The sequence below is a fragment of the Carex rostrata genome, chromosome 7, assembly GCF_964058835.1.
Source record: "Carex rostrata chromosome 7, lpCarRost1.2, whole genome shotgun sequence".
NCBI lineage: Eukaryota > Viridiplantae > Streptophyta > Magnoliopsida > Poales > Cyperaceae > Carex > Carex rostrata.
In genome coordinates, this window is record NC_135924.1 from 11,219,794 (window position 1) to 11,291,882 (window position 72,089).

At 34.4% G+C, this 72,089-nt stretch overlaps 10 protein-coding genes and 1 pseudogene across 11 annotated transcripts; 7 read left to right on the forward strand and 4 right to left on the reverse strand.

Annotated features, from left to right (window-relative positions):
• The first annotated feature begins 5,879 nt into the window (after positions 1 to 5,879).
• Positions 5,880 to 7,626, forward strand: LOC144557446 (UDP-glycosyltransferase 88F5 pseudogene; annotated as a pseudogene). Its single transcript, XR_013512666.1, has one exon. The product of XR_013512666.1 is annotated as a UDP-glycosyltransferase 88F5 pseudogene (transcript).
• A 16,221-nt stretch (positions 7,627 to 23,847) lies between these two features.
• Positions 23,848 to 24,876, forward strand: LOC144556851 (uncharacterized). Its single transcript, XM_078305327.1, has one exon. It carries the CDS (start codon positions 24,010 to 24,012, stop codon positions 24,805 to 24,807), a length of 798 nt encoding a protein of 265 aa, XP_078161453.1. The 5' UTR covers positions 23,848 to 24,009; the 3' UTR covers positions 24,808 to 24,876.
• A 924-nt stretch (positions 24,877 to 25,800) lies between these two features.
• Positions 25,801 to 29,897, forward strand: LOC144557140 (uncharacterized). Its single transcript, XM_078305667.1, is given in 3 exon segments — positions 25,801 to 26,766; positions 29,009 to 29,701; positions 29,703 to 29,897. Coding segments are annotated over 3 exon segments (1,575 nt in total). The 5' UTR covers positions 25,801 to 25,992; the 3' UTR covers positions 29,811 to 29,897.
• A 3,749-nt stretch (positions 29,898 to 33,646) lies between these two features.
• LOC144556853 (uncharacterized) lies at positions 33,647 to 34,634 on the reverse strand. Its single transcript, XM_078305329.1, has one exon. It carries the CDS (start codon positions 34,530 to 34,532, stop codon positions 33,687 to 33,689), a length of 846 nt encoding a protein of 281 aa, XP_078161455.1. The 5' UTR covers positions 34,533 to 34,634; the 3' UTR covers positions 33,647 to 33,686.
• A 1,669-nt stretch (positions 34,635 to 36,303) lies between these two features.
• Positions 36,304 to 37,635, reverse strand: LOC144557141 (uncharacterized). Its single transcript, XM_078305669.1, has one exon. The coding sequence runs from the start codon at positions 37,069 to 37,071 to the stop codon at positions 36,304 to 36,306; it is 768 nt and encodes a 255-aa protein (XP_078161795.1). The 5' UTR covers positions 37,072 to 37,635.
• Positions 37,636 to 38,521: 886 nt separating this feature from the next.
• LOC144557360 (uncharacterized) lies at positions 38,522 to 39,682 on the reverse strand. Its single transcript, XM_078305925.1, has one exon. The coding sequence runs from the start codon at positions 39,389 to 39,391 to the stop codon at positions 38,567 to 38,569; it is 825 nt and encodes a 274-aa protein (XP_078162051.1). The 5' UTR covers positions 39,392 to 39,682; the 3' UTR covers positions 38,522 to 38,566.
• Positions 39,683 to 55,946: 16,264 nt separating this feature from the next.
• Positions 55,947 to 58,156, reverse strand: LOC144556991 (uncharacterized). The gene has a single exon (XM_078305509.1). The coding sequence runs from the start codon at positions 57,842 to 57,844 to the stop codon at positions 56,864 to 56,866; it is 981 nt and encodes a 326-aa protein (XP_078161635.1). The 5' UTR covers positions 57,845 to 58,156; the 3' UTR covers positions 55,947 to 56,863.
• A 542-nt stretch (positions 58,157 to 58,698) lies between these two features.
• On the forward strand, positions 58,699 to 59,986 carry LOC144557142 (uncharacterized). The gene has a single exon (XM_078305670.1). The coding sequence runs from the start codon at positions 59,162 to 59,164 to the stop codon at positions 59,984 to 59,986; it is 825 nt and encodes a 274-aa protein (XP_078161796.1). The 5' UTR covers positions 58,699 to 59,161.
• Positions 59,987 to 61,123: 1,137 nt separating this feature from the next.
• Positions 61,124 to 62,492, forward strand: LOC144557231 (uncharacterized). The gene has a single exon (XM_078305776.1). It carries the CDS (start codon positions 61,516 to 61,518, stop codon positions 62,359 to 62,361), a length of 846 nt encoding a protein of 281 aa, XP_078161902.1. The 5' UTR covers positions 61,124 to 61,515; the 3' UTR covers positions 62,362 to 62,492.
• Positions 62,493 to 66,385: 3,893 nt separating this feature from the next.
• LOC144556852 (uncharacterized) lies at positions 66,386 to 67,571 on the forward strand. Its single transcript, XM_078305328.1, has one exon. It carries the CDS (start codon positions 66,686 to 66,688, stop codon positions 67,529 to 67,531), a length of 846 nt encoding a protein of 281 aa, XP_078161454.1. The 5' UTR covers positions 66,386 to 66,685; the 3' UTR covers positions 67,532 to 67,571.
• A 2,310-nt stretch (positions 67,572 to 69,881) lies between these two features.
• On the forward strand, positions 69,882 to 70,984 carry LOC144557143 (uncharacterized). Its single transcript, XM_078305671.1, has one exon. The coding sequence runs from the start codon at positions 69,882 to 69,884 to the stop codon at positions 70,719 to 70,721; it is 840 nt and encodes a 279-aa protein (XP_078161797.1). The 3' UTR covers positions 70,722 to 70,984.
• Positions 70,985 to 72,089: the final 1,105 nt, after the last annotated feature.

Consider the following 72,089-nt stretch of genomic DNA (forward strand, 5'->3'; position numbering starts at 1 on the left):
GCAAAGTTGGGCTCATAATGAAATATTCAGCAGTTCGAGCAATATTTGAGAGCCGATATCTCACGATCTGTTTAGAGATTTTGTATGAAACTTCACAGTCCTATTTTATGATGTCAAGACTGCATGTCGGTCAATTTTCACGAATTTTGAAGGTGTTTTGCTATGTTAAACAGATGTGCAAAGTTGGGCTCATAATGAAATATTCAGCAGTTCGGGCAATTTTTGAGAGCTGATATCTCACGACCTGTTCGGAGATTTTCTATGAAACTTCACAGTCCTGTTCTACGATGTCTAGACTGCATGTCGGTCAATTTTCACGATTTTTGAAGATATTTTGCTATGTTAACCAGAGTTGCAAATTTGATTTGCAGAAAAATGAAAAAAAATGTAAAAAAATGCAAAAAAAAAAAAAAAAATTCTCAGACCGCCCATAAATTCGGCGGTTTCGAACAAAAAAAAAAAAATCGGACTGACCGCAGTTCGGAATAAAAGTTCAGGACCGCCGAATTTTGAGGCGGTTTGGGTATTTTTAAATTTTTTTCAAAAAACTGGTTATTATTAATAATTTATTTATTTTTTTGGGTATTTTTAAAAAAATCGGCCTCTTCTTCATCATATCTCATCATACCTTATATTTTATATCTTCATTTTCGAAGTTTAAATTGTTGATCCGAACCGTTCAACATGATATATTTACTAAAATATGGTTAGGGATGAAATTTTATAATTTTTGGAAATTTTTTACTATTTTTTAAGATAGGTAGAAAATCACTGTTTTTTGAACGGTTCAAAAACAATGATTTTCTATCGATCTTAAAAAATAGTAAAAAAATTCCAAAAAATATAAAATTTTATCTCCATGTATATTTAATATAGATACTATATTGAACAGTTCGGATCTTCAATTTGGACTTCGAAAATAAAGATATAAAATATGAGGTATGATGAAGATGAGGGAGTGGAACCCTCCTCATATAAATGCTATAAACTAGTATAAATTTTTGTATTTTTTCATGTATCATATATAATAGATTATATTTCAAATGTAAAACTTAAATTTATAATTTATTTCAACAACTGTTAAACTTCTTAAATTAATTTGTTCTTGGTGAACCTCAATCCTCAACTTATTTGTTCTTAGTTGGCAAATTTTCTAATTTTTTTTTTCTTATTGAGGTTACAACTCTAATCTTTCCCTGATTTAACTATTATTAATTATGTGATGGTTAATTAACCCATCAATAAGGCTGGAAATTGATAAGCATGATGCATCTTACAGTTGGCATCTATGAAGCAAACCTCAAGTCAAGTGGTATAAATTCAGCTTTTGTTCAAGTCAATGATCTCTAACGGTAATTAATGATCATCTCACCAACTAGTGGGTTGTTACCTCCATGCTAAACAATTACAAAATAATTATAGTTAATACAATAAAATCTACGCATTAAATAAGGAAAATCGTCCTGTATATCTTGTGCACCCCAAATTTTATTAATAGCGTAAAGAAAAAAAAATAAACCAAAACACCTCCAAAATTTATTAATAGCGTAAAGAAGCCAATTCGCGGCTCCCCAAAAGCCCAAAAAATATACTGTAATCACTACTATATAAATGATCATTGTACACTGCACATTGTACACGGATTTGACAATTTTATATAAAAACCGTGTAGAAATTATAATTTTTTGGAAGCCCGAAATATATGTGGGATCTCTACACGGATTTTTATTAAAGAATCAGTGTATAAAACCTTGAGAGAGCTACACGGACGTTTATTAGGAATTGTACACGGATTATTGTTTAAATAATAGTGTAGAAAGCCTTGAGAGAGTTACACAGATATTTATTAAAGAACTGTGTAGAAAGGTAAGAATTGTACACGGATGTTTGTTTAAATAATAGTGTAGAAAGCTTAAGAGAGCTACACGGACGTTTAATAAAGAGCTGTGTAGAAAGATAGAAATTTTTCACGGTTTTTTTTAAAATAACAGTGTAGAAAGCATTGAGAGAGCTACACGGACGTTTAATAAAGAGCCGTGTAGAAAGGTAGAAATTATACACAGTTTTTTTGTTTAAATAACAGTGTAGAAAGCCTTGAGAGAGCTACACAGACGTTTAATAAAGAGCCGTGCAGAAATGTTATTTTAGGGTTTTGATTATATAAATTTCGCACCTCCTCTTCGAAAATTTCCAAAATTTTCATAAGTCACGCGCCCCTTTGTCTTTGGTGCTTGGAACCCTAAACCCTCTTGTCTCCTCGGTGTTAATTTCCGGTGTCTCTCGGTGCTTGTGAGTATTTTCGGTGTCTCTTGGTGCTAATTTGGTGCTTGGAACCGGCCGTTTTTCCTCTCCATCTCTTCCATTTGCCTAATTCGGGTAATTCTTGAAATGCTCGTTTATTCGATTGGATTTTTGCCCTACCGGGTTGCTTTGACTTGTTGAGATTGCTTGCCGGGTTGTTGATTTTCCCGGAAGCAATGATTTGGTGCTGCCTTTTTCTGGTGCATTGTTGAGATGTTGGATGATGTGCTTGCGAGAGGCAGCCATGTGCGGTTTGTTCTGTTGTGGTTGTACGAGACTTTGAACTGGCAGGGACCATATTGCAATTAAATTATTATTAGTTATAAAAATGGACTTCACAATTGTGTAGAGCATTCAAAAACACACAACTTAGACATATATTTCATATTTTTCTGAATTTTATAAATTTAATTATGAATTTTTGAAGTTCAGATTTTAAAAATTCAAAATACAGAAAGAGGAATGCTAAACTTCCATTTTTGCTGGTTTTTTTATATTTCAAAGGCTAAACTTCCAAAATTCATAATAAATTGAAATAAAATTCAAATAATATAAAATTGGTGTCCATTTTGATTGGCTTGGAACTATCTATCCATCTTTGCAATTTATTTTACAGCTTGGTCCCATTAAGAGCTTCAAATTGGCAGTGCGGCCAGAACAGGTCATATGCACATTTTTCAGAACTTTTATATTTAAAAGCTGGACTTCAAAAAAATTATAACTAATTGTAAGAAAATCCAAAAAATATGAAATTTGAGTCCATTTTATGTGTTTTTCAATGCTCTACATAATGGTGTATTCATTTTTACCATTTAGTCCCTGTATCAGTTCATAATTACTGTTTTACCAGCAGGAGTCAAGTTAAGCATTTTCAATGCATTCAAGGGTGCCATTTTCAAATGATAATTGTGCTTGCTATTTTATTTTGGATTTACGGATTCTAGATTTCTTGTGTTTCTTAATTGCAAAACACTTAATGATTTATTAAGTCTATCATTTGGTATCAGAGCATTCGTAAATTCATATAAGATGCAATATATTTATATATTTTTACGAAATTGATTTTCAGTGGTTCGTATAAATATTTTCTTAAAATTTTAGACGAAAATTTTAACTGAGAATTTTTATTCTCTATATTATGTATGTATGTACATATATGTTGATCATTGTATTTTTCATTGGAGATGCAATATTGTTGGAAACCTTTAATCAAGAGGCATCATGTCATGGATGACATACACACTCCTTTTTTTGATATATTAGATCTAATACAACTTAGTATGTATGAAATTTCGGTCCAAACTAGATCATAACCATGAGTTTTGGCAACATGAGCCTAGAGGAGTATATGCTATATGTTGGGCCAAAGCTTGATCACATGACTATTAAGTAGTTAGGACATAACTTCTATACAAACATTGTATTGAATCTTGAGGAGTATATGCTATATGTTGGATCACATGGGATTGCATGTAGAAAATGCTATGTATGTGTTGAACGAATTGTAACATGTTAGTATTTTCTATGATTTTATATGAATTCATATATAATAATCGGCCCAACGAAAGTTTATTGTATATTTTTCATATAAATAATTTAAACCATATGACGTTGGTTTTTTTTAATAATTGGTTGTTATCATTATCAACTTTAAATTGTAACTGCCACTTTATTAAAATGAATTTTGTGATTTAAGTCACAATTATGTTTTCACATTTAATAAATTATGAACGATAATTTTACCAACTTTAATTGTCATTATGATTTATTAAATGAATTTATTTGTTTTAATTTGTTTCTGCCCAACAGTGAACCAAAAGCGCCGGTATGTAATTCATATTAATTGTTCCTATATTAATAGCAATTGATATTTACAATTGATACTTGCTTGTATGTGTGCCTTTACTTACCTTTTCTTGTTACTAACTAATACCAAATTATAATTGTAGTATGGACCAAAGCAAAAATGTTACTCCAACGAGTAGATCGACAATGTTAGATGTATGTGGGCAAGGTGGCTTCAATTTGAATTTTGTAATGCTAAATATGGATTTGTATAAATTTGTATAATTTAGTTTACATGAATTTTGTATAGTTTTGAAATTCTGATTTTAAATGTATGCCTCTATTTTGAAAATTCTGTTTTGGTTAATTCTGATTTTAAATGGCTAGCAAAACTGAAGGCTAGCCAAAAAAAAAATGGAAAAAAAAACAATTCTACACAGATATTTAACTAAAGTTCGTGTAGAAATGTATTTAAACATAAAATAATAATATAACAGAGCTACACGGCTGTTTATGTAATAAACCGTGTAGAAATAGTAATTGTACAAGGATATTTAGCTAAACGTCCGTGTAGAAATAGTAATCGTACACGGCTGTTTATGTAATAATTCGTGTAGTTCTCCAAGGAATTGTACGCGGCTGTTTATGTAATAATCTGTGTAGAAATAGTAATTGTACACGGATATTTAGCTAAACGTTCGTGTAGAAAGAGTAATCGTACACGGCTGTTTATGTAATAATCCGTGTAGCTCGGTAATGGAGAGCGCCACTGGCAAGGAATCGTACACGGCTGTTTATCTAAATATTCGTGTAGCTCAGTAAGGAATTGTACACAGCTATTTACAAGGATTTCTACACCCTCACAGCTTACATGGCAGGAAATCCGTGTATAAATTTCATTTATGTCCGTGTGCAATCTCCTTTTCTGTAGTAGTGAATATTGAATATATTACAATTTTGAGAAACCTCTAAGTCAATCTGCGACCTCCCCCTAATAAATGGGCCGCAGATTGGCTTAGCGGCCCGGATAAATGGGGAATTCTTCTATTTTGAAGGTGTTTTGGTTTATTTTTATTTTTTTGAAAGAGTATAAATAAAAATTTCGGCTTGTGCACATCTAATTATTAATACATGTCTATCTATCCACAAGTATTAATTTTACTCGTTATATGATAATTTAGGAGGGTTCAAATATCTTTATTTTTGTGTCTCTATTATGTCTTTAATTTTTAATTTTCTAATAACAAAAAAAAAATTAAACTTACATATCAAAATAAAATCGTTAGATGTGATCTATATTATTTTCTCTACATGTGCATAATTTTTTTTTATTTTTTATCACTTTTTGGTTTTGTTTTAATATGAATCAATAAGTTGCAAAATAAACATTCAAATTTATCCATATCAAATGTATTTTTGTAAGCTCTTGATACCGATCAAAATAAATTCCAAATATCGTAATATTTTATATGTGCATAAATAAAATGATATAGATCAAATATAATAGTTTTATTTTAATACTTGATTTTTAAATTTTAAGTTATTAACTTTTAAAAAATAAAAATATGATGGAGACACAAGAAATTAAAGCATTTGAACCCTCCTCGTTATAATTTTATTTAAATATTTTGATTATAAAAGACTAAATATTCTCTTGTGTTTACACATTTACACTTAACACGAAAAGATTTGATACTTCTAGGGCAATGTGATAAATAATTAGAATATTGAGCGATAATGTTGAATAACATAATTACAATATTTTCAGTCGTGGGGTCTTTCTCACAGTAACTTGAGTCCAAGAAATCTCCATCATGAATTGCAATTTTGTGCTTAAAACAGCCAAAACCACCTATTTAGCTGAGCCTACCAGAAATCACAATCCCAAAACAATATACTTATCCACATACAATACAAAAATCTTGAGACAAGATAAAAGGAAGCAATATGAAGGAGGCAGTAGTGCTTTACAGCGCCCCTGGCCTCGGCCATCTGACACCGATGGCTGCTCTGGCAAAACGCTTTCTAAATCATGGTTTATCCGTCACCGTTGTGACCTTAAATCTTCCCAATAATCCTGATAAGGCCAATCAAGACGTTTCACGCCTATCCTCGGCTAACTCCACGATCTCTTTCCATGTCCTCCCTCCTGTCTCCTTAGACGACGGTTATGTAAATCTCGAGCCGCTCATGTTGATGCGTGCCACTGTCGCTGCGCAAAACGTAAATCTTCACAAGTTCTTAATGGACTTGTCCAAAACCAGCTTTATCCGGGCAATCGTGCTTGATTTATTTTGCCCACTTGCACTTGATGTAGCGAGTCAATTGAGTATCCCGGCTTATTTTTTCACGGCATTCGGTGCCTCTGCCACTGCGTTCTTCCTTCATCTTCTCGAGCTCGACACAAGTAGTAATCTTTCACTAAACGATTTGGGGGAAAATCCAACAAATTTTCCGGGTTTGCTGCCAGTACGGGGTTCTGATTTTCCATCATTCCTTCTCGACTGCACAAGTGATTCATACAAATCTTTTATGAAAAATTTGGCAAGTTTAGTTAAATCAGATGGCATCCTCATGAATACCTTTGCATCACTAGAACCAAAAGCAATCTCTGCACTTAGAGAAGGGCTCTGTGTGCCTAGTTTTAACATGCCACCAGTTTACAGCATAGGCCCGCTGGTCACTGAATCACAAGAAACAGAAATGGAGCGGCATGAATGTCTCAAATGGTTGGATTTACAACCTAAAGGTGCTGTTGTCTTTTTATGTTTCGGCAGCATGAGCGGTTTCCCTCCCGATCAAATTAAGCAAACCGCGACCGGTTTAGAGAACAGCGGTCAGAGGTTTTTATGGGTAGTAAACGTCATTATGGACCCAAAAATGATGTTCTATAAAATGTCTGAATTTGAACTGGATCAAATACTACCAGAAGGGTTTCTCAACAGGACAAAAGACAGGGGGATGGTAGTCATATCATGGGCTCCTCAAATTCAAGTGCTAAATCACGAATCTGTAGGTGGGTTCGTGACGCACTGTGGATGGAACTCTATACTGGAGGCAGTGACAGCTGGCAAGCCGATGCTATGTTGGCCATTGTATGCAGAGCAAAGGTTGAATAAAGAGATCTTAGTAAATCAACTGAGGGTCGGTATGACGATAGAAGGATATGATCGAGACATGGTGGAGGCGGATGAGGTTGAGGCCAAGGTGAGGTGGTTGATGGAGGATGAAGGTGGCAGGTTTCTTAAAGAGCGCTCAAAGGTGATGAAGGATAAGGCGGCAGAGTCGTTGACAGAAGCGGGCCCTTCTTCTCAAGCATTCATGCAGTTTTTGATGGATTTGGAGAGGTAGAAGTTAGCTAAGAGCAAAATATTAATAAAGGTTTTCTTGGAGTTTGTTAAAGGAAATAAATAATAGTAATAATAACTGCAATTAGGTAAGTAATTAGGTAATAGTTGTTATTTCCTATTCTAGATTTTCTTTTGTCTATATATTTGTACATAATGGTTTATTGGAATATACAGAAATTTTCACTTTCAAGATTTCCTATTCTAGATTTCCCTTTGTCTAGAGAGTTGGGAGCAATCGAGCATATAGAATTGCTAGTGGGTACCAAGATCATGGTAAGTGCCTCTTCGGTACCAGAAGTTTGGCAAAAATCACCGCACTCAATAAGAAAAGATGGGATCATAATAACCAAGAATGGAATTCCTTGTTTATGGCAGTACCTGGATGATTTGGAATGAACGAAATGCACAAATATTTAGAGCAAAGAGGGTACCGGTATGGTGTCTGGTACCAAAGATGATACAGATGGGGAGACTTTGGTTTAAATATTGCTCTTAGATGATCTTGTTTTAAGGATACAGCGCTATGCTATACGCTGTAATTGTTAGATATTTTCATTTTAATTTGTACTCTTGATAGCCACTATCAAGCTTCTAAAAATAAAAACATTTTTTTTTGGTCCAGACTGGTTAGACCAGCCCATCTCAGACTGGTCCAAGTCAATACAGCTAATGCATCTCAGAGAGGCTCAGCCCACCTATAACTTAAATGATCAGGCATCAGACTGAATTTGGTCTACTGTTTATCGGACCGTTTCTGATTCCGTGCCGGAGTGGGGGGATAGTATGATGTACGACTGAAGTTGTTTATTTCGCATCAAGATTTGTACACACTTGATTCGTACAAATTTTAAAACTGAATGGCTCAAATTGGATATCATGCCGAATTTGATATAATATTTCTCGAACTTGCACTAATTCCAAGCTTTATAACCCAAATTCTAATTCTAGAACTTGCACTAATTTGATATTATTTTTTTTCTTATAAAAATTGTATATCGGCCGTTCCTGGACCAAATTGAGAACATCTAGGCCTTGCTTATAATTTCTTCAATTGGACTGGGCTTAGAAGTGCATTGAGCGCTTCGTTTGTTATTGCAATTTCTCAAAGTCAAGACCATATTATTCATCACCAGATTTCAATTTCAACTAAATAAACGGGTCTATGAAAGGGATCCGTATCCTCCCAGGTACCTGACTCAACACAATTGAAATGGTCGGTTCAGATTTAATTTCAATCGGTGGGTGCTTGGGATAGCGTTAGGGGGCAATATTATTTATGCTTTAAGACTCGTGCCAAGTTAAAAAAAAAATTTCAATTTCAGGCCATCCGATTCAATTATACTCGGTCAGGTAACCTGAGGGCTGAGGGGATGTGAATTCCTATGAAAGATAGCAGATTGTTTCACCTATTGAATTTCAGCGACTTCAGATTGTTTCAAAGTAAGTTTTAAATAATATTCGAATGAGGAGGGTTCAAATCCCTTCATTTTTTGTGCCTCCATCATGATTCTATTTTTTAAAACTTTAATAATTCAAAATTTAAAACTTAAAAATCAAAATAAAACTGTTGAATATGATCTACATCATTTTATCTATGCACATGTAAAAAATTATAACATTTCAATTTTATTTTGATTGTCATCAAGAGTTTGTAAAAAATGCACTAATTTGGATGATTTCTAGATGTTGATTTTTGAACTTATTGATTCACATAAAAACAAAATTGAAATGTGATAATTTTTATAAGTACATAGAGAAAATAACATAGATCACATCTAACGGTTTTATTTTGACTTTTAAGTTTTAAATCTTGAGTTATTAAAGTTTTAAAAAATGGAGGCACAAAAATGGAGGTATTTGAATCCTCCTCTATTCGAATTATATTTGTTTTATTTTTCAGCACCTTTCTAAATTAGTTTTGAATTTATCAAATTGTATTATTAAATTTACGAACTTATTATTAATTCTACAAAAAAATATTATTTATATTATAAAACAACAAATTATTTTTGAACTATATTCGTATTGAATCACGAACTTAAAACTGAGCACATACATATGCTTCTATCTAACATAAATTGCTGTACGTTCGTTGTTTTACCTTTTTATTTTAGAGAAATTTAGATAATCATAACTTGTTCAATTAGATATTTTCCCATCAAAACTTTAAAATTAGTTATTTCCCCATCTAAACTCCCTTAAATTATTAATATCCTCATTTCTTACTTTAATTTCATAAAAAAATAAAGCTAATATTAATAAACAATTAAAAGGACAAAATTGCCCTCCAAACAATGTACTCTCTCTCTCTCTCTCTCTCTCTCTCTCTCCCTCTCCCTCTCCCTCCCTCGTTTCTTACTGTGAAAAATGATTCTCTTCTCCAAAAAAACAATGAGCCAATGACAAGAAAAATATTATGATTTTAGAAGTTTACTCGATGACTGGAAGAACCGTAAAACATTACCTATCGAGGAGAGAAATAAGGAATTACATAGTTTCCTTGAGACTACCGGGGCAATGCATCTGTTGACCCAAAACACACATGTATGTAGAAAAATGAGGTGTTTGATGGAAGAGGAAGAATAAGCTATTCTCATTTTTAGATAGACTAGAATAATACAACTTTGCAATGTACTGTTTCTAACTGTAACCATGAGTATCGGTGCTAAAATTTCACAAAAATCGCATTGCTATTATATTTCAGATTTTGCTTCCTTTTTTTATACTGCTCTTCTTTAGATTATTGGAATTAAATAATCAGATAGATCCAAAGCCTTACAAATAATTTGCAATTTAAAAGATGCTTTAGTTCAAAATATTCTTCTTATTACAACTTTTCAGAACAGTATCAAATTTCATAACCTTCACAAATGCAAAGCACATGATTTAAGTATAGCATATTTCATATTATAATGAATAAATGGGTTCCAGATATCCTTGGCCGCATGTATTTCTCAAAACAAAAAGCTTATTGTTCAGTAGAAAAAAAAACAACAGTTTTAAAATTGTTTTCGTTCAACTAAAAGATAATTTCCGTTCCTCATACATTCTTTCTAATTCAATTCGAATTATTGATCCCAAGTCAATAGTACATAATCAGCAGGATAGCCTCTTAAAAGTGGCTAATCGTGGGGTTTTGAAAGCCGCTAAAGCTAATACTAGATCTGAAACAGACTAACTGTCGCACAATACTTTGATCGATGTGGCCAATGGCTCAATGTTTCCTTGGAGAAGAAAATCCTTTTTCACAGGAAGAAACGAGGGAGGGAGGAAGAGAGAGGGAGACAGTACATTGTTTGAAGGGCAAACTTGTCATTTTAATTGTTTGTTAATTTCAGTCTTTATTTTTAAGTAATTAATGTAAGAAATGAGGATATTAATAATTTAAGGGAGTTTACACGGGAAAATAACTAATTTTAAAATTTTGATGGAGAAATATCTAATTGAACAAGTTATAATGGGTATATATATCTAAATTTCTCTTATTTTTTATTTTTCTGATTTTGCTTTTGTTTTCTCTCGGCCTATGAATCCACATCCTCTCCATCACCTGATAAGGAAATCTTTTACAATTAATATATCTGTACCGGTCTTTTTAACTTGGCACGAATCTCAAAGCTCAATAATACTGTACCCTATGCTAGCTCGAATTGCAAACCGGCTAAGATTTAATCTCAAACCGTAAAGTGAGGATAATCCTCTACAATATCTATGAGGATACAAATCCCCTAACTAAGATGAATTCACATTCTCTCCAATACCTGATAAGGGAATCTTTTACAATTATTAGATCTTGACCATTTTTTTTAACTTGGCACGAATCTCAACGTCCAATAATACCGTCCCCTATGGTAGTCCGAATTCCAAATCGATTGAGATTTAATCTCAAACCGTAAAGTGAGAGTAATTTTCTGCAATACGCCAATACCTGATAGTATACGAATCCAACTGAATGTCCGGTGCCTATTCAGTGATAGGGCAGGGGACTTATTACTTATGCTTTGAGATTCGCGCAGAACTATTTAAACGGCTGAGATTTTCCATAAAGCCGCGCAAAGTTTGAGATATCTCTGAGGATACGAATTCAATCCAACTAAGATCGCTCAATTTTTTTATTTTTGTGATGTGCAAGTAGAACAAAGGAAGGAGGTCAGGTGATGGCGCACATGCACACTGGCGCCCATGATTGCAGGACAAACCAAGAATCTGTGAAAAAGATAAATAGATGATTGGATCTAAGACACTCTGTGCACGGTTTGAGAAAAATATAATTTTCTTTTGACGGCTTGCTTAAGAACTGTTTGGACAGCTGGCCTTCTGCTGTTATGTCACCCTACAATAATTGTTTTTGTTTAAATGAAGGATTTTAAATTAATTAACAATAAATTACCTTAATAATTTTGATCAACCAAAAAAAGTTACAACTAGAAAAAAAATATTATTAGCATGTTGTTAGATTTATAAACTAGGCATGTATTAAATTTCAAAAAAAAATTCCAATCATTTAATAAGAACGTTTACAAACTTTAAAAAACAGTAGAAGTATCAATGTATCATACACTTTATTATTTATCAAGCGTATAGTATACTTTTTCTATCTATATTTATAGAATAGATAATATTCCAAATATTGATCTTAAATTTAAATGCTATAAACTAATATAAAATTTTGTATTTTTTCATATATAATATAGAATAGATTATATTTGAAATGTAAAACTTGAATTTATAATTTATTTCAACAACCGCTAAACTTTTTAAATTAATTGTTCTTGGTGTTAGATGCATGGATATCTCTCAAAGATAAACTACTAATTGAACTGGTTAGGGCAGCAACAATATGTACTATCTGGTTAATTAGAAATAAACTATACTTTACTGATGCTGTGATACCAATCTTGTCATCTATTGGTACAAGTATTATTTCTTTAGCTTCTTATTGGTGTAAATCCAATTCAGATGAATCTTATTTCAAGTTATCTTTAATATTACCTATGGATGTGTCTCAATTGTCTCAGGCAGACCCTCTTATAATCCTGTCGGAGACCGATACCTCTCAAGGGGAAAACTTCAGCTGGGATTCAGAGGAAGAATCTTTTCTTGGACTAGAGGGATCGGACCTGTCAAATTACCTAAGAGACATACAGAATATGATGCCCTAGATGCAGAATACAGCTCAAGAGAAAACCTGAATGCACCCAGCTCATCCCTTACTACCTCAGACCACTGATACTTTAGTCTTTCTGATTAATTGCTTGTTTTGTTTTGTAATTGCTGGTTATGTACTGCTTTATTTTGTGCTTTTCTGTTATGTAGTATATCCTGCTTTAGCCGCTATATTGAACCTAATTACCTGCTTAGCTATACTCTTGGTATGTAGAAACCAGCGTAGTAGTATTAGTCATTCCTTAGTCTAATCTCAGAGATTATATCTTTGTTTTTGTAATGAACAATATTTATTTCTAATGAAATAGGTGGAAATATCCACTTTTTCAAAAAAAAAAAAAAAAAAAATTGTTCTTGGTGAACCTCTCTCCTCAATTTTATTTGTTCTTAGTTGGCATATTTTCTAATTTTTTTTTTCTTATTGAGGTTACCGTTCTAATCTTGCCCTGATTTAACTATTGTTAATTATGTCACGGTTAATTAATCCATCAATACGGCTGGAAATTGATAAGCATGATGCATGCATCTTACAGTTGGCATCTATGAAGCAAGCCTCAAGTCAAGCGGTCTAAATTCAGCATTTGTTCAAGTCAATGATCTTTAACGGTAATTAATGATCATCTCACCAACTAGTGGGTTGTTACCTCCATGCTAAACATTAATTAAACAATTACAAAATAATGATAGTTAATACAATAAAATCTACACATTAAATTAGGAAAATCATCCTGTATATCTTGTGCACATCCAATTAATACATGTCTATCCATCCACATTTGTTAATTTTGCTCATTATATTATAATTGAGGAGGTTTCAAATGTCTTTATTTTTTTTTTCTATATTATGTCTTTAATTTTCAATTTTCTAATAAAAAAAATTAAACTTACATATTAAAATAAAATCGTTAGATGTGATTTATATTATGTTTTCTACATACATGTGCATATTTTTTTTTCTATCACTTTTTGATTTTTTTTTAATATAAATCAATAAGTTACAAAATAAACATTCAAAATTTATCCATTTCAATGTATATTTGCAAGCTCTTGATACCGATCAAAATAAAGTTCAAATATCGTAATATTTTATATGTGCATAGATAAAATGATATAGATAAAGTATAACGGTTTTATTTTAATATTTAAATTTTAAATTTTAAGTATTAACTTAAAAAAATAAAAAACATGATAGAGACTCAAAATATTAAAGCATTTGAACCCTCCTTGTTATAATTTTATTTAAATATTTTGATTATAAAAGACTAAATATTCTCTTATGTTTACAAATTTACACTTAACACAAAAAGATTTGATACTTCTAGGGCAATGTGATAAATAATTAGAATATTGAGGGAGAATGTTGAATAACATAATTACAATATTTTCAGTCGTGGGTCTTCTCACTTGAATAGTAAACCTTTGACAGAAAAAAAAAATACAAAATATATAACTGATTAAGAAAAAAAAAGACAGAATTCACACAGATATTAAATAACTAGATATTTCACTGATTTCCAAAAAGATATACTAATTAATTTGCTATTGAAACTAATTAGGGCTAGCTGGTGGGTTATAAATTCGAAGTCTGTTAGTCATGCAAAGTCACAAGTTTATATATTTGATTTTTGCAACTTGCAATTCTAAATTGATATTGACAGCAATGACATTATCTCAATTAACAGAAAGCACATAGGATGTATCTCTCTTAAATCACACATAAATCCAAAATAAAAGATTGAGGTTGGCGCGCCGATCCTTAATCGCTTTCAATAGTTGGCTTCTCTTATAATTGAAATGACAGAATTTGTTATTTGATTTAGTAGCAAAGGTACGTGACTTTTATGTAAGAGGTCATGGATTCGAAAATTATAAAATAAAGAAATTATCTGTGATATATATAAGGGTTTGAAAGTGTGTTATGTGATTTGATCTCTGATTCATGATTTTAATTTTTTTTTTTGAAATGACAGTTATTAACAAAAAAAAGAAAATAAATAAATAAAAGAAGTTTCAAGTGACAGTGTGACACCTAGACTACATTCCAATCAATCAGTGCACATTAATTTTTTAAAGTTATATTACATAAGAAAAATATGAAAATATTATTGAAAAATGAATGCCCAAAACATTATTTATTATTTAATACCTTGGTTTTATACAATTTGATGCTGATGAGATTTTAGATGATATATAGATGGTTAAATCGTGTAGCAGATTAACAATAATATATAGTTTCAAAACATTATGATTTGCTTGTTAATTATCTGTGTATTTTTTACTTTGTGAAGCGTCATAACACAACTTTTATAAAAGCTCTATTTATATATTATGGATAAATGATTTGCTTCATTTATACAAATTTTGGATTATTTTTTTAAAATAGAATTACATGGAAATAATTTAATAGAACAAGCCCAGACTGTTGAAATTTTCGAAAACACATCCTACACTGATCCCTAGGATCAGTGCAGCCCATTTATCACTCCACCATTCTCTTGCCGCAGAATGTCACAGAAAAATCAGAAAATCAAAACAAAATAGCCCTCCACTGATCCTGTGGATCGGTGTATTTTTTTTTTTTTTAACAGAAATTTCTAATTTTTTTTTTGTATTAAAATATTAGAAATGTTGAATATATTTCTTTGAAAATAGATGGAATACAATATAATTTGATTTATTAGAAAGACTGCAACAAATAACCCGGATCAATATTTTTCAGGCCGGATTTTTCGCGGCTGTAAGAAAAATTAATATATTTCTTTATGTGTTATTGGAAAAAAATAAAAATACTTAGATTCTGAGTTATTGATCCCGGTTCAAAAGTCACTTCTAGGTAATCTAAAAAATATTGTGATCCATCTAGTACATTTAATTAATAAAAAGTTGTATCTATTTTGAGAATTCTTTTTGAAAAACAATCATTAAATAAATTAAAGTTTTTGTTTTTTTTTCAAAAATAGATACAACTTTTTATTAATTAAATGTACTAGATGGATGACAATATTTTATAGATTACCTAGAAGTGACTTTTGAACCGGGATCAATAACTCAGAATCTAAGCATTTTTATTTTTTTTCCAATAACACATAAAGAAATATATTAATTTTTCTTACAACCGCGAAAAATCCGGCCTGAAAAATATTGATCCGGTTTATTTGTTGCAGTCTTTCTAATAAATCAAATTATATTGTATTCCATCTATTTTCAAAGAAATATATTCAACATTTCTAATATTTTAATACAAAAAAAATTAGAAATTTCTGTTAAAAAAAAAAAAAAAACTACACCGATCCACAGGATCGGTGGAGGGCTATTTTGTTTTGATTTTCTGATTTTCTGTGACATTCTGCGGCAAGAGAATGGTGGAGTGATAAATGGGCTGCACTGATCCTAGGGATCGGTGTAGGATGTGTTTTTTTTGCTCCACCGATCCTAGGGATCGGTGGAGGCTAGTTTTCGAAAATTCCAACAGTCTGGGCTTGTTCTATTAAATTATTTCAATGTAATTCTATTTAAAAAAAAATCCAAATTTTGTGTACAGATATATGAGGTTTAAGTCGAAAATAATAGTTATAAGCAGCTTGGTAAGACACTCCACTTCTCCTGTGGGAGAGTGGGTTCGATCCCTGCCAAAGGCGAAAAAAAGAGTCAAAAATAATAAATAAAATCTAATCATTCATAAAATATATCGAATATTATACTTGTTCTGTTCGAACAAAATAAAACGCAATTGTAATTAAAACAAAATGTTTAACAAAACATATAATTATTTCAAGAAGATCGCTTGATAATAATTATTTTGACAATAATGATAATAAACTTTTAAATATAAATATAGAGTGCAAACGATATATGCAGAATATTGATCTGTTCCATTTAACCAAGTTAGTTTGGACTTTGGAGGCCCTTGTTCTCTGTCTTTGAAGATCATACATTATGCTGCGGATAGAGTGGAAAAAACGTGCTGTGTCATGCCGTGTCGTGACTAATATGCCGTGAATTTGATTTCGTGACCAAGATAATTTTTCAGGTGCTGTGATTAAAATATCAAGGAGTGGTCACGGCACGCGAATAGTCACACCGTGCCAAAACATGCCATGACCAAACATGCCGAGCCCAAACGTGCCGTGACCAAACATGTCTCGCATAACCATTTAATCATAATAAGTTAGTTTATGATCAAGATTCACCATTTAATCAATATCTAATAGTTCTAATTACATGTGACTCGTGTCGTATCAAAATTTCAAAAGATGATCACGGCACACGAATGATCACAGACACAACATGAGACACACGAGTCACGACACGTAACTACACACGTGCCGTGCCGTTCTGTGACGGAGCCGGCTCCGCCGTGCTATTTTTCTCACTCTAAACATGTATAATTTGTAGCCTAAACTACTTCCCAGACACAGGTTGCACCAAAAATAGCACAGATCGAAGCTTAACAACGGCTACATTCTTTATTATCACTTTTAAAGGTACAGGTAACTCTCCAGTCTCCAATTAATGGGTGATTAATAAGGACAATGAGCTCTTGACACGTGGAGCCTCTATTAGCTGAGATCCCAGCTCCTGGTCCGAGTCCAGATCCCTGCATTAACGCACCGTTTGAGTTTAGATCCGGACCATCCGATCCACACCTGTAATGCTATTAATATTCATACGGATTTAAACTAGACGGTCCAGATCTAATATAAAAAATCTGAGTTAACTCGGAGAATACAAATTTTCTCTGACCCAACCGACTCCAAATCTTCGAAAAGCTCATATTTTGAATTTAAATTCGGATTGTCCAATCAGAATTTAAATCAATCTTATCGAAATAGAATGCACATGAACTCTTTAATATTTATGGTAAAGCAAATCAGACCGTCAGAATTTAAACTCAAAAATTGAATTAACTCAAGTGATGAAGTAACTCAAATTTTGAGTTTAGATCTGAACCGCGCGTCAAAAATCGGACCAATCAGGTCTAGACTTAGATTGGACGGTTTAGATCTAAACTCAAAATTTGAGTTTTTAGGTGATATTAATTCCCCTCCCTGTTCCATAGAATTCACATCCTCTCATGTTACCGGACTGAGTGCAATTGAATCGGATAGTCCAAAATTTTTTTTTAAACCTGGCACGAATCTCAAAGCACAAATAATACTGTCCCTTCAGTCATCCCAAGCAAAAATCGGATAAAATTAAATCTGAGCTGTCTTTTTCAATTGTGTTGAGTCAGGTACCTGGAAGGATACGGATCCCTGTTCCATAACATTTGACACTTTTTCGCTAACAAATAAATCTTATTGAATTTCCGAAAACCGAAAAAAAAAGGAGTTCAATCGTGTTACGGATATATGTATCTACTAATGGGAATGGAGCGTTACATATAAATGCTAAACAATCGGAAAATAATGATAGTTGATCAATAAAATCCGCGTGCATGTCTTGTGCACGTCAGCACATAATTGCATATCTTATGCAGAATAAAATAAGTGATTTTGCTGATCTGTCAGAGAAAAATATTAATTTGGGGTATCGTCAGATAATCTTTCGAATATCTTTGAAAATCATATCTTTAAATTTATTAACAAGTAATAATGATTCTTTCAATAAAGGTTAATTATCATTAAATGTTATTTCCGTTTTTATCATATTTTTTTTTTAAAAAAAAGATTGTATTTACATTTCTTTTTATAAAGATACGAGATTAATTATTCTTTGAAATGCTCGCATTATATATTCATACTTTTTTTTTTGAGTAATTATATATTCATACTCAATACAAAATCAAGGATTGATTTATGTGGAGCGATACAACAATGCGTTAATTTATGAAAGAGATCTATAAGCGGACACGATGATTATTAGCATTTTTCATTTTATTTACACAAACGTTCCTTCTTTTTTTAATATAAAGCAACAATCGAATAATTGTTTAGATGCTTGCACAATATTATCGTGCAATGTATAATTCATGTACCAAAAAGATATTGTAATGTGTAATTTATGCAATGTGTGATGCTATTAATTCAGGATCTAATCACATATAAATTTTTGCATCCAAAAAGATATTTCCGGCACATCATAATTCATGCGCACATATATTGTATAAGAAGCATCAATATCTGTACCAACATCCGGACGAGTGTTAATTAATTATTATTAAGTGATTGCCATCCTAACAATAATTATTTTTAAGCTAATTACTAGTATTACATCTGATGTAAACCTCATGAGTAATCACACAAAATCGAAAACAATATTATGGTAGAGGCGCGCCGACTCTAGTCGCTTTCAAGAGCTGGCTTCTCTTAATTTCGAAATCGCACCTAGATCTGGATTATGTGATATACACATTATGATAGCCCCATTCTTCAATGATTGGGCTACAATTTTTATTTATATAATTTATTGTATGCGCTTATTTGATTGATCTAAAATAAATTATTTGTTGCTGTAATTTGCAGTTGTTCGGACTAAAATAAATATTTTGGTAAATAATTTGTAGAATTAGAAGGTAAGATTCTTAATTACCAGCATAGTCACTCACAATATTCGAGAATTATATCCGAATAATTTATTTTTTTAGTGATGCCGAACCGAATGTTGAATTATTCGGTTGACCGAACTTTGTCCGAATTAAATCCGAATAATTCGCGTATTTTACAAACTTTTCCCGAATTTTACGAATTATTCGCCAATTTTTCGCAAATTTTTCCCATAACATTTTTTTTTGGTTTTTTTTTTTTTTTTCTTTTTGCTCGTTTGCAGGACTGAGATCTCTGATCCGAATAATTCCAAATTATTTCCAAATTATACTCGAATTATTCCCGAATAACAATTTTTTAACCTCGCTGAACTAAACGTGAATAATTCACTTGTCACTATGCTTACAAGGTCATATAATTGGTTCATACTTATTGGTTTCATTTTCTTTCTCTGTACCGTTAGAGAGGATCTCAATATATACAAAATATATCCTTCTACATGTCTGACATGCCACTTATTATTACATATTTGTTGACACGCGGCCAATAGAAAATAAAATAAATCAAACTGAATCACAAACAAAGCTCAAAATCCATTACTTAAAGACACACATTTTCCTATGATTCCTTTAATTAAAAAAAGTATTACAACTTTACAAACAGAGTGAATTAATTCACATAAATATAAATTACTCGTAGATATATGGATCCGAATCTGCTGCGATCCTTACATGTGAACAGTAGTCTACAATCTCTGCTTTTCTAAATCTAACTGTTAATTTGTTTCGAGATACGTGCAGAGAAAAACCAGTTATTTAGAGATGCTTGCACAGAAAAAATTGAACGGCTGAATTTGAAATAGCAGGAATTTTAGAATAATTGTTCCTGAAATTCGGATCGCAGCATATTTATTTCCTACATATATATTTAATGAGCAATATTAAATGGGTGTAAAGTGTAAACTTTTTGTAAAATTATTTCTCTTTATATAATTAATGCATGATTAATGAGGACAATGAGCTCTTGACACGTGGAACCTCTGTTAACTAAGGTCAGCCCCTGACCCAGTTTACACACTACCCAATACACAGTTCCAGCTCATTTGTCGAAGTGACATGTACACTTGTTGCTAACCAATAATATATCCGGCCCCCCTATACAATAATAGAGTTAGGCTGGGTGCTATGGATAGCATAGTGGCCTCTATGCTACGGCTCAATATTTGAGTTTTCAAAATCCAAACGGTCGATCCGAACCGTTCATCTTATTCTCCATATTAATATCTGCTTAGAGACCAAATTTTATAATTTTCTGAATTTTTTTACTATTTATTAAGCCACTTTGAAAATCGCTAATCCAACGGTTTTACTGTTTTGTGCAGCCACCGTTGGATCAACAATTTTGTAAAATACTTAATAAATAGTAAAAAAATTCAGAAAAATGTAAAATTTGGTCTCCAAGCAGATATTAATATGGAGAATAAGATGAACGGTTCGGATCGACCGTTTGGATTTTGAAAACTCGAATATTGAGCCGTAGCATAGAGGCCACTATGCTATCCATAGCACCCCAGCCTAACTCACAATAATATAATATGAGTGAGTCTATGGTACTATGCATATCACGGGTTGGCACTGTGCTACGGCTCTATATTCGAGTTTTCAAATCCTAACGGTCGATCCGACCTGTTCATCTTGTTCTCCATATTAATATGTGTTTGGAGACCAAATTTTACATTTTTTTGAAATTTTTTTACTATTTTTTTAGATATTTAGAAAATCACTTGATCTGAAAATTCTGAACCATCCAAAAACAGTGATTTTCAATAAATCTAAAAAAATAGTAACAAAATTTCAAAAAATGTAAAATTTGATCTCCAAACACATATTAATATGGAGAACAAGATGAACGGTTCGGATCGACCGTTAGGATTTGAAAACTCGAATATAGAGCCGTAGCACAGTGCCAACCCGTGATATGCATAGTACCATAGACTCACTCATATAATACACTGGAGCAATCTTAACAATTTTATGAGAGCAAAGCTAGGGTGTGGTATGTTCATCAAGAGAGTTTGGTGAACATAATTTTAAAAGTATATCGAATTGGCTTTAAACGACAAATTCAAACCGTTGAAATCCATTTACTTCATAAGTGATGCATTTATATACAAAATTTTGAAAGTTTTGAATTTATTTGCTACAAGGTCAAGCGGTTAAAAAAATAAATATTTTATAAATTATTTTATGTATTCATTTTTCATCATTTCTTTGAAGGCTAATTGATTTTCCTCGTTTCGATAATTCGACATAGTGGTGAAACTTGCACAATTGGATCAAGTAGAATTGTATAATGCATCTACACCGCAGCAACATCTGATCACATCATCTGAACATTTCTAAGGTGCAGATTTCGAGTAATTCCTAGCTCCTTCTAACTTGCTTAATTAATTGTTGATGTATGCTTGTGGGTTTATTTGCTTGCTTTTGGGTTTCATGTTGATTTCTTGATGATTGTGATTTCATTACGGGATTATTTGATTGGCAATGTCGATTTGTTTTGCTTGATTGCCATTGTTTTGATATATAGTTGCCTATTGATTACTAGTTGTTTGTCATACTATAGATATTTGATAGATCTTTGAATTATATAATATGAATGCATGAAATGTCTTAGGTAGCATGATTTCTGAAATTGGTGCATGACTTGATATAAAATAATTTAGTTGAATCATAAGTTTGTTCTAAGTGAACAATGGCATGATATTGATGCATATTATTTCTCGTGAGGCTTAGTATACAGTCATATGTGCACTTGATTGAATATTAAACTTGGAAAAAATTTATCGGTCATGTAGGCGCTGTATTCGTGGTAAGCGCATAATTTATGTTATGTAGGCGCCGTTAATTCGTGGAAGCGCATAACATAAATTGCGTATGTGCTGTATTCGTGGTAGCGCGTGATTCAGTTATGTAGGCGCCGTTAATTCGTGCAAGCGTATAACTGAAGTCATGTAGGTGCATAACTTAGAAAATGTTTATTTCTTTGATCGCTTGACTTTGTAACAAATGAATTGAAAATTTTCAAAATTTTACATGTACATGTATCACTCGTGAAGTACATGAATTTTAACAGTTTAGATTTATTATTTGAATCCGATCCGATATATTTTTGGAACTGTGCTCACCATATCCTCTTGGTGAGCACATCACATCTTAACTTTGCTAAATTATGAAATTGTAAACTTTTTTTGCATTAAGAGTTAAAGACATGGCCGTAAGCTAGCCTTACATTTCTCCAAAATAAAGTTATTGACTGTTCCATCATTTAACAAAAACAGATTCATTAAAACAAAGGGAAAGTAAATTCTTAATTTATAGCTCCACAGAGTACCCCAGCTCCCTTCCCTTCTTTGCCAGTACATCTGCTAAACAAATTTTTCTTTGTGATCCTCCATATCTCATAAATTTTCCTTTGTAAACTGAATTCCATTTTTACTTGATGCTTCCCTTCTTGTTTTAAATGCGGAAGAGAAATAGGAGCGAGACAACTCTACGCCTAGTCAGCCATGGAATTCACATCCTCTCAGGTTACCGGACTGAGTACAAATTGAATTGGACGATCCAAGTTTGTTTTTTTTAACCTGGCAAGAATATCAAAGCACAAATAATACTGTCCCTGCACCATCCCGAGAAAGAACTGGCTGAGAGTAAATCTTGGCCGTTCGTTTCAATTGTGTTGAGTCAGGTACCTGGGAGGATACGGATCCGTCAGCCATGCGCCCATGTCGCGTTCTTCACATATTTCTTTGTAAAGATTCCCAGACATCGTTGTTATCTCAGCCCATTTTTAATTAATATTTTTCTACGGGGCTTAAAAAGTTAATTTATGGACTGATCCATACACGTAATTAATTACAAGCTGGTACAAACAAATTAATAGCAAATAAGAACTCCACAATGTATAACACACTCTGTCCGGCTGTTGGCATTTTTCGCTGGATTACTCGCTAACTAGTTGTCTAATTTCGATAATCCCCCTGAAACATTTCATATTAAATTACTAATTGGTTTATTATGAGACACGTCATGCATTTTGTGAAGACAAACACGTGTATTCACAGCAATGAACTGTAATTTTGTCTCAAGAAATAACGCGCAATTGGACAGCTATGAACTCGACATTTGGAATCTACACATAAATAATTAAATAGAAATACAGTCCGTACTTGTAAAGACTTGGATGTCAAGTCTACGAGAAAATAGGAAACAAATAAACATGGTTACGCTATTTTATTTCGGTATACACTATCTACATGCGCACAGCTCATAACAAACAAAGAGACATTATTTGTTCTATGTTTTGGTAGTATAAAAACTATAATACTGTTTGTTCATGATCAACAGATGGTGAGCATGCATGATATATATGAATTCGTATCCTCTCAGGTTACTTGACTGAGTAGAATTTAATCGGACGGTCCAAAAATGAAAATTTTAACTTGGCACGCATCTCAAAGCAAAAATAATACTGCTCCCTACTGCCATCCCGATCACCGACCGGCTGAAATTAAATCTGGGCCGTCCATTTCAATTGTGTTGAGTCAGGTACCTGGGAGGATATGGATCCTGCATGATATAATAGCTCAAATAAAAGCAAGATTTCAGATCTGGTTCCATGTTGTATTAATTTTTTTGCCAAACTGTGACAGGTTAGCTTGATTCTCGGATCAAGTCTCCTACCCCACTAACCATCCGCTCGTGTACACTTCATTTTTAAATCAATTATTTGAAATGCACTAACTCAGCACGGTTCTCTTTAAATACCTTCCCGGCTTCTTCTCTCCAAGTCAATCTCAGCTCCAACAGCTAGCTCAATAGATTTTTTTATCTACCAAAATAAAACAATTAACAGGAGAGCTCATGGTGCCTGGATTCAGCCGTTCGTTCTCTCTCCCTCTCAGCCCGAGATGTACAGCCAAAAATGCCCGTGCGGCATCATACCACATTCGATCGGTGAGTCTGCCTTGCCGCTCCCACCCACTGATCTCTCAACTTGAAGAACAAATCCGAGCCGTCAGATCCTGGGCTGTCAGTTCAGATGGTTCGTCAGTCTGGGTCGTGACTGGCTTGGCCCAGATCGAAATACTCCAGACAGCCGTCAAAAAATTCCTTCATCTCTCCCAAAAACAGGAGATCTTGTGCCATGCTGCCTCAACCGAAGGTCTTCTAGAAGACTTTCTTCTACTGGCCGACATTTACGGCTCGTTTGTTACTGCCGTTGTAACCCTAAAGCAGCATCAGGCAGAGGTGCAATCTGCAATCAGACGAGCGGATAAAATCTGCCTTGTCTCTGCTCTCAGATCGCAACGGCATGTTGAAAAGGAGATTGCACAGCTAGTGTTGTGCCTAAAGAATGTCTCAAAATGCCGACTTCACTGTCCCGTTTCAGATGCCTCAGAGGCTGAAATTGCAGGGATATTGACAGAAGCAGTGAGCGCCACAGCAGTTGCAACAATGGCAGTGTTTTCAGGATTTGTGGCAATGTCGACCGCCACTTCATCAACAATGCGGTCATTTAAGAAATTAGCTTCCAATGTTGTTGAGAAATTGGAAGAAGTGGACGAGTTCATCAGAAATGTCGAGAGCTGTAGTGAGCGGGTGTTTAGGAGCCTGATAAGCTTGAGGGTTTCACTCCTGAATATTACTACATCTTTGTAAAGAAATTAAGAGAATTTACGAGAACCCAATTTGTATAGATTGTTATATAGAAAATTTTGACCAGTCTAATGTGTGTATATTATTTCTTCTCCAATTCTCGCTAGTTAATTTTTCTTTTTTCTACTGATAGTTACTTCTGCATCATCAGAATTTAAAATAAGAAAACACAGTTTCAGAAATATAATCAGGTGACGATTTAAACTGCTGATTTTGATCGTCAAAATTCACGAAAAACCTATATTTGAAGTTTATAAATTCTTACAAGTTTGTTTTTACATAAGATCACGAGGGAAAACATAATATTGAAGAATAAACTTGTTAAAATAGATGTCTCAATTTTTTGCTTTTCCAGTGCTCCGTATGTAGTCCCAGTTCTCTTAACGACTAAAGAGCAGATCAATCATGCTCCCTTGAGGAACCAACGGCCTGGCCCAAGCCCAAACCAAGCCCGTACCAAGCCCTCTACATGATTTGTAAATGGGCCGAATATTCTTAAGACGGCTCCAAAAAAATGAGAGCCTCTCTCAAACGAGAGGAGAAAAAGGCCGATAAAAGGCTCAGGGACCCAAAATTCGATACACAAAAGTAATAAAATATAAATGTGTCCGTCCTAATCTTACTTAAATCATTAATCATGTGCATTTGCTTAAGGACAAACGCGTGGATTCCCATAAAATATTACAACATTGTCTCAACCAACAAAGCCCAAGTGTATAGCTGTGAACGACATTTGGAATCATCTACACATGAATAGAAAAACAACACATGCACAAGAGCACAAGACTCAGATCTCTATTCCCACCTCATAACAATAGAGACATTATTGTTTCATGATCACAGATGGTGAACATGCAAGATGGACTACGTGGTGGTTCTCTATAGCTTACACTAAATGCAATTATTTAGATTTGATTACACATCATCTTTGCTATACCACAACAGCTAGCTTGATTCTCGGATCAAGTCCCCTACCGCATTAACCACCCCCTCGTGTATAGTGTATGTATAATACTTCATATTCAAACAGGATTAGTTGAAATTCACAACCTAACGGTGTCCTCTTTAAATACCTGCGCGCGCCTCTCTACTCTCCAAGTCATATCAGGTCCAAAAACTCAAAACCACCAAAAGAAAAGCCAAGGCAAATTAAAAGAACACAAATTGACTAAAATACCAGAAAGAAAAATGGTGTCTGGATTCAACCGATCAATCTCTCTAACTCTCAGCCCAAGTCGTAGTGGAAAAAATAACCGTGCGGCTTCATACCACAAAAGATCTGTGAGTCTCCCCTGCCGCTCCCACCCGATTATCTCCCACCTGGAAGAACAAATTCGAGCCATCCGATCAGTGTTCGCCAACCCAGATGCCTCTTCAGTCTGGATCGAGGCTGGTTTAGTCCAGATTGAAACACTCCTAACTTCCCTTGAAGAATTCTTACATCTCAGCCAGACACAAGAGGTCCTGCGATGTGCAACCTCAACTGACAGCCTTCTAGACAATTTCCTTCTCCTAGCTGACATTTACGGCTCTTTTGTATCAAACCTAGTCACCCTAAAGCAGCATCAGTGCGAGGTGCAATCTGCAATCAGGCGAGGAGATAAAATCAGCCTCATCTCAGCACTTAGATCGCAATGTCATTCGGAAAAGGAGATCGCTCAGCTGGCCTCGTGCTTGAAGAATATCTCCAAGTGTCGGCCTCTTGGTCTCACTTCTGATGCCTCAGAAGCAGAAATTACCGGGATATTGGTGGAATCAGTTATTGCCGTTGCAGTTGCTTCTATGGATATAATTTCAGGAGTTGCGGCAATGTCAGCCTCAGCATCAGCAACAAAGACTTCTACAACGATGCGGTTATTTAGAACATTAGCTCTCAACTCCATGTCTAACAGTAGGGTTTCATATGAGAAATTAGAAGAATTGGATGTGTGTATTGGTAATGTTGAGAGCTGTAGTGAACGGGTGTTTAGGAAACTTATTAGCTTAAGAGTTTCACTCCTTAATATCAATACTCCATCTTTGTAAAAGTAAAACAGGGACAAAGAAAAAAAAGAATTGTATAGATGTTGTATAGAAATTTTTGACTAGTTCAATGAGCATAGATTTTCTCCTTTTCCTATATTTCTTACCTGTTTGACTTCTTCTTGCTTAGTACTTTTGCAACATCAAAATTATAACAAAAAAATTCCTAGCTAGTACAATAACAGTATGGTTGCAAAAAAAAAAAAAAAAAAAATACTCGCCAGAGAAATTTATCAATTAATTAATTTTCAATTTCTTTCCAATTTCTAAAGCCAAAGCAAGGAAGAAACTCCCAATTGCCTGATATTTCAAGGCGATCTGGTTAATACGACTGATAAAAATTAGATTCAAATCTCGACTATACAAAGATTTACCAGGAGTTTTAAAAATTCTCCATTTAAATCCAAAAAAGAAGGAAAAAAAAAATTGGAAGGGAAATGAATAAAAAATACAGCACCGACCTTTTGCATTTTTTTTTCCCCCTTATCAATTTCATATTGGCACGAATAATATACTTATGTACAGTTTGATGTGTGACCTGCTTGTGCCTGCATATTCATCTTACAATAACTTTTGAGTGAGTCTATGGTACTATGCATATTACGATTTGGCACCGTGTTACGGCTCTATATTGGAGTTTTCAAATCCTAACAGTCGATCCGAACCGTTCATCTTGTTCTCCATATTAATAAGTGTTTGGAGACCAAATTTTACATTTTTTGAAATTTTTTTACTATTTTTTTAGATTAATTGAAAATCACTGTTTTTGGATGGTCCAGAATTTTCAGATCAAGTGATTTTCTAAATATCTAAAAAAATAGTAAAATTTTTTTCAAAAAATGTAAAATTTGGTCTCCAAACACATATTAATATGGAGAACAAGATGAACGGTTCGGATCGACCGTTAGAATTTGAAAACTCGAATATAGAACCGTAGCACGGTAACAACCCGTGATATGCATAGTACCATAGACTCACTCATAACTTTTTGACTGGAATTTTGATTTTCTACTGTATGGAAATGAACGAGTTGGTGCATTCCTCAGTTTTAACTTTTAACTGGCAACAGGCATCAAATTTGCTGGATGCAGGACAGTAAAGGAAAGTTTTGTACACATTATCTTGATTCTAGGCTTACAATAAATAAGTCTTAATTGACAGAATTGGGCTTAACAACACATATTTTAGGGAATTTTTTTTTATGAAATCAACATGATTACTTTTTTATTTTCCTACAAAAATCATAAGAACTGAAATACTATTTCGGTTTCAAATTTTCTTTTTTTAAGACTGAAATGGCAATTTGGTCCCATGTATTTATAATTTTTCAACGTATTATTTTCTTAAAATATGTGAAAATGACTGAGACCAAAATAACAATTCGATCCAAAAAAAAAAATAATCATGTTGATTTCATAAAAATCTATTTATAAAAAAAATATTTTTTAGACGGTCCACTTGTATGAAATAGCATTTTTTTGTATATAACTATTTAAATAACTAAACATGTGCATATATTTGCGTAAAGACAAACGCGTGGATTCCCAAAAAATATTTACAACTTGGTCTCAACCAACGATGTACAAGTGTATAGCTGTGGACGACATTTCGAATCTTCCAAATGAATAGAAAAACAACACATGCACAAGACTCAGATCTCAAGTATATAAGAATTACAAATAATTGTATACACTATACAAACTATTTTATTTTCTCCAGGGAACTACATGCCCACCTCATAACAAACAGAGACATTATTGTTTTATACTTTTATGATCCACACATATGGTGAACATGCAAGATGAACCTACGTGGTGGTTCTCCATAGCTTACACTAAATGCAATTATTGAGATTTGTTTACACATCATCTTTGCCATACCACAACATCTTGATTCTCAGATCAAGTCCCCTACCGCATTAACCATCCCCTCGTGTACACTTCATATTCAACTCCATTAGACGTTGAAATGCACAGCCTAACGCTGTCCTCTTTATATACCTTTCCCTCTCTATCCTCTACTCCCCAAGTCATATCTGGTCGAAAAACTCAAAATCACCAAAAGAAAAGCCAAGGCAAATTAAAAGGAGAAAAATTCACTAAAATACCAGAAGAAAAATGGTACCTGGATTCAGTTGATCAGTTTCTTTCACTCTCAGCCTGAGTTGTAGTGACCAAAATAGCCGTGCGGTTTCATACAATCATACCACAAAAGATCAGTGAGTCTCCCTTGCTGTTCCCACCCGATCATCTCACACCTCGAAGAACAAATTCGAGCCATCAGATCAGTGTTCGCCAACCCAGATGCCTCTTCACTCTGGATCGCGAATGGTCTAGTCCAGATTGAAACACTCCTAACTGCCCTCGAAGAATTCTTACATCTCAGCCAGACACAAGAGGTCTTGCAATGTGCAGCCTCAACTGACAGCCTTCTAGACAATTTCCTTCTCCTAGCTGACATTTACGGCTCTTTTGTATCAAACCTAGTCACCCTAAAGAAGCATCAGTGCGAGGTGCAATCTGCAATCAGGCGAGCAGATAAAATCAACCTCATCTCAGCACTTAGATCGCAACGGCATTTGGAAAAGGAGATCGCTCAGCTGGCCTCATGCTTGAAGAATGTCTCCAAGTGTCGGCCTCTTGGCCTCACTTCTGATGCCTCAGAAGCAGAAATTACTGGGATATTGGTGGAAGCAGTTGGTGCCACTGCAGTTGCTTCTATGAATGTATTTTCAGGAGTTGCGGCAATGTCAGCCTCAGCTTCATCAACAAAGACATCTAGCATGATGCGGTTGTTTAGAACATTAGCTCTCAACTCCTTGTCTAATAGTACGGTTTGTGATGAAGAGTTTGGTGTTGCCGAGAAATTAGAAGAATTAATTGGATGTGAGTATCGGAAATGTTGAGAGCTGTAGTGAACAGGTGTTTAGAAAACTTATAAACTTAAGGGTTTCACTCCTTAATATCAGGACTCCATCTTTGTAAAGAGTTAAAAGGGAAAAAGGAAAAAAAAATGTATATATGTTGTATAGAAATATTTGACTTAATTGTTCAATGAGCATAAATTTTCTCTGTTTCCTATATTTCTTACCTATTTGCAATCTTCTTGATTAGTACTTTTGCATCATAAAAATTATAACCAATAAAATATATGTAAATTAATGTTTAAACTTTAAATAAAGAAGTACCAGCCAGAGAGATTTTCAGTTTACATTGCTTTCCAATTTCTAAAGCAAAAGCAATGAAGAAACTGTCAATTGCCTGACATTTCAAGGTGATTTGATTACTACGACTGATATGATATAGTTTCAAACCACGAATGGACTAAGATATTGGAAGGAGTTCAAATTCTTTATTTAAATCCCAAAAATAAGGAAATGAATGAAAGATAAAACACCGTCCTTTGCAATTTTCTTTCCATGTCTATTTCAAATTTGCACGAACGATATACTTATGTACACAGCTTGCATATTCAGTTTATAATAACTCTTGATTGGTATGATGATTTTCTACTCCTGGGAAATGAAAGAGTTGGTGCATTAGTCAGTTCTAAGTACTAACTGGCAACATTGATCAAATTTGTTGGATGTGGGACAGTAAAGAAATTCTTTCCACACATTCTCTTTAGAGTGAGTCTATGCTACTATGCATATTACGATTTGGCCTGTGCTACGGCTTAATATTTGACTTTTCAAAATCCTAACGGTCGATCCGAACCGTTCAACTTGTTCTCCATATTAATATGTATTTGGAGATCAAATTTTACATTTTTTGAAATTTGTTTACTATTTTTTTAGATTTATTGAAAATCACTGTTTTTGGATGGTCCAGAATTTTCAGATCAAGTGATTTTCTAAATATCTAAAAAAATAGTAAAAATATTTCAAAAAATGTAAAATTTGGTCTTCAAATACATATTAATATGGAGAACAAGATGAACGGTTCGGATCGACCATTAGGATTTTGAAAACTTAAATATTGAGCCGCGCATACTGAGGGTGCACATCGAAAAATAAAAAAATAATTTTAGTACGCATACCCAGTCCGCGCATTTTTAATAATTTATAAATTCATTTAAAGTACACTATTTTATATGTATATAGTAACTTCTAATATATAAAACATGATTATTTTTAATTTTTATAGTGGTACTTATATCTCATAAATTTATAAGTATTTAAAAAAAATCAGTAATTGGATCAATTGATTTATTTGTTTCACACTTTCACTGATGAACTGTTGACTTGAAGTTTTATCAGATGTTGACATCCGGTTCGATTCTGATTCTAATTCTGATTCTTAGTGATGATAAAATAGAGATAAAAAAGACGCAAGATATTCCAACTGTTGGTTTTCTTCAAAATAATATCAAGGTTACTTTCTGTAACTGGTACATAAAATTAATAAAATTGATAAAATTAACAAAACTATCATTACTGTTAGTAACCTTTTCCACCAAATTCGATTTATTTTTCATATGAACTCTTATTTACAATTTGCCTCTTCAATGTTAGAAAATCCCAACATGTTATTAAATTAGACAGGAGGCCTCTAAAATGGCTTTACAAAACTTTCCAAAAACACAATGCGAAGTTCACATCTAGTTACTAGTTATATAGTTCATGAACCTTCAATTCTCTTCTTTTAGAACACATTTAGTTAGTTCAATATTAATCTAATGGACCTATATATGCTGATGTGTTAATTGACCAAACACTGTATGTGATAATCAACACACAGCACACACTACAACAAAGTAGACACTTTTTCCAAGGGAAAAAATGCATTTACGACGGCCGTCTGTCGCAAAAAGTACCGTCGCAAAAATAAAAAATTGAACAATGAGAGTAGTCCGTCGCAAAAAGTCATTTTTTTATCCTCGCGAAAAATGTCTCATTCTTGTTGTGACACATTGATATTTCTGGTTGTGGGTTGTTTTTGAATTCTCATTACTTCATCTTTCTGGATTAAAAAAAAATAGAATCAATTTTAATTATTTTAATAAAACAAGCACTATTGATTTGGTTTTTATAAAAAACAGCTCCACCGATCCCTAGAGTTTAAATTTTATTCTAAGAATCTGCATTGGTTATTTCTACTTTTTTCTAGGATCGGTGGAGCTATTTTTTTTATAAAACTCAACTCAATGGTGCTTGTTCTGTTAAAATAATTAAAATTGATTCTATTTAAAAAAAAAATCTCTTTCTGAGTATCATTTAATTACAACAAATACATTGCTAAACTATGCATATTTTGGTAGAGACACATTTGTTGAGTACCAAGAACAAATAATTAAAAAAAGAGGTAAAACACCGAGTTGAGGGAAAGGAGACATTAGGAATCCTTTGATTAATTAATTGAAAATTTTATAATTAAATTCAGATCCGAGTCTGGTCTTGCCACACTGTTATGTTGGGTTTCCATGAACAAAGAAACATTTTTATTTTATGCCTTCCATGCTCATCTGAAAATGAAATACAATAATGTGCATTATCAAAGAGAAAACAGAGTTACATGGATGGTACGTACTTCAATAAACAGAATGTGATATCTAAGATCTGATGACTAATCATGTTTCTCATCTCCCTCACAGCTTTGATTCCGGATGAAGTCCTCTACCAGATGCATGATCCCCTCGTGCACACCTCTTATTTAACTAACTCAATAATTACAATTTTTTTTTCTTTTTGAAAACGACAATAATTGCAAATCAACAACCTATATTAGCTTCTCTTTATATATCCTCAACCTCTCCAGCCTCCAACTAAGTCCAGATCCAAAAGCTTCAGAAGCATAATGCAATAGCAAAACAAAATATAGAGAAACAGGTAAAACAAAATATAGAGCAACAATTTAAATACGGTTGTTCAGCACGCACATGTTTTTTAGAGTTGTTAATTACATTAATAAATCTCTCCTAATTAGTGGATTGATAGCTATTGCAACAACTCTCCTGAAGTCAACAAGGATTAGGTCATTTTACTCATATTATAAACCAGTAATGGAAGGGGAAATCATCTTAACCTAATTAAGCAAAATTACAAGTTAATTCCATTGTCAATACTCAATACTACGTGATTTCTCTTGTAAAATGCACATTCTGTTACAGATTCTGGCAATTATTGAATGAATAGTTCCTAAAGACATTCTCCATGTAATGTATGATTTATGTCTGCAATAAAAAGAGGCAATAGATTTGCTGCTTTCCTCAAAATATAAAAAACGTCCCCTGCAATAGCTCAAGAAAGATAAATCACAGGATATTTCCACCTTACCGTTATCATACTAATGAATCACATTAAGGAAACTATTTTTCTAACATTAGTTTATAACAGTACAAGGATAAGATCATTTATGACATGCATTACATAACAGTTGTTGCAGTGTTGCTTCCTAAATATAGTTTAACGGAGAGCACATGCACGATTATCATTTTATTTCTGAAAGATGGATCAATTATTTTCTAATTTATCATACAATGAGAGAGAAGTTTCGTTAATATAATCCAGTTGTCTTGTCGGGAATCTTCTAATGTGCATTGGAGTGATGTGATCCTGCAATAATTACCCTTATTTTTCTATCTTCCTTGCCATTGTACAATTTTTTGGATTGTTAGAACTCAATTACTGATAGGTCTCAAAATAATTGTCAATATTTTCTGGGAAGGAGCTAAGTGGTAGACCTCCAAGCTACAATGAAGATCCAAAATTGTATAATTATATGTTTATTCAATTTGTCGGTCAACAATAGCCTTTGTTAGTTCCTGATCAAATCTAAAAATAATTGATAAAACAGTAAAATTTACACATCTAGATTCAAAATTTAGGCCAAAATTTGTTTCTTTTCTATATATAGATTTATTTACAAACAAGGAGTCATGATATTTAGGAGTGATACTCTGGAATTCATCAAGCTCCTAAATACACGCTCACTAAAGCACTCGGCATTCATAATACATTCATCTAACTCTTCAAATCTCTCAAAAAGATCAATATCTTCTTCTTTTATTGTAGCCCTTTTCATCAAAGAAGTGTTTATGGCCAGTTTTGTTAATGATCTCATGGTGCTAGAACTCTTCTTCGAGGAAGCAGCTGCTGATAATGTCGCTACACCAGTGAAAAGTGCCATGGAAGCAAGTGCAGTTGCAGAAATTGCTTCCGTTATGATCCCAGCTATCTCAATCTCTTTCACATCCGAAGAAAGTGCAAGATGCCGACACTTACTGATGGATCTTAAAACAGAGGCAAGTGGAGCAATCTCCTTCTCAGCTTTTCTTTGCATTCTGAGAGAGGATGCTATTCCAGCCTCATCCCGTCTGCGAAATGCTGATTGGACATTTGAGTGGCATTCTTTTAGAGTAAGGATGGTTGATACAAAGGAGCCGTAGGCATCTACGAGCTGGAGCAAGTCGTCAAGGAATTGATCCACTGAGGCGGCTTGGCGAAGTGTCTCTTTGGTTTGTGACAGCTGGAGGAAATCTTCCAAGGCTAGTTGAAGCTGCTCGATATGTGACAGACCGGCCTCGATCCAAGCTGATGACCCCTCTGGGTTTGCAGCCCATGATCGGGTGGCACGGATCTGTTCCTCAAGGTTAGAGATAAGGGGGTGGGACCGGCATGGAAGACTCACTGAGCGGACATGATATGATGCTTTCTTGTGACCTGTGCTAAGAGGAAGTGAGGTTAAACGAATGAAACTAGGTGCCATTTTTCACTCTTTTTTTATTTTGCTTATCTTCAAGCTTTGTGTAATGAAATTGTGTTGTTTTGAGCTTCTGAATCTGAGATGAGTTGGAAACTGATGAGGGTGAAGCAGGTATTTAAGGAGATCGAAGAGAGTTAGGCTATACATATACAAATTATTGAGTTTATTATGAGTTGCACATGTTGAGGTGGTGAGTCAGCTAGGCAACCTGATCCGAGAATAAAGATATGTGTGTGATATGGAAAACAAAACCTGCATATAATACAAACTTCAAAATTTAATAATGTAAGCGACAGAGAACCACCACGTACTCCACTTACCTGTTTTCTGAGTCCAAATCCACTGAGGTAACATAATATTTTTGTTTAGATACGATCGTCTGATCAGAATCCGGGCAATTCCAGCCCCGAGGTTGAATGCACGAGGCCCCTTTAATATTCGTGCAGATTCTGATCGGATGGTCTGGATCTAAACAGAAATATTCTGTTACCTTAGGTGATATGAATTCTCATTATCTAGGTGGACAACGAAATGACAATAAAATTGAAAGTTGGTTTCTGTGTTAAGTAATCTAATCCCAACAGAATATTTTGGGAAGACTGAACTTATAGGTCTGATTTTTTTGTAAAATATATTTATCAGTAGATTCCAAATGTCTCCTTTTTCCACTGAGTTTGGTGGTCGCTGGAAGTACTTTTTTTTTTCATTTCGTTTTGCTTGGTACAAACATGTCTTTTTTAGCACTGGTATGAAGCTCTGGTCCAAATATTCAATTCACCAATTTATATAAATAAAAACTTATTTTGGTTCCATATTGAGATCAATATTGGACAACATTCACTAAATTTTGGTGGAATGTCCAACCTTTAAGAGCTTATGTTAATATTATAAAGTTCATAAAAATTATGTTATATGTTGCTCTGTTTGATCGAAAACTGGGAGACAAACAATCGAGAGTCTTCATCCTAAATTTTACAAAGAGCGAACAACTGACTAAATAGTGTCCGGATCTTCCCATTTTTCTCAGAATGACTCTTCTTCCAAGTGCAGCTCTTTTGCACAAGTAAAATGATATAATCATACGGTTGTTGAATTGAAAAAAAATCTGTTGCAATACCTCTCTGTCCTTAATGGAGAACATTGACTGCTCTAGAACTAATGGTAAACCTACCAATAGATTTATGACATGCATTACACAGCAGTTAACAGTACAAGGATGACATGTTGTTGATTCCTAATTATAGTTTAAGGGAGAGCACATGCACGATTATCATTTTATTTCTGAAAGACGGATCAATTGTTTTCTAATTTATCATACAAAGAGCGAGAAGTTTTGTTAATATAGTCCAGTTGTCTTGTCGGGAATCTTCTGATGTGCATTGGAGTGATGTGATCCTGCAATAATTACCCTTATTTTTCTATCTTCCTTGCCATTGTGCAATTTTTTGGATTGTTAGAACTCAAAATAATTGTCAATATTTTCTGGAAAGGAGCTAAGTGGTAGACCTCCCACTCCTCCCAGCTATAATGAAGATCCAAAATTGTATAATTATATGTTTATTCAATTTGTCGGTCAACAATAGCCTTTGTTAGTTCCTGATCAAATCTAATTGATAAAACAGTAAATTTTACACATCTAGATTCAAAATTTAGGCCAAAATTTGTTTCTCTTCTATATATAGATTTATTTACAAACAAGGAGTCATGATATTTAGGAGTGATACTCTGGAATTCATCAAGCTCCTAAATACACGCTCACTAAAGCACTCTGCATTCATATAACACATTCATCTAACTCTTCAAATCTCTGAAAAAAATCAATATCTTCTTCCTTTATTGTAGCCCTTTTCATCAAAGAAGTGCTTATGGCAGGTTTTGTTAATGATCTCATGGTGCCACTGCCAGGATTGTTCTTCGAGGAAGCAGCTACCGATAGTGTCGCTACACCAGTGAAAAGTGCCATGGAAGCAAGAGCAGCTGCTGAAATTGCTTCCATTATGATCCCAGCTATCTCAATCTCTTTGCCATCAGTAGAAAGTGCTAGATGCCGGCACTTACTGATGGATCTAAAAGCAGAGGCAAGTTGAGCAATCTCCTTCTCTGCTTTTCTTTTCATTCTGAGAGAGGATGCTATTCCAACCTCATTCCGTCTGCGAAATGCTGATTGGAAATTTGAGTGACATTCTTTTAGAGTAAGGATGGTTGATACAAAGGAGCCGTAGGCATCTACCAACTGGAGCAAGTCGTCAAGGAATTGATCCACTGAGGCGGCTTGGCGAAGTGTCTCTTGGGTCTGTGACAGCTGGAGGAAATCTTCCAAGGCTAGTTGAAGCTGCTTGATATGTGATAGACCGGCCTCGATCCAAGCTGATGACTCCTCTGGGTTTACAGCCCATGATCGGGTGGCACAGATCTGTTCCTCAAGGTTAGAGATAAGGGGGTGGGACCGGTATGGAAGACTCGCTGAGCGGACATGATATGATGCTTTCTTGTGACCTGTGGTAACAGGAAGCGAGGTTAAACGAATAAAACCAGGTGCCATTCTTCACTCTTTTGTTTTTTGTTTTTCCCTTCAACCTTTTTGTGAAATTGTGTTGTTTTGAGCTTTTGAATCTAAGATGACTTTGAAACTGATGAGGTTGAAGAAGGTATTTAAGGAGAAGAGAGTTAGGCTGTGCTTATAAAATTGTTGAGTCTATTATGAGTTGCACAAGTTGAGGTAGTGAGTCAGGTAGGGGACATAATCAGAGAATCAAGATATGTGTGCGATATGGCAAACAAAATGAGACATTTAATACGAACTTCAAAATTTAATAGTATGATTAAGCTACAGAGAGCGGCCACGTACTCTTACCTGTCTTATTCTTGATAATGCACAGTAGTCGCTTCATTTTCAAGGTGGATAATGCAAAGGCAATAAAATTGAATGTTGGCTTTTCTGTTAATTAATCCAAACCCAACAGAATAGTTTGGCAAGACTGAACTTAGGCCTGATTTTTCTTCAAAATAATTATCAGTAGATTCCAAATGTCTCCTTTCCCACTGTGTTTGTTGTTGTCGCTAGAACCAACTTTGTTTTTGTTCTTTTGCTTGGTACTAACACGTCTTTTTAATACCGGTCTGAAGCTCGAGGCCAAATATGCAATTCACCTTTTTTATTAAAATAAACTTATTTTATTTCCATATTGAGATCAATATTGGACAATAGTCACCAAATTTTGGTTATTTTTGGAACCTTTAATTAAGAGATTATGTTAATATTATAAAGATCATAGAAAATATGTTATATGTTGCTCTGTTAGATCAAAATCTGGGAGACAAAAATTGTTCATCATAAACTCTAAGAAGAGCAAACAACTGACTAAATAAGTGTAAAAGATTTAAATAGTGTCTGGAACTCTGGATTTAAATAGTGCAGCTCTTTTGCACAAGAAGTGATCTGATCATACGGTTGTTGACTTGAAAAAAAGCTGTTGCACTACCTTGCTGTCTTTAATGGAGAACATTGACTGTGCAATATTCTTTGAAGACAACTTGCATTGAACAACCATACTATATTTTTTCCTTCTTTAGAACTAATGGTAAATCTACCAATAATTTTCTTTTGTAAGGATGGATAGATACACAACTGTTAGTAGATTCCAGTTGTTTGTTTAACAGCTCATAATGGGTGTCATAAACTAGCACCAAGTTTTCTGTAATTCTTCTTCAAATGAGCTCTGGTTCATTAGCAAGGACATGCTTTACAAGCATTACTTTTTTTGAAGTAGGTTTACAAGCATAAATGATAAATAGTAAAACTGTGATTTATCAAGCTTATCAATGATTTCTGGATGTAAGAAATAAGGATTCAGATGTATGAGATTTAAACAAGTAATATGGTAAGTTATTGAATCTTGAAACTCAACCCCAACTTATGTATTACATCTTTGACTACACTTTTTGTTGATTTAATCAATCTGTAAATTTGAAAGAAATTAATAACACGCAACTGGCCAAAATTGTTTTTGTCATTTATGTACATTTTCATATAATTTTTACAATGAGGGAGTAGTGATATTAAGGAGAGAAACTCTAATACATATCAGACTCCTAAACACACGCTTAGTACAGCACTCTACATTGCTAATACATTTTTCAAACTCTTCTAATCTCGCCAAGGCATTAATTTCCTCCTTGGTAGCCCTTTTTGTTGCAATTGAGTTCCCCATCAATTTTGTGAACGGTTTCAAGGCAGTAGTAGCCTTTGTCGACAATGCCCGAGTTTCTGTGAAAAGCGCCATTGAAGCAAAAGCAGTAGCTCTAATTGCTTCCATCATGATCCCGGCTATCTCCAACTCTTTTGCATCAGAAGCAAGTGCTAAATTCCTGCACTTGGTCAATCCTCTCAAGGCTGATGTGAGGTGGGACATCTCCTTCTCAATTTTCCGTTGTGATCTCAGAGAAGATGACATCTGAACTCCATCTTGACGACGTATTGAAGATTGTGCCTCTGAGTTGCACTGTTTTAGGTTTACAATGGTTGATACAAATGAGTCATAAGTATCAACTAATTGGAGTATGTCGTCAAGGAGTTGATCCAATGAGGTAGCTTGGCGGAGGGTCTCTTGGGTTTGTGTGAGTTGGAGAAAATCCTCCAACGCAATATGAAGCATTTCGATCTGTGCTAAGCCAGCCTCAATCCATGCCAGTGATCTGTCTGGGTTTGCGGCCCATGATCGGACAGCTTGGATTTGTTCCTCAAGGTTAGAGATGAGGGGGTGGGACTGACAAGGGAGGCTTACTGAGCGCACATGGTATGATGCTTTCTTATGACTTGGGCTAAGAGGAAGCGAGATAGAACGGACGAAGCCAGGTGCCATTTTTCTCTTTTTAAGGTTTTATTTTTATTTTTCTTAGTTCTGGTTGTTTTATGCTTTTGAGATATTTGGATCTGGAATGAGATAAAGGTTGGAGAGGGAGAAGATTATATATAATGGCAGTGTTATGTTAGGTTGTTGCATTGAAATAATGGAGTTGAATATGAGGTGTGCACGAGGGGATCGATGGTGAATCGATTAGGTACTCGATCCAGGAATCAAGCTGTGGGGTAGATGGCAAACACAATGTGTCATTGGATCTTTATTATCACATTGTTTATAAGCTACAAAACCCAATTACATTCTGACCATCTTTCCAAAGCTACTTGCAATGCATAATAATGTACTTCTTTTATTGGGCATGGAGAGAGCATATAATTAAAATAGTAAACTTGTTCGCCCAAGCCTAACATTACAGTCTGGCAAGGCAGGACTTAATTAGATCAGAGAAAAATAAGTTTTAATTTATCAATAGATTCCAAATGTCTGCTCTCCGTGCTCCTTTATCTTTTTTAAACAAGACATGCCCATTTGTTTTTTCCTTTTTTTTTTTTTGTTTGTTTTCCTTTGGTGATAGATAATCGTGTGCCTTTTTGACATTATGTACCTATTAGCTTTTTGTAGTCACATGAAACTAAGAGAAAATTGGATTAAAAGGAAGCTTAAGTACATAAGGTGAAGCACCGATGACAATAATTTTCATTAAAAAAGAGTATATTTACAAGGATATAGAAATAAAAGCTCTCATTCTAATATATACAAAAATAAAAATAAAACAAAAATAACATAAGGTGTCATGATCGCATAACTAGAGTTGCTTGACAGAATCGGAAAAAAAAAGTGAGTGTGGATTATGAATCGGGTGATAAGTTGTACTCTGAGTGCTCTCGGATTTTAAACAGAAATGGTGAAATAGTCCATATATAAGGAATGGCCTAGGGCTGCTAATGGACCGCCCCCCTGTTCAAACTCGGCCCAGTTTGAAATTAAAATGAAAGGGTCCTGTTCATGTTCAACTCAAAATAAAAGATTTCATGTTCATGATCGACCCGTTCTATAAGAGCATCTACATTCCTGAAATTTTTGGAGTTTCTAATATAATGTGGTAGTTTCTAAACCAGTTTCAGAGATGCAGATGAGTTTCTTATTTAGCAACTTTGCTCAAAAGTTTCTTAATAAGAAATCGTTTATAAACTCTGACATGGCCAAATAATTCGCTGAAATTCTTTTCTCATGTAATTTATTTGCTGATATGGTAATTAAGAAACTCTAAATTTTAGTTTTAGGGATGTGAGGGTTTAGAAACTTTTAGAGACAAAATTTCTAAAAATTAGTTAATAGTTATTTAGAAACTCCAAGAGTTTCAAGGATATAGATGCTCTAATGTTCGTAATTATGTTCGGTTCTAACAGACCCGTTTTTGCGAACCGGGCTGAACAATGGAGAACCAAATGGACCACCTTAATATAATTGTGGACAGCCAACATGGCTGAATAATACGGCAATCTGTATAATAAGCACAACATGAATACCAACTTCGTTAATACATTTTTGCTTCCACATACCGTAAATTTGCTCCAAAAAAAAGCTATATAAAGTGTCACCTAAATATTAATTCCTGTTACTAATATAACTCATTTTTCATGATGAATTGCTAGATCACGTTACTAATTTTTCTCGAAACAAATATAATTATGACACAAAACATAAGTATAAAATATATATCAGAATGAAAAATGAAATATTACACAAATGTCAAACATTAATTGCTTCTACTGTAAGATCGACCAAGAAAACACAAGCAAAGCATCACAAAATAACACCACAAAACTAAAATAAATCTCCTACTGTTACACATGCTCATCAGATCAAGTCATTCTCACTTTTGCCATATATCAATCATCTCAAAGATAAAAGTACTAGTCTAGATTATATCATAATATACCAAGTAGGCGAAATCTGAATCTCAAGCCCACTTAGAATCAAACAGTTCTAAGGGGTGGAGACACCAGTATCACTCCATCTCCTCTGACAAACAGAAATGGTATATAGAACAATTGGGAAACAATTAGTTACCTCAATCAAAAATATAATACAGAACTTATATGATGCACAAATATTGAAATTTCTTTCAAGATTTTCGTATTTTTCATAACATGATACCTAAAACTTATATAATACACAAATATTGAAATTTATTTGGTCCAGAAGTTTTACCTTTTTATCATTTTCTTGTGGAATTTGTGCAAGGGCCTCTGAACTTACAAAATAAATTAATTCAAGGATATTCCGATGCAAGTGTGTTGTGAGCAAAAGTGAAAATCTCAGATTTGATAATCTGATTTTGAGATAACATGATTAGACAGTTTTAATAATAATGACAAAACCCGTCATTCTTGTATTGTTTCTGTACAAATTGGGTTTTGGAACTTGGTTCTGTAATTGTATGAAACTGGGTTTTACAACACTATTGTCAATTCAAGTTAATTTAGATCAATAAAATAAGTTTGTGAGTCTCTGATTTGGCCGTTTTCAATGTAATTATATATGTCATCCATTATCACTGTGCGTGGGCTTCACACAATCAAACAATATTTTCGGAGGCTATTTTGTCAGGGAATGTAAGGATGTACAAGATCAATTTAATATTTGTGTAGTATTTTAATAGTAGAAGAGAGACTCTTGGCAAAAATATTTTGTTATATTAATGATATTTTCTTCCTCTATTGCATTTAGAAGACAATTTACATATTATATAGGACATATATAAGAACTTTCTAAACACGACTCATTAAATAGTATTTAATTCTCTCATTAACATTGTCTATTTTTTAATACGAACTTGCAATTTCTGAAAACAATCTAGAAGACTAAAAACAGGCTTTCTCAACTTATTTATAATTATGTCTAACAATAACTATTACAACTAATTAAACTAATTAAGTTTACTATTTTCAACATAGGAGGAATTGACTTTGGTACGCTTTATATTTTTCTACAATTAATATATTTCGTAGTATAGGTAACGATCACGTCTTTTAATTATCTTCTTAATTATAACAGAAAGAGTTACTCTTTTGGCCATATATATATTACAAATAAACAATGTGTGTGTGTGTATATATATATATATATATATATGAGGTTGACTTGGGTGAGCCATGGCTCACCAAGCGTTTGTACTCCACACCGTATTTTCATTTTGAAAGTCCAAACGACTGATCCGAATCGTTAGATGTGATCTCCATATTGAAATGTGCTTGAAGACCATATTTTATATTTTTTTGGAATTTTTTTACTATTTATTAAGCATTTTTGAAAATTGCTGTTTTGTTGTGAACAGTAAAATTTTCTGGACCATCGGATCAGTAATTTTAAAAAATGCTTAATAAATAGTAAAACAATTCCAAAAAATATAAAATTTGGTATCCAAGCACATTTCAATATGGAGAACAAGATGAACGGTTCGGATCGGTTGTTTGAATTTCAAAATGGCTAAAATGAGCCATGGCTCATTTTAGCCCAACTCTCTCTCTATATATATATATAAAGAGGAGGTATCGGATGACACCCTTTTTTGGTGACATCGGATAACATTGTGCATTTTCAAAGTTTTTAAAGTCCAAATAGTCGATCCAAACCGTTCAACTTGATGGATATGTTAAAATGTGCTTGCAGATCAAATTTTCATTAATTTGGAAATTTTACTATTTATTAAGTATTTAACAAAATCGCTATATTCAGACCGTTGAATTTTTATACCCATCTTAATAAATAGTAAAAAAATTGAGAAAAATGTAAAATTTGATTTGCAAACACATTTTAACATATCTATCAAGTTGAACGGTTTGGATTGACCGTTTGGACTTTGAAAATATACGGTGTCATCCGATCCGTCCTCATATATAAATCAGGTAATAACATTTGGCCATTTTCTAAAAGTTACAGGTAAATATCTAAAAGAAGATCAAAATCAATAAGGTGTTATTTGTAATTATGTCCTTTGAAAGATGTTGCAGTGAAAATTATATGGTGTTGCTCATGAGAGAAAATAAAATGGGGGCAAAGTAGCTAATTTTTTTTTTTACCAATTATGTTTACCAGTTGTGAATATGTCTTTAATCTAGTGATAAAGACACATAACTCTCATATAATTATGAATTCAAAACCTATAAAGTGAAAAAATTCTCTATAATATGTATAAGAGTTTGAAAGTGTGTTGGATGACTTGATCGCAACTCATGATTTAAAAAAAAAAAAATGCATTTACCAATTGGTTTTAATAACCCTCTGAGATTTACTAGATCTTAAAATATGGTATATATATTGAGTAACCCAACCAATTGCTGTAACAACTTGGTCGAGTAGGCCAGCTTTAAATTTCTGTTTGGTTAATATGCTTATTGCATTAGTAAAGTGCAAACCTTGATAGGTTTACGTATTGACTGCTTTCGAGTAACACAAAAAAGTTAATTATTTGATCTGTTAAAATAAAGGAATATGACCGTTGACAGATACTATTCCCACCTTGGTACTAGTAAAAATTTAATCATATGTGCTTCACATAATTTTGTTGATTTGAAGACAAATATGGGCTTGGGCCCATTAAGCCATTTTGGCGTGAATCAAGAAATATGAAGCGGAGATGAGACAGAACATGTTGAGCCATTTCGTGAAAATAGAAGAGCCGCTGCTCTGTCTCTGAGTTGCCTCTTTATCAAACTTTGTTAGGGTTTTACTCTCTTCTTCTTGATACTTGTAAGATTGCGTGTGAGAGAGTATTATTGTGAGTTCTAATATCTTGTACTTGTAAGACTCATTTGATTTAGTAGATTTGTGTCGTGTCCTTCCGTATTTTTTTTCAAAAGAATTTTCATGTAAAATATTATATCTTCTCTTATTTCTTGTGCTTGCTTATTTGTTGTCTTAGTTTCTTATGTGACTCTTTATTTCTCTATTTATTTGTGATTTGGTGTACGCACACAAGATGTTTGAAGAAATTACTCTTAATTAAAAGCATTTGTGTGGTACATCCTTGTCATTTACCTCTTTATCCCCAACAAAATGTAAACTATATTGTAATATTGATCGTTTGTATGATTTAGTATTGAACATGGAATTTGCCATTTTGCTCAATTACGATAAGATGGTTTCCACTTACTGATTTATAATACGAGTAAAATGATATTATCATTATTGAGTTGACAAGAGTTGTTGCAATAGCTAGTAGTCCCTTAATTAGTAGGGATATATTAAGGTAACATTAATTCCAACAAAACATGTGCATGCTGAACAACCTCTTACTAATGTTGGGGATAATTAACCGAATTTTCACTAATTTATTAATAATATTTTTTTTCAAATTAATTATTTTCTTTTTTCTTATTCTTTTAGCACAAAATAAAATTTAAAAAAAGAAAGAAGATCAGAATTTACGATCCGATTCGGCAGATTTTGACCGATTCACCCAATTCTAATTCCATGGTTAAGTGAGCAATCCCTAATTTTGCAAACCATAAAAACATCAACAAATTAACAGAACAAGAATGTTAATTAATTGCCATGGACAAGTTGATTGATAAAAAAAATTTAACTATGAGCAGTGATTGTTGGAACTTGAGTTCGGAAAACCCAAAATTCCCTCTTCAATAAATTTGCTTAAAATCTTCATTTGTGATATTTGAAAATTAGAGGGTTAAATTGAATATATATTTCTATATTGGTGAGTTATTTTTCGAGTGACCACTTGTTATTTTGTTAATAACTTTTACTGTTACATCTCCTCATGGCACCTTTATGGTACGTTTCTTGTTAGTATTGGTGTCCTAGACTCATATCATATCTATGATATGTTTAGTTTATTAGTGAATGATTTTATCATTTTTATATCTTGAGTATTCATATTAGTAGATTATTTGAGTTGATGACTTAAATTGTAGAACTTCACAATGAATAAATTTGTTTACTCTTAAATGTTCCTTATCTTGGCAATCAGCAAAGGTACACTAGTTGACCATATAAGATAAGTGTGGTGATTAGATGATGGCCATGTTCTATAGGTTATACGATAAGGAGTTATCGATCTAATCACACATGTGCATACATGGAGATGTATGGCACTGGATAGACCCAAGAATGAAATATCATATGGATTGTGTTCTGTGTCATTGATATTTCATTGTGTCTAGAATTCTTTGGTTGAGATATTTATTTTTCTTACATAAGGGATGTGTATTGTTGGTACTGTCCAACGCTCTCTTTAACCAGGAGTTATAAAGGTAGTTACTGCAGTGAATATAACTTATGCGGAAGAATGATACGTATCAAGAAACCATTGTCCCTTATATGTTAATATAAGTGATGATATCTCTGGGCCCCTTGATAAAGTTTATATTATGTACATGCAATGTGATTATATGATAATCATATCATAATTAAACTTCAGGAAATCAAGAAAGAATAATTGGTAAGGATGACACATTCATACCTTACGATTATTTGGATATCATGTGGCAAGGAATTGACACAACAACATTTTTAATGTTACAGGGATTGTGATTTTGCATTGTGCTTTTTCATCCACGTCATTTGGGTAATCAATATACCATGGCTAGTTGTATCATTGATTTATGAAATTAAAATGTTTAATTCTATTGCCATAATGATGGGATCCCATAGGGTCACACCATATGAAAGATTAAAAAAAAATATATTAATAAAGCATATGTGATATGTATATAATATGTGCTATGTTAATTATAAGAAGTTATAATTAATTTGTACAAATTATATGTTATTAATATATGAACAATTTTATGACATGGAGATGTTATAAAATAATCCTAGTAATATTTAAAGTATGTGTGACATATTTTAAATAGCTTTTGACACATGAGAGATGCATATAAATTAACATGAAATATTAATTTATATGTTGGCCTCTTTTAATGTATGGGATTGTGGACTTAATTAAATATTAATATGATTAATATGTTTAAGCCCAAAGCCCAAATATATGCTGGGGAGAATTGATTAGTAATGGCATGATTTAAGGAATATTTAAATATGTCATTAAATCTAATCAATCTCATTAAAGAGCAAATAAATTTCTGAACATATTTTTTAGGTAACTTTGAACTGGAATTTGAAAGGGCAAATACTAATCATTCTGGACGTATGACCTATGTAATATGTAGCCCTTGGAGTCTAGAATCCAATGGTGAAGATTTCAAGTCGTTTGGAGTTACCTAGAAAAAAATATAAGGATTTTAGTACTGAAAGGTCAGAAATTATGTGAAATATATCTTGGTCGAAATTTGCTCTTTTCTCCTCTCTTCCAATTTTTCTCATGTGTTGAGATCTAGAAATTCTCTAATAAGTTTTCAGAAATTAAGAAGAGGGTTAAACTAGGATTAAGGTTCTACTTGTTAATCTCTTACTAGCCTTAGAGATACAAGTATTTCTTTAATCTCTCGGTGGATACCTAAGGAGGCTCGTCATTTGAGGGGCTAAAGCACAACCACCATTGAAAGAGGAAGGGAATAAGAAGTTACTAAGCAAGACAACTCTTCTTGATTTGATTTGTAGATCAAATCCAAGGTATTATGTTATTCCATTCTTGATTAGGCTAATTAAAATTGTTTCTTGCACTTACAATAACTAGATCGCTTGTTTTGAGTCGAATAAAATTTTTGTTTTATTCCTTGTTATCTAAGCATCAAAACTTTCATATGGTACGTTTCTTTCTCATTTCATAATTATTATTAATTAATATTAAATCTCTTGATTGAATCTTTATAACTATATAGGTCTCCTTCTGTTTGATATAGGAGGATACTCATTCCTTTCTTCCCTCTTTCAATCTCAGATGATCTTTTGAATCAGAGAAATACATGAAAAGAAATAAAAACCTTTTCTTTTATTTACTCCCACAAAAAGTCTATTTGATCAATTATCCAATTTTATCAAATTCTGATATATGCTGGATATTGCGGAGTTATTGTCAGTTGCTTCCATGGCGTGCCTAAGGCTGTGCTCCACAAAAACGAGGGAAACTGTCATTAATGGAAAGGAAAGGGAAGAGAACCCAGCCATTTCACCTCGTCTCCACCCCGATTTGGAGGTGACGGATTTCATCAAAATTCCAAAGAGCTTTCCCCTCCGCACTGTAGCGTTCTTCTCCGCTTCCTTTCCATTTCACCGCTTCTGGAGCAGGGTGAACCCACGGGCCCAGTGAAATCTTCCCTCCGCCCGTGTTTCTCCCTTCCCTTCCCCTCCCCTCGGTTCCACTCGTCTGGAGCACACCCTAAGGAGCAACAACCTCGGATTATTTTGGTTGAGGTTCCATCTTACACGATGAGACGGAATACGCTTAAGGAAAGTGTTTTGCATGATCCGGATAACTTTATTTCAATTTGATTTATTTTAATTAATTTCTAACTATCCAAATATTCCGAAAGTTTATACCAACAGTGATCACTTTTAATTAAAGCTATAAGAGAATCGTACTAATAATGCATGTTATGATATTAACAAAGTTTGTACAAAGAAAATTCGTATATAAACTAGCTAGCTAGGTTAGGTATTTCTTTTTTTATATGGCCTTTGTTTGTAGGGCTAGATAGCCACCACAACTATCATGACGTGTACTGTATTATTATACTCAACCTAAACATTTTAATAACATAGTGGTTCAACGACAACCACTCGGAGGAAGTAAAATGCAATTTTGTTCGACATTAAATTTATAATGGCAACGATATAATAATAAAAAAAAAATACTTCTTCGTTTCAACTTTCAACAATTAATGGTACTCCTATTGGACCAATTAAGGGGTCCATTCATTATAAAAGTTTCTGCTCACCATCCACCTCCATGGAACACTGTAAATAGCCCACTACAGCATAAGGCGACTATTCTCATATAACAAACCTTCTCTACAACCCAAGTTGACACCAGCACACTCACATGCACTTACCAAACCCAAACCCAGGCACAATATGTTGTACTGAACAACAAGCACAGCATCTCCTTCAAGGCCTTGTATATCATACTGTTTGTTGTTCTTGCTTCCCTACTAAATATGCTAAGTGAAGCCAGGCATTGATAGATGTTAGCAACACTAACATGCAAAGGAGATGGCTGCTAGAGAAAAACCAGTACAGTTAGAAAAGGAGCACTGGAAGCAATTTTTCTTCTTTGTACGACCAACAAACCCAGGATAGGACATAGTCCTGGTGTAGGTCATCGATAACCGATCGAAGGATGAGTGCAACTGTATTGGCTTGCTTTAGTAGCCATCTCCTTTGCATGTTAGTCTTGCTAACATCTATCAATGGCCGGGCTACACTGAGCATATTTAGTTGGGAAGCAAGAATACTAAGCAGTATGATATACAAGGCCTTGAGTTCGATGCTGCGCGCTGCTTGTTGAGTACAACATATTGTGCCTGGGTTTAAGAAGTGTGAGTGTGCTGGTGTCAACTTGGGTTATAGAGAGGGTTAGTTTTATTAGGCAAGTCACCTCATGCTATATTGGGCTATTTAATCAGCCGAGTCGGACTGGAATCGGCTAACACCGAGCTGATTTTTGACCGAGTTATGTGACAGCCGATTTTTCAGCGAAAAATCAGGATTCCAAGAAGGAGATAATTGCTTTTAAAAATTGTGCCCGAGGAGTTACACGGCCAAGTGATTTTTTGCACAAAAGCTTCATCGAGAAAGTTTATTCCCTCAAATTAGTAGTTGAGATGGACACAATTGAATTAGTCTTCATCAATTTTTGTGAAAGAAGAAGTAGAAATCTGGTGGAAACATTCTAATTTTGATATATTTATCCTTTTTGGTGTTTGGAAAGGAAGAGTCGAACGGAGAAGTCGTCTGGCGGGAAGTGATGTGGGGAAAAAATATTGCTCCATTAAATTATTTAATGGACTTGGTGCATGAACCTTGTAGGTTGTAGCTTTTAAATATTAATAAACTAATTGGTTCATCAAAAGCCGAGAATAGTGTTTGTTAATTGTATTTATTGCAAAGGTAATAATATATTCCGACGTGGCGGATCAGGTTAATATTTTGCATGCAACATCAACTGCTACAATGCTATATCCATAAAGTATTAGAATTTCAAAATTTCAGCATATTCTATGACACAGAAAATTGGAAATTGAGAGCACAAAAATATAATTTTATAATGCTATTTTATTGCTTTCGTAAAACTCTATAATTTGATTCAACAACTTAAATTCGAACCCCTCAAAAGCTCCTTTTGGTAAATTTGACAATTTTTTATTTTTTTTCAAATTTTCTTACTTTACTTTTAGTACAAAACAATCTTCTAACAAAAAAACAATTCGAATTTCTGATCTGATTCAATTGATTCGGCCAATTCATTCAATTCTAATTTTACAGTCACTTAACCAATTCCGATTCTAATACCTTTTCTGCTGATATGTCAACAACACGTTCTCTCACTCTTACAATTTTATACTCAAATCTGATTCAATTGATTCGAACTAGTATCTTTTTTTTGAGAAAGAACGAGGGTCAGACCCTCATTTCATTAATATGGTAAACTGGTAGACGAGAACAGTGTTTCCCAGAGAGAAAAATAAAAAATAAATAAATAAAGGGAAAAATACCAGTAAATAAACTAAGTCCTATGAAGTCCTGAAAATAAAAGAAACTAAGCTTCTCACGAAGTCTGAACGCTGTCTGAGTTGAAACAGGAAAAAAAGAGATGAGGAGATGAAATGGACTTCACCAACTGGTACACAATACCAGTACCAACCAAAAACCAGAAAACATCTCTACCAGCTGATAACTTCCCTGCTTCCGGTTCTATTGTCTCCCTGCTATCATGTACTGCCATTGCACCCCTATCTACTGCAACAGCTCCTGTACTGTGCTTTCTTTGTCTCTAAAAATTCCGATTTTTCCTTCTATGGTTCAAATGGCATCTTCTCTAAGATCACATCAGCATGTAGTCATGTAGAGAAGCAGATGGCGCAACTCGTTTGAGGGTTGAGAGGAATGACCAAGTGCAAGCATCTCTCTCTTTCTTCTGAGGCAAAAAAGTTGGAGATGGCTGGGATCATAGTGGAAGCATTTTGTGCCATTGCTTTTGCTTCAATGGCAGTTTTCATGGGAGCCGGGGCTTTATCAGCACCTGCTTGATATTCAAGCATCTCTCTCTTTTTTGAAGAAAAGGTCTTCTGATGTGGAGAAAGATATTCAAGCTCTTGAGAAATTGGAAGGTCTGGAAGAAAGAATCAGGAATATTGAATTCGTTAGTGAGCGTATGTACAAAGTACTGGTAAATTCAAGAATTTCACTACTTGATATCAGTACTTTTTCTTTGTAAAAAAATTGAAAAAAAAAAAATAATTGTATACAGATGAGCAACAATTTTGGCGAATTTTGTTAAGATGTACATACTTTTACAACATACATCAATGAAAACTATATAGCTGAACTTGAATACACAAATTGATGGATTTCATGCTGAAGTTCTAGTTTGCCATCAAGTTCCGCACTAATAATTTTTCTCGTGAGTCGTGAAACTAAGAAATTCACTCTATAACAAAGCATGGGTCACTTTTAACAATTTATAATTTTATACTGACCACAGCTTACACAGATAATTTTATACTGACCACAGCTTACACAAATCATGGGTCACTTTTGACTCGACTTAAATAGATAATATTATTGGGTATATTTTTTTCATATCTCGATGTTATATAAAAGGACTCAAAATACTATACAATTTTACGCTCTTAAAAATAAAATAAAATTAACAAATCAGATTAATTACTTAATATTAATGTAAGAAAAAAAAAGTTACAACTTTTGATACTAGACTACTCTTGAATAATTATCTATACTTCTATACTGGAATTTTTTTATAAACCATAATTAAAAAAAAAAAAATTTATGAAACCAACATGATTATTTTTTTTTTTGACAAAAACCATAAGAACTGAATTGCCATTTTGGTCAGAATTTTTATTTTTTTAGGAACCGAAATGACAATTCTGTCCGAGGTATTTTCACAATTTTTCAACATATTTTTTTCTCGAAATTTGTGAAAACAGCTGGGACCGAAATGACATCTCGGTTGTTATATTATAGTTTTTGTAAAAAACAAAGCAATTAAATTTGTTTGATAAAATATATTTTTATATTTATGGTTTCTAAAAAAGATTCTCTATACTGTTTAACTTTGTAAATTAATCAGGAAGTACTGCAAGTGCTGACGTGGTTCATTGTAAAGTAAAATAAAATTGTCTTAAATTGAATTACCGAAGTTAACCTAACATCTACGGTAGTTATTAATTTTGGAGAAACCAACGGCTGCAGATTTGTCAATCACGTCTTACCTGGAAATAGTACACAATCAAGGGGTGTCCGATGACCACAGTGACAAATTAATTATATATAAGAAATGATCCGTTTGATTCATTCAAAGATACTTGCACACAGCTTCGAGATTCGTCATGATCAAGTTTATACGAATATTAACGCAAATCGGACAGTTACAAATGTATATCGGATCGATATATCCGATCCGTTTCCATCCGTACCCAGGAGGCTCTTCGATTTCGAACTCCTTTCTCGCGGCGATTTTTATTAATATCCCTAAAACAAATCAAAATTTTAAAAATGCCCCTGCTCCCAATTTTTTTTTAAAAATGCCCTGACCGCCTGGGCTTCGGGCGGCCCAAAAAAGCCTCTGAGGCGCCGGCCCAAATGGCGGCCCACAACACCAGTGAGGCGCCCCCCCATCTGGCGCCCCATAAGCCAAGTGAGGCGCCCCCCCATCTGGCGCCCCACTGCCCAACTATAACCCCACCATCTGAGCCGCCCCTCCTCTCTCTCCCCCATTGTTTGTGCCGAAAAAAAGAGGAAAAAAAGAGAAAAAAAGAGAAGAAAGAAGAAGAAAGAAGCCGTTCCGAGCCGACCCCTCTCTGCCTCGCGCCTCGATTCGCTTCTGTCTCGATCGAACAAGTGAGTTTTCTTTTTTTCGATTTGATTAGGGTTTAGGGTTTCGGTTAAATGTGATTAAATGTGATTAAATGATGTAATGTGATTCGGTTTTGTTTGATTCGATGTTTAGGGTGAAATGTTAGTAATTAGTTGAATTGATTGAATTGGTCGAATTGGTTCGATTGGATGCTTGAATTAGATGATTGAATTGCTTGATTGCTTGAATTAGATGGTTGAATTGCTTGATTGCTTGAATTAGATGGTTGAATTGCTTGATTGCTTGAATTGGATGCTTGAATTGCTTGAATTGGTGCAATTGCTCGAATTTAGGATTATGATTTATGGTAAAATTGCTTGAATGACATATGGTTGAATTTAGGGTTTGTAGTTGTGAATTGTGATTTTTTTTTTAAATTTAGGGTTTATAGTTAAATTTAGGGTTTATGGTTGTCAATTGTGAATTACTTACAAATTTAGGGTTTACACTTCAATTTAGGGTTTATGATTTAAAAATATGCATATTTATTTTTTGAAAATTATTTTTGTGATAGTTTATAAAAAACATGTATATATGAATATAAAAGATTTGAAGTAAAACTAATTATTTTCAAGTATATCAATATTTGTTTAAAAATGATATATATATTTTTTTATTGTAAGTAAATTGCATCTATATCTCATTTTTTTTTATTGTAAGTAAATTGCATGCATTTGTTTACCAAAAAAAAATGCATGTACATGCAAAATTAATTTTGTAAACAAATTGCATATACACCCAAAAAATAAACCCAGAATTGTATATGCATTTTTTTTTGTAAAGTTTATTTATTTTCAACAAAATTAATTTTTGTAAAAAAAAAATGCGTATGCATGCAATTTACTTACATGCAAAGTGTAAATTAATTGTATATACATGCAAATGCATATGCATGCAACAAAATTAATTGTATATTTTTGAACATCATATAAATGCAATTTATTTACATACAATTATTTTTGGATTATATACATGCAATTCTTATTAAAAAAGTAAACCCAGAATTGTATATGCTTCTTATTAAAAATTTTTTATATAAATTGTATGTTTTGATTAATATTTTTTGGCAAATGTAGTATGCCTAGAGTTAGACGGTGGGGAGTACGAGCTGAGCCTGCAGAGGGTGCAGATCCTGTGGATCCGAGTGGAGCTGGCACGTCCTCGGTGGATCCGACTGGAGAGGGCCCGTCGTCGTATGATGATACGACTGGCAGGGGTTTTGAGGATCCGACTGGAGCGGATCCGTCGTCTCAGGCCGATTTTCCAGATGGTGTGCATGATCCTGACACATTTAGTCATCTTCTATGGACCCATCATGTTAAGCACCGCGTCTCATTGGCATCTCTTGAGGTACGTGAATTTTATACTTTAAAAAATGACATTCTGTTGAGTTATTAAAAAAAATGCACGATTTGAGTCTGACAAATTGATAATAAATACAGGACGATGTCATGCTTACGGTGAGGCACCGCAGGTCTGAGATTCCGTACGTCCCCCACGGGCGGTCCACTAGGGATGCCTATTTATTCGTTTTTTTCTCTCTCTCTTCTCACTCCAACATCAGTCTACCTTCCACCTCAAAGGCAGAAAGAAGGGAGAAAGCGCTCAAGGCGATTTCGGACGATTTCGGGCGATTTTCTGGGCGACTACAGCTACAGGTAATTTAAATATTTTTTAAATTATTCTTTAAATATTTTTGGTAATTATTTTTTAAATATTTCTTTTAATTATTTTTAAAATATTTATTTCAATTATTTTTTATATATTTTCTAATTATTTTCTAATTAGCCGTTGATTACTGTACAGTTAGTATTTAATTACGCACATAATTAGCCTTCCTAATCAATTGCTGTCACTTCAAACCCTAGTTATAATGGCACCCAAAGTTGGAAAAAATAGAGGAAGAACTGAAACCGAACGCGAAGCAAAAAGAGCACTCATTAATAATTTTTGGACGGCTGAAGCCTACGCGATGAGGAATTTGGAAAGATTGTTTTCACCCAAAAATAAAGAAGCATTTATGAGCACTCTTGATCCATCAATTAGAAAAATGCTAATGGAAGGCTGGGTGGACAGGGTCCCTCCACCTGGATGGGGACAGTGCTGCTTATGTGAGCTGAACGGAGATATGGTGGATATGTTCTTCTGTTATAAATGTGGCAAAACTGTTCATCCCAATTGCATGGACCCGCATGCAGATCTGCTGAACGACGCTCATCTCACTACGTGGGAGTGTCCTGCGTGCGTCCGTCGGGCTGAGGAAAAAAAGGGAGCAAGCTCCTCGTCTCGTAAGGCTTAGACCCCAATTGTATGTTGTTGTAGTATTTTATGTTTTAACTGTAACGGTTTGTATAATTGATATTTGAACTGGTTGTTGCTGTGGACTCGACGGTACTGTATTATTTAGTAATGTATTTGAATTTTAAATTCCTGGATTTATTATGAATTTTAATCCGTTTTTCTTCACAAAATTCTTCAAATCAAAATTATCAGATCTATATAAAACAAAAAAAACAAAAAAACCATGGGGCGCCAGATGGGGGGGCGCCTCACTGGTGTTGTGGGCCGCCATTTGGGCCGGCGCCTCACAGGCTTTTTTGGGCCGCCCGAAGCCCAGGCGATCAGGGCATTTTAAAAAAAAAATTGGGAGCAGGGACATTTTTAAAATTTTGATTTGTTTTAGGGATATTAATAAAAATCGCCGTCTTTCTCGTCTCGTTTTTGAATTCGTATCCTCTGCAATTAACTCAAGAAGAAATATTTTGAGTTACTGCATCTTGACCGTTTACTCAGCATTAAAAGTCGTGGAACTTAAATCCGCACTAATATTAAAGAACCTTTTATGTTTAAGGGGGTCGGATGGGCTCCGTTTACAATCGGACGGTCAATATCTATTAACTCAAAAGAAGCTCTTTTGAGTTAATGCAGACGATGCGGACTCCTCGTTTTTCCAGTCTGATCCCTTCTTTTCCAAAACCCTCCCGATTTGTCTCTCACAGACCAGTTAAACCTTTGTCTTCTCGCTCTCTCTCTCTCTCTCTCTCTCTCTCTCTCTCATTCCGCCTGTCTCTCTCTCGCCTGAAACTTCAGCTAGCATATTTCTCCACAATCCCGTTCAATTTTTCTGGTTTGGGAAATAATCTTTCTTTACCACCTTCTCGTTCTCCCCCACGCCCCTTGATCATCTCTGCTCCAATTTCTTCGCTTCTGAGAATCGAAGATCTTCTACTGGGCCCTTCGGACCGAGGTAAAGATGAAGCTAAATTTTTGAATTATTTTACCGGATGGCTGCTGCATTGGAAGAAATTGCAAAAGTGGGTTTTCTGAACTGTTGAATTGGTTAATTTCTCAAAAAAAATTCCTCATCTGTTTAATTTGCTGTGATTTAATTGTGTTCGATTAGCTGGGGAGATCTTCCCTTTGTTTGTTATTGGCTTATTATGCACGAGTAATTAATTTCACAGTCATATTTACTGTCATATTAATCCGTTTATTGGCCTATGTACAGATTTAAGAGATTGATGTATTATCTTACTGGTACAATGGACTGAGTCGATGCTTTGCGGTCACTGAATTTATTTCAGATAAAGTGTCAGACAACCATATCTGGATTCATCCATCTTCGAGCACTACTTATAAAACATTATTAGTAATTATTTGATCTTTAATTAAGGGAGAAAATCTAATCAGGTTAGAATTTTAAAAGCTGACCCGGTTATAGACAAGAAGTGGTATTTCATACAAGTGGACTGTTCCAAAGTGTGTTGTTATACCCAATTTTGTCAATTGAGCCTTATTTATTTGTAAGCCAAGAATAAAGAGAATGTGTAGGAAAATTTTCTTTATGCCCCACATCCAACAAATTTGCTCCCTGGTACCAGTTAGAAGTTAGAACTGAGTAAAGCACCAACTCTTTTATTTCCCAACAGTTGAAAATCAACAAACCAGTCAGAATTATTGTAAACTGAATAAGCAAGCAGTTCCCACATCAAGCTGTGTACATAAGTATATCATTCAAAAACTAAATTAACTCTTTTGTTTCCTTTTCATTTCCTTTCCTTTTTCTTTCTTTTTACAATTTAAATAGAGAATCTGTAAACTCTGTGCAATATCTTTGTATACTTGAGGTTTGAGTCTATATCATATTAGTTGTATTAACGTATCACCTAGAAGTATCAGACAATTGGCAGTTTCTTCATTGTCTTTGGAGATTGGAATGAAATTGAAATTGTAAAATCTCTGGCTAATACTTTTTTTTATTTTGCCAATGGTATTGTACTTGTATTTTATTGGTTATAATTTTCATGATGCAAAGTACCAACCAAGAAAAAGTCAAACAGGTAAGAAATATAGGAATATGAGTAAAATCTATGCTCATTGAAGTAGTCAAAATTTTCTATACAACATCTATATTCTATACAATTCTTTTTTTCCTTTTAACCTTTAACTTTTTATAAAGATGTACTGATATTAAGGAGTGAAACCCTTAAGCTTATAAGTTTCCTAAACACGCGTTCACTACAGCTCTCTACATGTCTGATACTCACATCCAATTCTTCTAATTTCTTGGTAGAAACCATATTGTTAGACAAGGAGTTGAGAGCTAATGTTCTAAACAACCACATCGTGTTAGATGTCTTTGTTAATGAAGCTGAGGCTGACAGTGCCGCAACTCCTGAAAGTACATCCATAGAAGCAACTGCAGTGGCACTAATTGCTTCCACCAATATCCCGGTAATTTCAGCCTCCAAAGCATTAGAAGTGAGACGAAGAGGCTGACACTTGGAGACATTCTTCAAGCATGAGGCCAGATGAGAGATCTTCTTTTCCGAATGCCGTTGCGATCTAAGTGCTGAGCTGAGGCTGATTTTATCTGCTCGCCTGATTGCAGATTGTACCTCGCACCGATGCGGCTTTAGGGTGACTAGGGTTGAAACAAAAGAGCCATAAATGTCAGCTAGGAGAAGGAAGTTGTCTAGAAGGCTGTCGGTTGAAGCGGCACATCGCAGGACCTCTTGTGTCTGGCAGAGATGCAAGAATTCTTCTAGGGCAGTTAGGAGTGTTTCAATCTGGGCTAGACCAGCCTCGATCCAGACTGAAGAGGCATCTGGGTTGGCGGACCATGATCGGATGTCTCGAATTTGTTCTTCGAGGTGGGAGATGATCGGGTGGGAGCGGCAAGGGAGACTCACTGATCTTTTGTGGTATGAAGCTGCATGACCACTTTTGTCACTACGACTCGGGCTGAGAGTGAGAGAGATTGACCGACCGAATCCAGGCAGCATTTTTCGCTCTGTGATTTTAGTGATTTTGTCTCTTTTTAGTTTGCCTTGGCTTTTCTTTTGGTGATTCTTGAGTTTTTTTTGGACCTGATATGACTTGGAGAGTAGAGGAGGGATGGTATATAAAGAGGACAGCGTTAGGTCGTGCATTTCAACTAATGCAGTTGAATATGAAGTGTACACGAGGGGATGGTTAATGCGATAGGAGACTTGATCCGAGAATCAAGCTAGCTGTTCTAGTATGGTAAAGATGATCTGGAATCAAATCTAAATAATTTGTATTTAGTGTAAGCTATGGAGAACCACCACGTATTCCATCTTGCATGTTCACCATCTGTGTTAATCATGAAACAATAATGTCTCTGTTTGTTATGAGGTGGGCTTGTAGTTGCATGGAGAAAATAAACTAGTGTACACCTTGTTTATTTGTATTTTTTAGTTTCCTATAGACTTGAGATTTGAGTCTTGTGCATGTGCTTTTTTTCTATTAACGTGTAGATTCGAAATCTCTTCCACAGCTATGCACTTGTGCATTGCTAGTTGAGACAAAAGTTGTAATTATTTTATGGGAATCCACCCGTTTGTCTTTACGCAAATGCAGATGTTTAATAATTTAACTAGTTGTATATTACGAAATGCTTCAACAATTATTAGAGATGTTGCAACGATCAATTAGCAAGCATTCCCGCTAGAATTATGCATAATTGCGGTCAATTGCTATTGGCTAATAGCCGCATAGGTTAATTAACTACATAGTTCAACCTTTAATTTTGATAGTAGGCAATCAAAGGATGACTCGAAACAAAAGGAACCCACAATTAAAATTGTATTGAGTTTGCCATAATTAAGATTCCTTTTAATCCAACTTTCTTTAAGTTTCAAGTGACTACAAAAATCTAATATGCACATAATATCAAAAAGGCACAAAAGAAAAAAAAGAAAGAAAGAACAAATAGGCATGTCTTGTTAATAAAATAGAGCACGGAAAGCAGGCATTTGGAATCTATTGATCATAAAATTTATTTTGCTCTCATCTAATTTAGTCATGTCTTGCCACACTGTAATGTTGGGTATGGGCGAACAAGTTTACTATTTTAATTTTATGCCTTCTCCATGCCCACTAAACAAAGTGACATTATTATGCATTATAAGTAGGAAAGAGAAGGTCAGAAGTATGTTATTGGTTTTGTAGCATATACCAAACGTGATAATAATGATCCAATGACACATTGTGTTTGCCATCTTCCCCACAGCTTGATTCCCGGATCGAGTACCTACTCGATTCACCATCCCCTCGTGCACACCTCATATTCAACTCCATTATTTCAATGCAACAACCTAACATACTCTGCCATTATATACTCTCCCCTTTCTATCCAACCTTCATCTCATTCCAGATCCAAAATCTCAAAAGCAAAAAACAACCAGAACTAGGAAAAATAAAAATAAAACCTTAAAAAGAGAAAAATGGCACCTGGCTTCGTCCGTTCTATCTCGCTTCCTCTTAGCCCAAGTCATAAGAAAGCATCATACCATGTGCGCTCAGTAAGCCTCCCTTGTCGGTCCCACCCACTCATCTCTAACCTTGAGGAACAAATCCAAGCCGTCCGATCTTGGACGGCAAACCCAGACAGGTCATTGTCATGGATTGAGGCTGGCTTAGCAAAAATCGAAATGCTTCACATTGCATTGGAGGATTTTCTCCAACTCACACAAACCCAAGAGACCCTCCGCCAAGCTACCTCATTGGATCAACTCCTTGATGACATACTCCAATTAGTTGATACTTATGACTCATTTGTATTAACCATTGTAAACCTAAAACAATGCAACTCAGAGGCACAATCTTCAGTACGTCGTCAAGATGGAGTTCAGATGTCATCTTCTCTGAGATCACAACGGAAAATTGAGAAGGAGATGTCCCAACTCACATCAGCCTTGAGAGGACTGACCAAGTGCAGGAATTTAGCACCTGCTTCTGATGCAAAAGAGTTGGAGATAGCCGGGATCATGATGGAAGCAATTAGAACTACTGCTTTTGCTTCAATAGCGCTTTTTACAGAAACACGGGCATTGTCGACAAAGGCTACTACTGCCTTGAAACCGTTCAGAAAATTGATGGTGAACTCAAATGCAACAAAAAGGGCTACCAAGGAGGAAATTAATGCCATGGGGGAATTAGAAGAGTTTGAAAAATGTATTAGCAATGTAGAGTGTTGTACTGAGCGTGTATTTAGGAGTCTGATATGTATCAGAGTTTCTCTCCTTAATATCACTGCTCCCTCATTGTAAAAATTATATGAAAATGTACATAAATGACAAAAACAATTTTGGCCAGTTGCGTGTTATTAATTTCTTTCAAATTTACAGATTGATTAAATAAACAAAAAGTGTAGTCAAAGATGTAATACATAAGTTGGGGTTGACTTCCAAGATTCAATAACTTACCATATTACTTGTTTAAATCTCATACATCTGAATCCTTATTTCTTACATCCAGAAATCGTTGATAAGCTTGACAAATCGTAGTTTTTACTCTTATGGTCTTTATCATTTATGCTTGTAAACCTACTTCAAAAAAAAGTTATGCTTGTAAAGCATGTCCTTGCTAATGAACCAGAGCTCATTTGAAGAAGAATTACAGAAAACTTGGTGCTAGTTTATGACACCCATTATGAGCTGTTAAACAAACAACTGCAATCTACTAAAAGATGTGTATCTATGCATCCTTACAAAAGAAAATTATTGGTAGCTAGGTTTACCATTAGTTCTAAAGAAGGAAAAATATAGTATGGTTGTTCAATGCAAGTTGTCTTCAAAGAATATTGCACAGTCAATGTTCTCCATTAAAGACAGCAAGGTACTGCAACAGCTTTTTTTCAAGTCAACAACCGTATGATCAGATCATTTCTTGTGCAAAAGAGCTGCACTTGGAAGAAGAGTCATCCTTAGAAAAATAACAAGATCCAGAGTTACAGACACTATTTAAATCTTTTACACTTATTTAGTCAGTTGTTTGCTCTTCTTAGAGTTTACAATGAACAATTGTTCTCCCAGATTTTGATCTAACAGAGCGACATATAACATAATTTTTATGATCTTTCTAATATTAACATAATATCTTAATTAAAGGTTCCAAAAATCACCAAAAATTGGTGACTATTGTCGAATATTGATCTCAATATGGAAATAAAATAAGTTTATTTTAATAAAACAGGTGAATTGCATATTTGGCCTCGAGCTCCAGACCTGTGCTAAAAAGACATGTTAGTACCCAAGGAAAAGAACAAAAACAAAGTTGGTTCCAGCGACAACAACAAACACAGTGGAAAAGGAGACATTTGGAATCTACTGATAATTATTTTGAAGAAAATCAGGCCTAAGTTCAGTCTTGCCAAACTATTCTGTTGGGTTTGGATTAATTAACAGAAAAGCCAACATTCAATTTTATTTCCTTTGCATTGTCCACCTTGAAAATGAAGCGACTACTGTGCATTATCAAGAATAAGACAGGTAAGAGTACGTGGTGGCTCTCTGTAGCTTATTCATACTATTAAATTTTGAAGTTCGTATTAAATGTCTCATTTTGTTTGCCATATCGCACACATATCTTGATTCTCTGATCATGTCCCCTACCTGACTCACTACCTCAACATGTGCAACTCATAATAAACTCAATAATTTTATAAGCACAGCCTAACTCTCTTCTCCTTAAATACCTTCTTCAACCTCATCAGTTTCAAACTCATCTTAGATTCAAAAGCTCAAAGCAACACAATTCCACAACACAAAGCTTGAAGGGAAAAACAAAAGAGTGAAAAATGGCACCTGGTTTTATTCGTTTAACCTCACTTCCTGTTACCACAGGTCAGAAGAAAGCATCATATCATGTCCGCTCAGCGAGTCTTCCATGCCGGTCCCACCCCCTAATCTCTAACCTTGAGGAACAGATCCGTGCTACCCGATCATGGGCTGCAAACCCAGAGGGGTCATTAGCTTGGATCGAGGCCGGTCTAGCACATATCGAACTGCTTCAACTAGCCTTGGAAGATTTCCTCCAGCTGTCACAAACCCAAGAGACCCTTCGCCAAGCCGCCTCAGTAGATCAATTCCTTGACGACATACTCCAGCTGGTAGATGCCTATGGCTCCTTTGTATCAACCATCCTTACTCTAAAAGAATGTCACTCAAATGTCCAATCAGCATTTCGCAGACGGGATGAGGTTGGAATAGCATCCTCTCTCAGAATGAAAAGAAAAGCAGAGAAGGAGATTGCTCAACTTGCCTCTGTTTTTAGATCCATCAGTAAGTGCCGGTATCTAGCACTTTCTACTGATGCCAAAGAGATTGAGATAGCTGGGATCACAACAGAAGCAATTTCTGTAGCTGCTCTCGCTTCCATGGCACTTTTCACTGGTGTAGCGACACTATCGGCAGCTGCTTCCTCGAAGAAGAATCCTGGCACCATGAGATCATTAACAAAACTTGCCTTAAGCACTCCTTTGATGAAAAGGGCTACAATAAAGGAAGAAGATATTGATCTTTTTCAAAGATTTGAAGAGTTAGATGAATGTATTATGAATGCAGAGTGCTTTAGTGAGCGTGTATTTAGGAGCTTGATGAATTCCAGAGTGTCACTCCTAAATATTATGAGTCCTTGTTTGTAAATAAAACTTTATATAGAAGAGAAACAATTTTGGCCTAAATTTTGAATTTAGATGTGTAAATTTTATTGTTTATCAGTTAGTTTAGATTTGATCAAAAACTAACAAAAGCTACTGTTTACCAACATCAATTGGTTTCTTCACAGTGCACATATAGAGCCTCAATCACTATTTCAAACGAATTGAATAAACTTATATATATATATATATATATATATAGAGTTAGGTTGGGTTGCTATGGATAGCATAGTGGCCTCCCGTGCTACGGCTCAATATTCAAGTTTTCAAAATCCAAACGGTCGATCCGAACCGTTCATCTTATTCTCCATATTAATATCTACTTGGAGACCAAATTTTATAATTTTCTGAATTTTTTTACTATTTATTAAGCCACTTTGAAAATCGCTAATCCAACGGTTTTACTGTTTTGTGCAGCACCGTTGGATCAACAATTTTGTAAAATACTTAATAAATAGTAAAAAAATTCAGAAAAATGTAAAATTTAGTCTCCAAGCAGATATTAATATGGAGAATAAGATGAACGGTTCGGATCGACCGTTTGGATTTTGAAAACTCGAATATTGAGCCGTAGCATAGATTAGAATATATCATATAAGAAAAAAAAGATTGATAATTATTTTGAGACCTATCAGTAATTGACTTCTAACAATCCAAAAATTATACATTAGCAAGGAGGATAGAAAAATAAGGGTAATTATTTCATGATCCATCACTCCAATGCACATCGGAAGATTCCCGACAAGACAACTGGACTGTATATATTAACAAAAGTTCTCGGTATGCATGATTAGAAAATAATTGATCTGTCTTTTGGAAATAAAATGTTAATCTTGCATGTGACTTTCCTTTAAACTATCTTTAGGACAGCAACAACTGTTGTGTAACATGTCAAAGATGATCCAATCCTTTTACTGATATAAACTAATATTAGAAAGAAAAATATTGTCCACAGAAGATAGGAAAGAGACATCTGAAATCACTTGAAGAAACCAAAGAGACATAAAACCTTTTCATCGCTTGAACCAATCAATGCTGGTGCCCATAGAAGATAGGAAAGAGACATCTCAAATAACTGATTTGATAGAAAAATAGACTCGGATCTCTAGTCTATCCAATTACTTCATTAAAATATTGGTTTATTGTCAAGATTAGAATATATCATATAAGAAGGCCATACATGCAGGGTTCTTGTGCTTTGTATTTACTGACACATTATCATATGCCCTGTCTCTGACATACCAGGATTGGTGGATCAGGCTCCCTTTGCCCTCCCCCATGCACAACTTCATATTTAATAAATTTAATATTACATCTAGAAAAAAGGAAAAACAACAAAGATAGAATATTGAGAGGCAAACAACCCTATCTGAAAGTGAAGATGGCACCGGGATTAAGCAATGATGGACCGTGCTCCAGTATGCCCGCCCCCTTCTCCACTCCACAGCTCTGCCACGTCCCCACCGGCCTCGCCCCAGCCCCTCGCTCCCAGCCCCCGCCCCTGCCCCTTGTTTCAAATTTTTCAAAAGCCCAGAGAGAGAGGGACAGAGAAAGGGAGGGACCTAAAGGATTGGAGAGGAAAATAATTATGTAAAAGTTTTTAATTTAGTCCTACTGGTAAGTAATTATTATCAAATGTTATTCTTTACAGTTTACACATCATACCTCTGTTCCAATTTTTTTTTTATAAACAGATCCATCCGTGTAAAACAGTACATGTCTAGGCATGTCTGTGCTAGCCATCCTTAGATGTGCTGTGTTGTGTTGGAATGAGCACAACATATGCAAGATCATGGCACAGACACATCCAAACATGGGACGCCTAATGCCCGTGCCGTGGTCTGTCATGTGTGTTGGCACGTGTGTCTGGCACGTGCTTTTACTATACCCTAGTTATGCTCATGATAAACACCTTACGTTAAACTTCCTTTTAATCCAACTTTCTCTAATTTCATTTGACTTCAAAAATCTAATAGGTACAAAATTTCAAAAAGGCACACGAGAACTACTAGCACCAAAAGAAAAAAATAAAAAAAATAAAAAAAGAAAGAGAGAGAAAAAGATAGGCACGTCTTGTTAAAAAATTAAGCACGGAGAGCAGACATTTGAGATCTATTGTTTAATCTGATCTAATTAAGCCCAGTCTTGACACACTGTAATGTTGGGTTTGGGCGAACAAGTGTACTTCCCCATGCCCACTAAACAAAGTGACATTATTATGCATTATAAGTAGGAAGAAAAGGTCAGAAGTATATAATTGGTTTCTGTAGCTTATATAAAATGGGATAATAAAGATCTAATCTAATGACATCGTGCTTGCCATCTACCCCACAGCTTTATTCCCGGATCGAGTACCTACTCAATTTACCATCCCCTCGTGCACACCTCAAATTCAACTCCATTATTTCAATGGGACAACCTAACATAACGCTGCCATTATATGTACTCCTCTGCCTTTCTAACCTTCATCTCATCACAGATTCAAAACCTCAAAAGCATAAACAATCAGAACTTGAGAAGAGAAAAAGAAAACCAAAAAGAAAAAGAAAAAAATGGGACCAGTCTTTGGCCGTTCTATCTCACTTCCCCTTAGCCCAAGTCATAAGAAAGAATCATACCATGTGCACTCAGTAATCCTTCCTTGTCGGGCCCACCCCCTCATCTTTAACCTTGAGGAACAAATCCAAGCCGTCCGATCTTGGTTGGCAAATCCAGACAGGTCATTGTCTTGGATTGAGGCTGGCTTAGTGCAAATCGAAATGCTTCACATTGCATTGTATTACATAAATGACAAAATAAAAAATTTGTCAATTTTGTGTTATTTAGTTTCTTTCAAATTTACAGACTTCTTGGATTAACAAAAAAGTGGTAGTCAAAGATGTAATACAAAAGTTGGGGCTGGCTCTCAAGCTTCAATAAGTTACCATAGTACTTGTTTAGATCTCATACTTCTTGAATCCTCATTTCTTTAAAATGCTAAGAAACTTCTTATTTCTCACATCCATTAATCATTGATAAATTTGACAAATCAAGTTTCTACTCTTAGGTCTTATTATTTGTGCTTGTAAACGAACTTAAAAAAAAATTATCCTTGTAAAGAATGTCCTTACTAATGAACCAAAGCTCATTGGATGAAGAATGACAGCAAACTTAGTAGTGCTATTTATGACACTCATTGTGAGCTGTTCAAACAAACAACTGGAATCTACTAATAACAGTTGTGGATTTATGCATCCTCATAAAAGAAAATTATTGTTAGGCTTACCATTAGTTCTTGAGCAGGAAAAATATATATAGTAGGGTTGTTCAATGTGCAAGTTGTCTTCAAAGAATATTGCACAGTCAATGTTCTCCAATGAAGACAGCTAGGCATTGCAACAGATTTTTTTCAAGTCAGCAACCATATGCTTAGATCTATTTACTTGTGCAAAAGAGCTGCACTTGGAAGAAAAGACCCATCCTGAGTTAAATGCCAAGATTTAGACAGTATTTAAATCTTTGTGTGTCCATCTTATACACCTATGTAGTCAATAATTTGCTCTTATTGGAGTTTATGATGAGGAGTACCAATTGTTACTTTTTTCCCAGTTTTATGATCAAACAATGCAACATGATTTTTGTGATCTACATAAAACAAATGTCTCTCTTAAAGTTCAGCACTCCACCAAAATTTGCTGAAAATTATTCAATATAGGTCTCAATATTGAAATAAAATAAGATTGTTTTTCTTTTTTCTTTTTTTCTTTTTTCTATTAAGGTGAACGGCATATTTGGCCCTGAGCTTCAGACGGGTGCTAAAAAACATATGTTATTAGTGCTCAGTAAAAGAAAAAAAAAATTGGTTCCATCGAAAACACCAAACGCAGTGGAAAAGGAGATATTTGGAATCTACTAATCAATTTTTTTTTAAATAATCTGATCTAAGTTTAGCCTTGCCAAACTTTGGGTTGGATTTAATTAACAAAGAAGACTACTTTTAATTATATTGTCTTTTATTGTCCATCTCAACTGAAAAGTTTGAGAAAATTGCCAAATTGCATATTAAAGTTTGTATGTAATGCTAGGTTTTTTTTGCCATATCACACACATATCTTTATTCTAGGATCCGGTCCCCTACCTGACTCACCACCTCAACATGTTCAACTCATAATAAACTCAATAATTTGATAAGCACAGCGTAAACTCTCTTTTCCATAAATACCTGCTTCACCCTAATCAGTTTCCATCTCATCTCAGGTTCAAAAGCTCAAAACAACACCATTTCATTACACAAAGCTTGAAGATAAGCAAAATAACAAAAGAGTGAAAAATGGCACCTGGATTCATTCGGTTAACCTCACTTCCTCTTAGCACAGGTCACAAGAAAGCATCATACCATGTCCGCTCGGCGAGTCTTCCATGCCGGTCCCACCCCCTTATCTCTAACCTTGAGGAACAGATCCGTGCCACCCGATCATGGGCTGCAAACCCAGAGGGGTCATCAGCTTGGATCGAGGCCGGTCTATCACATATCGAGCAGCTTCAACTGGCCTTGGAAGATTTCCTCCAGCTGTCACAAACCCAAGAGACACTTCGCCAAGCCACCTCAGTGGATCAATTCCTTGACGACTTGCTCCAGCTGGTAGATGCCTATGGCTCCTTTGTATCAACCATCCTTACTCTGAAAGAATGTCACTCAAATGTCCAATCAGCATTTCGCAGACGGGATGAGGCTGGAATAGCATCCTCTCTCAGAATGCAAAGAAAAGCTGAGAAGGAGATTGCCCAACTTGCCTCTGTTTTAAGATCCATCAGTAAGTGTCGGCGTCTTGCACTTTCTTCTGATGTGAAAGAGATTGAGATAGCTGGGATCATAACGGAAGCAATTTCTGCAACTGCTCTCTCTTCCATGGCACTTTTCACTGGTGTAGCAACACTATCGGCAGCTGCTTCCTCGAAGAAGAGTCCTAGCACCATGAGATCATTAACAAAACTGGCCATAAACACTTCTTTGATGAAAAGGGCTACAATAAGAGAAGAAGATATTGATCTTTTTGAGAGATTTGAAGAGTTAGATGAATGTATTATGAATGCAGAGTGCTTTAGTGAGCGTGTATTTAGGAGCTTGATGAATTCGAGAGTATCACTCTTAAATATCATGACTTCTTGTTTGTAAATAAATCTATATATAGAAGAGAAACAAATTTTGGCCTAAATTTTGAATCTAGATGTGTAAATTTTACTGTTTTATCAATTAGTTTTAGATTTGATCAGGAACTAACAAAGGCTATGGTTGATCAACATCAATTGTTTTCATCACAGCTCGCATATAGAGCCTCAATCAATAATTCAAACGAATTCAATAAACTTATATTTATACAAAATTTTGGATCTTCGTTTTAGCTAGGAGGTCTACTACTTAGCTCCTCCTTGACAGAAAAAAAAATGATAATTATTTTGTGACCTACCAGTGATTCACTTCTAACCATCCAAAAATTGCACAACAGGTGAAAAAATAAGGGTAATTATTGCATGATCACATCAACGTGCATCAGAAGATTCTCGACAAGACAACTGGACTATATTAACAATATTTCTTTCTCTACGCATGATTTGAAAATAATTTGTCTGTCTTCTTGAAATATAATGATAATTGTGCATGTGCTTTCCTTTAAACTATCTTATTTTAACCCCAAGCATTTGAATCCAGAACAGAATACAGATTGTTTAACCCCCTGTTTTTTTTTGTCAAATAGAGTATCACCCAGCCACCACCTCCTTATGGACAATTGGTATCATAAGATATATCTCCTCTCAATAGTAATGATGAATTCTTCCCACCCCAGTTGCATGAAACCCTTTCACCACTTGAACCAATCAATATTTTCTTTTTTTCTTTTTTGGCAAAAAACCCACAGGTTTTCCATTTATATATCAGCATTAAGCTTACAAAAAGTACAGATGAACCAATCAATGTTGATGTCCGTAGAAGATAGGACTAACATCTCAGATTTAATAGAAAATAGACTCAGAACTCAAGTCTATCCAATTATTTTATTAAAATGTTGGGTTTGGGAAAGCAAGGCTACTTATATTAATTCAATGCCTTCTCCATGCCGATGTCATAGCACAGAGTTACAATTGATTTATAATGTTTTTTGGTTTATTGTGCAAGATTAGAAGATCATGTGAAAAGGCCATACATGCAAGGTTCTTGTGCTTTGTATTTATTGACACATCATCATATGCCCTGTCTCTAACATATTATGATTGGTGAAATCAGGTTCCCTTTGCCCTCCCTCGTGCACAACTTCATAATAAATTATTATATCTCAAAAAAAAAGGAAAAAAAAAAAGGTAGAATGTCAAGATGCAAGCAACCCTATCTGAAAATGAAGATGGTACCAGGATTAAGCAGTGTAGCATGCATATTATGAAGCACTAGGGGCCTAAGCAGTCAGAATCCTCATTAAGAAGTCTAAATCATGATCATTGCCTTCACGAGTGTTACTGCTTACAAAAACTGACTGGAACTGGGCACCAGAGAAGAACACTTGCTGTCCAGAGTGTTATAGTAGTTAGATGAGAGTTCTACTGTTGCACATCAGAATTTTCTCCTAATAATTTATTTAGATGCTGGGTAAATTCAAGAATTTCCCTTATTGAAAAGAACTGTTTCATATGTTATGGGAAATATATTTCGAAATTGTAAATTGGCAATGGCGAATTTTAATTTATAGTACATTTCTTGAAAAATGTGGCTTGAAAGTTCCCAGAAAAGAGGATTTTCAACAAGAAAAGGTAATTAATCTTAACAAATACATGATACTCCCCCTTCTTTTGAATTATTCAAATGTTTTTGTTTGTGTTTTATATATGAAATTATTTTTATTGGAATTTCAAAGACACACTTCTATAAATAAGATTACACAAAAAAAGACACCGCAACATAAATCTGACAGCAAAAAATTCATGATTACCCTGCTTTGTCAACATTTTAATCCGGTGGACACCTAGAAACAATCAACCAGCAACTATATGATTCAAATGTCCAAATTGAATCATGTACCATTTAGTTTTCCTATGCCATGGTATTTTACGTTTAGATTTTCCCAGTTGATTATCTCTCATATATTGCTTACCACAAGAACAAAACAATGGAATAGAATTGTGTTTATACAGATAACAGACAACAGCACACGTGTTCTCAACTAAGACACATCATTTGCATTACTACAGCCCATACTACAACAAGGAGAGGAGACATCAAATTATATACTTTACATTAAAAGTCATTAGTTGTTTTCCATATTACCCACAAATCAAGATTCCCGGATCAGGTCCCCCAACCGACTCACCTTCCCCATGTGTGAAACTCATAATCAATTCAATGATTTCAAATCACAACCTATTCTCTTCTCCTTAAATATTATCACCCTCTCCAGCCTATAACATATCTCAGATTCAGAAGCCATAACAACAAGCAAATTTGATTTCAAGTAGAAAGAAAAAGATACAACTGAAAAATGGCACCTGGTTTCATTCGTTCAACCTCACTTCCTCTTGGCCCTAGTCAAAAGAAAACATCATATCATGTCCGCTCTGTGAGTCTTCCGTGCCGGTCTCACCCCTTCATCTCTAACCTTGAGGAACAGATCCATGCCATTCGATCATGGGCCGCAAACCCAGAGGGGTCATCTGGTTGGATCGAGGCCGGCTTAGCACAAATCGAGCTGCTCCAAATAGCCTTGGAAGATTTCCTCCAGCTATCACAAACCCAAGAAACCCTTCGCCAGGCCGACTCTGTTAACCAACTCCTTGATGACCTGTTACAGCTTGTCGATGCATACGGCTCCTTTGTATCAAACATCCTTACTCTTAAAGAATGCCACTCAAATGTCCAATCCGCAATCCGCAGACGGGATGAGGCTGGAATTGTATCCTCCCTTAGATCGCAACGAGATGTAGAGAAGGAGATTGCTCAACTTGCCACTGGTCTAAGAGGTCTCAGCAAATCCCAGAGTCAAGCAATTTTTTCTGATGCAAAAGAGACTGAGATAGCCGGCATCATAATGGAAGCAATTTGTGCAACTGCTTTCACATCCATGACAGTTTTCACTGGAGTTGCAAAACTGTCGGCAGCTGCTTCATCGCAAAAGAGGCCTGGTGCCATGAGGTCACTAAAACAGTTGGTAACAAGTGCTGCTTTGAAGAAAAGGAGTACAGTGGTGGAAGAGAACATTGTAACTTTCCAAAGAATCGAAGAGTTAGATGTATGTACTAGATATGCAGAGTGCTTTAGCGAGCGTGTGTTTAGGAGTCTGATAAATTTAAGAGTTTCATTCCTAAATATCACTACTTCTTGATTGTAAAATACAAATTGAATATAGAAGAGATGAAAATTTTGGACTAATTTTGAATTAAGGCGTTTAAATTTTAATGATTATTTTTTAGTTTTAGCTTTAATCAAGAGCTAATAAAACTACTGTTTAACCTACCACAATTTATTTCCTCTATATGATACATTTTTGGATCTTAGTTTGTTGTAGCAAGGAGGTCTACCATTTAGCTCATTCTTCACAGAAAAGAAATGATAATTATTATTGGGCCTATTATTGAAAAGCTCATTTAATTAGGCAACATTGCTTTCAACAAGGAGGATAGAATTATTAAGGTAATTATTACCTGATCACATTACTCCGAGGACAAGGGGCCAGGACCATTTGGTCTGACAAGGGGCATCAGAAGATTCCGACAACTGGACTCTATTATTAGGGTAATTAGGCTGTATGAATGTTAACATAAAAACAAATAAAACTATGTTTGATCTGTCTTTAGGTAAAAGATATAACGTGATGGTTGCTGATTTTACTATGCAGAAGATGATAAGGAGGAGACATCCAGAATCTCACAAGGAATAGAAAAATAGGCTCAGATCTCAAGTCGACCTAAATTGCTTTATTAGTGTTGGGTTGGATAAACAAGGCCACCTATTTTAATTAAACGCCTTCTCCATGTCCATCTCAAAGAATAAAGCTGTTATTGATTTTTTTTTATTTATTTATTATGCACATTAGGATAAGGTATTAGAATGGTGTAGATGCAGGTTTGTTGTTCACTTCTATTGGCACATCATCATATGCCCAAAGCACAATCTCTGACAATAGAAACTTTTTAACCAACCGTAATTGTACATCTCAAAATGAAAAACAATATAGAAACAGAATCTAGAGGTAAACCTACCAAAAGTGAAAACAGTACCGGGATAAAGCTAGTAATAAGCGGCCACAGATTACATTTAAAACTCTGAGGCTTAATTAGTCAGACTGCTCATCAAACAGTTTTAACCATCATGATTGCCTCAGAAGCACAAACAACATCACAAATTGCCCGTAAAATAAAAACTGACAGGAAGTGGGCCCTACACTTCCTGTAGATAGGATACAATACTTGGATGAGTCTATTACTGTTGCACATGTCAAAAAATTTAGTGATAGATTTTAAGTAAAATCAAGAGTTTCCCTTATAAACATCATGGCTTCTAATTCTTTAGGAAAAAGAACCAGAAATTTTCCATTAGAAAATTTGAAATTAATTTAGCTTACTTCATAATGTGGCTTCAAAATTCTTGATTAATGTATCATATGAAAAAAGTGAAGCTACATTAGTTGTTATAATACTCATATGTAAATTATTTAGCAAAATTAAATTCATTGGTTGACCAATAAATGTTA

Excerpts from the sequence above, each read along its gene's own strand:
- LOC144556851 (XM_078305327.1), top strand. The coding sequence starts at position 24,010 with ATGGTGCCTGGATTCAGCCGTTCGTTCTCTCTCCCTCTCAGCCCGAGA.
- LOC144556853 (XM_078305329.1), bottom strand. The coding sequence starts at position 34,532 with ATGGCACCTAGTTTCATTCGTTTAACCTCACTTCCTCTTAGCACAGGT.
- LOC144557141 (XM_078305669.1), bottom strand. The coding sequence starts at position 37,071 with ATGGCACCTGGTTTTATTCGTTTAACCTCGCTTCCTGTTACCACAGGT.
- LOC144557360 (XM_078305925.1), bottom strand. The coding sequence starts at position 39,391 with ATGGCACCTGGCTTCGTCCGTTCTATCTCGCTTCCTCTTAGCCCAAGT.
- LOC144556991 (XM_078305509.1), bottom strand. The coding sequence starts at position 57,844 with ATGCACGACCTAACGCTGTCCTCTTTATATACCATCCCTCCTCTACTC.
- LOC144557142 (XM_078305670.1), top strand. The coding sequence starts at position 59,162 with ATGGCACCTGGCTTCGTCCGTTCTATCTCGCTTCCTCTTAGCCCAAGT.
- LOC144557231 (XM_078305776.1), top strand. The coding sequence starts at position 61,516 with ATGGCACCTGGTTTTATTCGTTTAACCTCACTTCCTGTTACCACAGGT.
- LOC144556852 (XM_078305328.1), top strand. The coding sequence starts at position 66,686 with ATGGCACCTGGATTCATTCGGTTAACCTCACTTCCTCTTAGCACAGGT.
- LOC144557143 (XM_078305671.1), top strand. The coding sequence starts at position 69,882 with ATGGCACCTGGTTTCATTCGTTCAACCTCACTTCCTCTTGGCCCTAGT.